The sequence below is a fragment of the Cupressus sempervirens genome, chromosome 3 (assembly GCF_028749045.1).
Source record: "Cupressus sempervirens isolate cs-2001-9-10 chromosome 3, ASM2874904v1, whole genome shotgun sequence".
Lineage (NCBI taxonomy): Eukaryota > Viridiplantae > Streptophyta > Pinopsida > Cupressales > Cupressaceae > Cupressus > Cupressus sempervirens.
Window position 1 is genome coordinate 236521430 of NC_143120.1, and position 72089 is coordinate 236593518.

The 72089-nt window shown below is 34.6% G+C and overlaps 1 protein-coding gene across 2 annotated transcripts; it reads left to right on the plus strand.

The window, feature by feature from the left end:
* Positions 1 to 2758: 2758 nt before the first annotated feature.
* Positions 2759 to 32735, plus strand: LOC149565732 (superoxide dismutase [Mn], mitochondrial-like). Of its 2 annotated transcripts, XR_016362067.1 has the most exons (7): positions 2759 to 3102; positions 10453 to 10499; positions 10613 to 10738; positions 10862 to 10918; positions 15816 to 15887; positions 31232 to 31461; positions 32587 to 32735. XR_016362067.1 is itself a non-coding variant. In XM_089819229.1 (6 exons), exons 1-6 carry the CDS (start codon positions 2817 to 2819, stop codon positions 31325 to 31327), a joined length of 684 nt encoding a protein of 227 aa, XP_089675355.1. In that variant the 5' UTR covers positions 2759 to 2816; the 3' UTR covers positions 31328 to 31519. The 2 variants fall into 2 exon arrangements, 1 of the variants encoding a protein (XP_089675355.1); XM_089819229.1 differs by lacking the exon at positions 32587 to 32735 and having other exon boundaries at positions 31232 to 31519.
* The last annotated feature ends 39354 nt before the right edge of the window (positions 32736 to 72089 follow it).

Consider the following 72089-nt stretch of genomic DNA (forward strand, 5'->3'; position numbering starts at 1 on the left):
CATCAGTTGATAAGTAGGAGATAATTTCCATAGCAAGTCAAATTATGATATTGCTATTAGGATTTAACTATGTAATTTTTTGAGTCAAACTCATTGACCCATATTTCATGAGTAGTGATCCAACACGAATCCATCTCTCATGATAATAAATAGAACACTTAGCACTCATTGGATCTAGGTGATGCTCACAAAGGTGAAGCACTAGGACTTCTTGGGAGGTCAGTCATCCTAGTACTACTCTAGCTTGAGCACGCTTAACTACATAGTTTCCTCCATGGTTAAACCCACTTTTCTTGTAACCCCATTTGCAAAACCTTCACCAAGTGTTGTGCCTTATGAACCATTTATTACAAAGCCCCTTAAGCTCATCAATTGATAAGTAGGAGATAATTTCCACAAGAAGTCAAATTATGATATTGCTATTAGGATTTAACTATGTAGTTTTTTGAGTCAAACTCATTAACCCATATTTCATGAGTAGTGATTCAACATGAATCCATCTCTCATGATAATAAATGGAACAATTAGCACTCATTGGATCCAGGTGATGCTCATAGAGGTGAAGCACTGAGACTTCCCAAGAGGTCACCCATCCTAGTACTACTCCAACCTAAGCGCGCTTGACTATAGAGTGTCCTCCATGGATAAACCCACTTTGCTTGCAACCCCATTTGCAAAACCTTCACCAAGTGTTCTGCCTTATGAACCATTTATTACAAAGCCTCTTAAGCTCATCAATTGATAAGTAGGAGGTGATTTCCGCAACAAGTCAAATTATGCTATTGCTATTAGGATTTAACTATGTAGTTTTTTGAGTCAAACTCATTGACCCATGTTTTATGAGAGATGGATTCGACACTACTCCAGCCTGAGCACACTTGACTACATAGTTTCCTCTATGGTTAAACCCACTCTACTTTCAACCCCATTTACAAAACCTTCACCAAGTGGTCCGCCTTATAAACCATTTATTACAAAGCCCCTTAAACTCATCAATTGATAAGTAGGAGATAATTTCCACATCAAGTCAAATTATGATATTGCTATGAGGATTTAATTGTGTAGTTTTTTGAGTCAAACTCATTGACCCATATTTCATGAGAGATGGATTCCATGAAATATGGGTCAATGAGTTTGACTCAAAAAACTACGCAGTTAAATCATGATATTCCATGAAATATAGGTCAATGAGTTTGACTCAAAAAACTACACAGTTAAATCATGATAGCAGTATCATAATTTGACTTGTTGTGGAAATTATCTCCTACTTATCAATTGATGAGCTCAAGGGGCTTTGTAATAAATGGTTCATAAGGTAGACCACTTGGTGAAGGTTTTACAAATGGGGTTGCAAGCAGAGTGGGTTTAACCATGGAGGAAACTTTGTAGTCAAGCGCACTTAGGCTGGAGCGTACTGGGATGGGTGACCTTCTGGGAAGTCCCAATGCTTCACCTTAGTGAGCATCACCTAGATCCAATGAGTGGTAAGTGTTCTATTTATTATCATGAGAGATAGATTTGTGTTTCACTACTCATGAAATATGGGTCAATGAGTTTGACTCAAAAAACTACACAGTTAAATACTGATAGCAATATCATAAAAAATAATTGCTAACATTAACACTGCCATTATAGAATGTATATTTTACAATGATAACTATTAAGTATCAAAATAACTTTTCTTCCTAGCTAATAAAAATGTGAAATGATGCTGATGCTACCTACATGTTGCACATTACAAAATTCCAGGACATGCTGATAAACATCTTTCTTGTTTCCCTACACAATGTGCTTTTCGGTCTCATGGAAGACACAAGTGTTTTGAAGTTTAGCAAATTATAAAATCGGAGAGCGTGGAAGGTTACATAAAGCCAATTCAAGCACATAAGAGGAATAGAAAGAAATGGCGGCAAGTAGAAAGAATTCAAAAACACTTTATCACATGCAATCTTAAAGTCAAGACCACAGTTCCGTATGAAATCCTTTTGGCGGAGGTGGGTTCCTTTCCATTAGAAGCCGTTGCATTGATCCGAATGCTAAGCTATTTAAAGAAAACCCAAGGTCTAGAAACACATCGTTGGCTCAAGTTGGTAATAGAGGAAAAACTTGTGAGGCGGAAAAACACATGGATGAAACAAAATGACAAATGGATGCAAAAATGGGATATCAACATCCCAGCTTGCCCGGATAACATCAAAGAAATAAAAAAGTTTGTCAATGAAAAATTTCGCAATATTCTGTGGACAAGACACATAGGGAGGAAAAAATCTTATTACATTAAAGAATTTAATCCCACTTCTAGTCATGATGAAAAGGCATATATAGGGGCACCTATTAACTGGAAAGCAAAAATGTTGATGGCACAAATTAGAACTAGTTCACATCAGCTGCGATGTGAAACTGGTAGATGGCAAGTTCCAAAGGAAGAGTGGGCAGACAGAACATGTTTATTCTGCAATATGGAAACAGTGGAGACAGAGCAACACTTTGTCATGGAATGCTTGGCTTACAACGACATCAGATCTGATTATACAAAAATTCTGCAGAACAAGGACTTCAACTATTTATTTGAGGAAGATCAAGTGAAGAGAACTGCGGATTTGATTATCAAAATTCAGAGAAGAAGAGACAAGTTAACCAAAACTTTGCAACTGACTAGTTTGGCTCCTGACTCGGGAGGGCGATTGCATGGGTCCCATAGACTACTTTAGTCTCGTGGACGTCATTAAAATCTATCATATCATATCATATCAGAAGCAAAGATCCGCAGCGTGCAGCGGCATAGAGAGGACTACGAGAAAGGAAGAGAAAGAATAATGGCGTTGTTGGCGTCTTTGAGGAGAACAGGTGGCATTGGCCTCGGGAGAGGTGGAATGTTTGCCAGAGAGATCCAGAGCTTCAGTTTACCAGAGCTTCCATACGAATACAGTGCACTGGAACCGGTTATCAGCGGTGAGATAATGAGTCTGCACCATCAGAAACATCACCAAGCATATGTTACTAACTATAATAAGGCTCTGGAACAGCTTGAAGAGGCCTCTGCTAACAAAAATACCGAAGCCATTGTCTCTCTCCAAAGTGCCATCAAATTCAATGGAGGAGGTAAGATTAAATCCAAAGTTCATTAAATATCTGAATTTGGCTTCGTAGATCAAGACCTGGTGTCTTATAAAGGATTAAAGCTTCGGCTGTTACTTAACTTTTAGGATAAATATCTAGGGTTGTTTTAAAACCCTGGGGTTTAAGGTACACTTTTTGCAATAGTTGCTATCAGGAAATAGTTTTGTTTGAATATTACTACGCTTCTCTGTGCACACTGTTTCCCACGCTTCACTTCCGGCATTGTCTCTGCATCTGGATCAAAAGGTTAGACGTCATTGCTTGACCAAAATGTCCGGAACTGGTTTTTTTATTTGACTCTTCCAAGGGCACCTGTTCTGACAAACGAGGAAGACAGATTGCTCTCAAATTCTCCCGCTACCAAGGTTTGCATGGACTGTGGGCAGTGTTAAAGCAGATAGCGATTTGAATTTGGGTTTCCTCTACAGGCCGCCATTTTCTATTGCATCACACAGCCCTTTGAACTATTATCATATTTGTAATTACATTACCGATACAAGGTAATTGCTCTTAACTCCGAGATAAGTTTCCACATAATATTTAAAGATGCTAAGCAATCAAGATATTTCAATTTTCTAATAATTGTTAAAAATCTTTCGATCAATTAGAATATTGTCAAATCAATTAAACAAGTCTTATTGGTAGTAATAATAGAACGAATCGGAGACACAAAACAAAAGTAAAGCTCGACAAAAAATAAGTTGTTGTAAGCAAGGAAACTTAAAATGCATTGTGTCACATCAAAACGTAAAGAAATTTCTTTCTCGCTCTCATTTCAAAACTTGAAAGATCGAATAAAACAAGAAATATCGTTTCTCTAATTTAATACATGGAACTTTGACTATTCTATCAGATACAAGAAATCTCAAAGAGAGCTTCTGTGATGAGCACACTTATAGTTCACATCGTTTCAAAGTTCTTCTACAGATAAAATGTTCTGCTAATCTACTAGTAATTGTTTAATCGATATATTTCCTTAGGCATTTCATTTTTAGATATTTTAATTTCTCTAATCATTTCTGGAAATGGCTTGATATTTTGCTTCATAAAATAGTTAAGTGAAAATGAAATGCTAAATGTTTTTCTTTCTATGAAAAGTTATATTCTTAAACGTGAGAACAATATAATGTTCATTTTTTAACAAAACAGGAAAAAATGAACTATTTATAAATTAAAAGACAAAAACAATTTACATGGACCTGTATCCAGTTTCCAGCTACCAGTAGCATAACAGTGCCTAACAACAATGGAATATGAGGTAACCTGAGTAGGGACACTACTTATCCCACGCATGTGCATGATAATAGACAGTCCACATTGAGTTTTATCAATCTCATTAGCGTGGCATGTATTGTTGCGGGTATCTCCCAAACCCCCAAAAATAGACATTGTTGGACTCTGGTTGCATGTTGGGATTTTGATCCCGGAGATGCAAGACAGGTTGATGATGTGGAAGCACATGAGGTATTGCTCAGGGTTCTATTCAATTAAAATGAGACAGTCTCCCACAGTGGCAGTGACTCAGACTCCAATTTTGATGCGGTGTTAGAGATGTTGATTAGGGGCAGCTGCATACTTCTATATTTTTGTAAATTTGCAGCTGAAAGTTGCAGCAGTTGGGCAGTTTTTGGAAGTCATATGGTATTCATATATATTCACATTGTCAATGAATGCATTTAAATTTTGTTAGTATATCAGTTTTATGTTGCTGTCTGTTAAATGAATACCTCTATTACTCTAATATCATATTTTAAGGTTCTATAATGTGTATGACAATTCCCCTGTCAATGTTACAATATGAATATACGATATTTTTCTTGGTTGCTGATTCGTTTCAGGATCGGATTCGGGTTTGAGAATCCAATTCGTGGATTCGTGATTTTTTATTTTTTCCATTATGATTCATGAGTGTGTGTGTGCACACACACACACACACACATACACACACACACACACACACACACACGCATATATATACACATGTATATATATATATATATATATTCCAAGTTTGGCCTATGGGTCCTTCGTCTTGGATTCGTGCAGGGTCATATCCAGCACGAACTGGATCCGGACCACTAGGATTTTTTTATATATTATTAAAAAATTTCCCATTTTTTAGTAGCTGCACCCTGCTTCATTTTAATGGCCTTCTTAGATGTGTTCCCCTGTCACCTACCTTTCCATGTCCCAGAAACTGGAGGTGACATATCATTTTGTTTATTGCCATTTTCATAGTAGAAGTTATCATGAACTAAATTTGAATTTCAATCTTGTGGAAAGTAGGTGACATATTTTATCACAGAACCAAAATTATTGTTTGCTTGGTATTTTATTCGAGAAATTCTTCAAGTTGATATTAGTAAATATACTAAATAATGGCTGGATCACATGAATTAGATTCAAGCAATTAATTTCCATTTTAAGAAGCATATATATATACTGAATACTATTATGATTTTTCTACACTGTTCTCCGAAATATGTCATAGTTAGGGTCTGTTGCGTCCCAAGGAAGGATAAGTGATCTAGAAGGCAGTTTAACATGGGATTGCTTCCTTTGTGCACTACTTCCAAGTGCCAATTCTTATTCTACACTCGCACTTGACTGTGGATCTTGAAGGGTGTGCTGCATTGCCTTGTTGTACACTGGGAAATGCTTGGTCATTAGTTTTGTCACTATTTGCCACAATGCAACAGTTCAATGCCAATTTTGAATGAGAGACCTTTTTGATGGCTTTTCAGATTCTTGATGCAAATTGTTATGGTTCAAGGTGATGGAGACTACTGTTGGTATGGGAGATAGCGTGGGAACAGCTATGCAGCTTTTAAAAAATGGGAGAACACTTGGAGACAACAATCATAAAACCTATATAAATAGCTGGATATATTAAAAAGTTCCACAATAGCTGTTAAAAAGTGTAAAATGCAGAAAAACTAAAAACTAATATGATAACTGAAATTGATATTAATGAAGAGAAAGCTCAACTGTATTGATATTTGATACTTACAGCCTTAGTTACCAATTTGTGTTTGGGTTTGGGTTTGGTTTCAGGTTCAGGTACGAGAATTTGGGACATGGGTACATGCAACTTTTGTTTTGGGGGTTTGGGTCTGATTGCGTATGTTATCCGTGTACAGAATAACTAAAGAAATATACAGATTTGTAAAACTAAATCATTTGATAGTATGCTCCAGATGTGCTGGTTGGGTGCATCCACAGTCCAGGATGCACATTCTGGATGCCTCTGGACAATGCATCCAGACCCAATGTGCAGGGGCAGCGTGTGCATCCTGCAACTGAGTTTTGAGTCATGAGAGAAACAGATAAGTTTTAAGCAACATTGAGCCGGAGTTAATTGATAAATTGATAATAACTGAAATAAGAATGCTATTACTGAAAACATGATATGGAGCTACCTGCAGATGGTTCTATTTTTAATCAATTGATAAAATTGAAGTGCACACAAACATCTTAATCCTTTTTATTGCTTCTATTATGACAAGAGCTTTTTTAGCTTTGATAAGAATTTTTTTTTGCAATAAAAAAACTCATTGATTTTAGTGCAGAAAATAGAAAACAAGTCTTATTGTATTTCGGTATATCTTTAGCTTTTGTCATTCAAATGTTAACACTTGAGGAAAACAAACAATATAGTTTATGGGATACATATAGGAATTTTCTACGGGAAATTTCTCAATTTTTTCGTGTACACTTCGAATAGATGTATGGAAACATGAAGAAAGTTTCTTCATTTTTGGAGTCTCTTGACATTTGATGAAGTCCGCTTTCCCCATACATCTCTCTGAGATGGTTTTACTTTTTGATATGGGAGACAATTACTAGGGGTTAGTGTATGAATCTCCAAGTAACTACACAAATTACTTGCCCTTTTCTAATTAATCAGGTTTTGTTCTCTTACAAGATACTTAACCTGCAATTTAAACACCTATCGGATTCTATACATACATTCCTTTAATGAGAAGAGCAAAGCAGATGTAATGTCCCCTTTATTTCCATAGTCTCTCCAAGAGCTTCATAATTTCCCATCCTGATAGGCTAATTACTTAATTCAAATGGAATGGTTTCCAGCTGCATCTTTATTTGGGGTGAAACGGAGGAGAATTTGATATTTTTTTGATGGTTTATAAAGTTAGAGTCACTTTATAATATAAAGTGATATTATATAATTAAAATGACTTTATAAAGTGATTTGATAAATTAAAAAGCAATTTTTATCCCTCATTACTAAATGTAAGGGCGTTCACCAACTTGAGAAGCTATATAAGAAGAGCTCTTCATTCATTTGGGGATATGTTATGATATCTTTTCATTTAAGCTACTTCTCATGTTGTTGAAATATAGTGATTGGATTGTTCTAAGGATGGAAACCCTTGGAACCATGAAAGTTTGGTTCAAAACCCATTCCTTCAAAGATTGGTGGATTCATACGGAGTTCACATATGGACTTAATGGTGACAGGTTAGGTTTGAATAAAAAGCTATGATGCAGATTGAAGGGGACATGAATAGTGCCACAAATATTGCTGTGAACAATAACATGAAAAACATGAATAGTGCCGTGAGCAATAACACAATAGTGTCGCGAACAGTGCATGAACAATGCCGTGAATAGTAACATGAACAGTGTTGGTACAGTACATGAACAGATTTACACGTTACCCCTTGATATTCACAGCCCAAGTGCACACGAGTCGGAGTTATGTATCAATATCCATCTTGATTCTGTTTTCTATTTGAACTGTATTTGGACCTTTTTGTTTGAAGGTTTCATTGCTGTTGATAAACAGATATTTTATGATCAATCGTTTCTGAGCATTGACATAACTGAAATTTCTTATTTGTTTGCAAGTTGCTGGTTGAAATCTGCTAGGAGTTAGCTAGTCAACTGTTTGACAATATGTCTATGTGATGCCTCTGAGTAACAAGAACAAATGTTGCAAAGTGTTTGGTATAATGTCTAGGCCTCACGTAGAAGTGTTTTCAGACTTTATATATTTTGCCAGCATGTTTTATGACAGCATGATGAAGTAATGTTCTTGCAATTACCTTTAAGGAAAAATCAGTATTTTGTGACTAAGTGTGACAAGTATCTGACAGAATTACAATACATAGTGTTTGGGTTTATAATGTGATTTGGTGCAAGAAAAAATGGACAATTACAGGATAACTCGTGCATGACAATTGTTTGACAAAATTCCTCTGGGCTTATTGAGTATTTAAGGATGAATATTGGTAGAGAATCTTACAGCAGAGCAGTTGTATCTTACAATTAACTTTTCCTGCGTAACATGGTCAAGGTATTCCACAATTGTTCATTCTTTCCAAACTAAGTTGCCGGTTTGGATTCTGGTAGGGGTGCAGGTTCAGGATTCGGGCTCGAAATTCATCCAAATTTGTTCTAGGATGGGTTAGGGTTCGTTTTGGATTTTGTACAAGATTTTAAAATATATATATGTGTGTATTATATATAATATATGTATATGTATACAGTTACACACACACACGTATGGATGTAAAAATATGCAGCAGCAAATAAGTCCATACACCAATATGCTGCATCTGCTCCGAACAATTTTAAAATGAAAAGAAAATAGAAAACTACTTAATGATGAATCCAATCCAATATTATAAATTCCTTATCTAAAATTTAAGATTTCATTTTATTTTAATTTAATTTCTTAATAAAAAACTAACATATAAAATCTAATGATCATAAATTTAATATTATTATTTATTTTTATTCGTGTTGAATTATTAACATTTCATGGTTGAAGCTTAATATTTTGATATATTTGATTTATATAATAAATTAATAAATATAAATTTAAAAAATTAATTTTTTAACTTTTAAATTTGAATTTATGAATATTCTAAAGATTTTTTTAAAGAGATTTCAGGTTTATAAATAATGAATGCAATCCCAGTTCTATAAAATGTTTTGAAGATATTTTTAGAGGTTTTAAATATATATTTTAAAGCTGTTAAAGAATGCCTGAAGACTCTTGTTTGTCCGTGAATGGTGTGTTGTCAAGACTTGCATTGTTTGCAATCACTGTGTTCAATATCAGAAACTGCCCTGCGATACCAAACAATGGCAATAACAAAATAACGATGTGCAAGTGATGCTGTGTGATAACTGATAACAATGCTGGCCATCTCTCCATTTGTCTGTTTCAGTTGGTGGATGCAGTTGGCACGACATTACATTCCCACAGATTTTCAGTAATCTCCCAACCGCCGCGTTGGAAAACAATGGGAACTTTAATTAAAATGCCATCATTATCAATCTTTCGCTGGCAATTTCTCAGCTTCTGGGTTCATTTTATATTTTTCCACATTCACCCCAATTCAACCCAAAGTTGATCAGGGCCCTCCACAGTGAATACTGACCGAATCACACAGTCTGATGCCGACTTAGCATTGAATTCAAACCAAATTCGAATGATTGAGAAATCGACTAGCGAATTCAGGGTCTGGGGAATGAATATGACAACTTAGTTTCCAAATAAAAAAATATTAAAATGTTGCCTGAAATCAAAGCTTTTACTCATGCATACCTGTTTTGCATACAGAGATTCATCGTACATCCCTTGTTATATGGAGAGTTTTCCTTTACTTTTTCAGCTCTTATGCTAGGCAACATATGACTCACAACACAATCCACCAAGCTGTAACATTTTGTACTCTATTCATGTGCAGTTACCTTTTATTTCAATTGATGTTATTTACCAACTATTCTTGTGTACTCATTTGCAATATCCTGCTATAAATTCATTCAAATTCAGATTTGCAATTGTAATTCATTGCTATGTTTCTGCATCATTACACATTTCTATTTCCCAGGATTCTCTTCAAACAAAGGTAGAAGGAAAATATTTAAAGCAGAAGAGAAGTAACATTTTCCTATTGAATCTTAATTTATAAACTTTCAGTTATATAATTTATATTCTATTCTGTTTAGTACCAATAAGTGCAGAAAGTGTAAGTTTGATCTAGTGATTCTTTATGTTTAATTTTTTCTAATGATTGAGTTTTCTAATTTCATTTTTGGGATTCTTGTTCTTAAAATTCTTGGTTAGCTAAACTCTGCATAATTTCATATGCAATTATTCTTTTGCATGTGTTTTCATGTCCACCATGTCATATATTTCATTGAGTACTCTGCTGATTGCACCTTAAGTGGCAATGTGGATTGCCTATTCAAGTTCAAGGGGCATTATTGTTTCCAGCTGTCATCATGAATTTTTTGGGTTGCATCTTTTCACTTGTCTGATGGTTGAGTCTTATTCTTTATTTAATGTTTCTGCAGGTCACATCAACCACTCTGTGTTTTGGAAGAATCTTGCTCCTGTGAAAGTAATGCTCATAGTCATTTAGATATTCTATGAGTAAATTTTGATCTTTTTTGACGTTTTTGACAATTATATTGCTCACATGTAGTTTTAATGCTTAGAATACATTTTTCTCAGGAAGGAGGTGGGGAAGCACCAAGTGGTGGCCTGGCAAAGGCAATAGATACTCAGTTTGGGTCCTTAAATGCTTTGATAGAAAAGATGAATGCTGTGGGTGCTGCTTTGCAGGGATCTGGTTGGGTGGTAAGATACTTTGCATCTTGTTTGTGGTTATGCTTTTTTTCCTTTTAATTTGCAAGTGAAGATATCATCTACAGTAGAAGAAATACAATTTTAAAATTTGGTTGATTTTTATTCCCTTGACAGTGGCTGGGCTTAAATAAAGATCTGAAGAGCCTTATCGTCGAGACAACACCAAATCAGGCAAGTGTAAAAGCTTGTGCTCTATTTCTTTTAAACTTTTATTCTTGCATGTATTTAACAATTTGTCAATTTCTTTTCTGTAGCCATAGGTTAAGGTGATGTGATCATGTTAATGCAATGAGGGTTCATGCTTTGGTAGAGGGAAAATAATTGTGAGTGAGTGAAATATCTGTAGGCATCAATTGCATGTATATGTTTTGAGGCCTCTTACCATTTAGTGTCTCTTCTAGGGTTTACTCTATTGTCTTGGTGCTTATTATTTTAGGCCTCTTGGACAATGCACAAAAGAGCTTTAAGTTTTAGACTTAATCAATGATAATGGATATGGATTAATTCTAGAAGGTAATAGTTTCTCTTTTTGGTGCCCTCCACTGTTACTGATTTAGCCATATCAGTTGAAATTTAATGGTCCACGTTGAACCAGAGCCTTGATAGGAGAAATGTCAAAAGAAAGCTGCACCTTTGAGAAACCAAATAGAAGAGGTGGCTGCAAGACACCAATGAGTTGTTGCAACCTATTTGCAAATCTATGAAGAATTTGCCATGCATCTTCTATGATGCAAACTTGTTGCTTTATCAATCCAAGAAGGAGCATCTTCATTAGCTTTTCTTTTGACAGTGCATACATGTTGGGTATATCAAAGCTAGTGATGTAGAGTCTAGATAAATCATAGTCTCAGCTTATTGGGATACGAGTAATTTACTTTCCAAGCTAGTGAACTTATGCATCTATAGTGGGTATTTGGTTACCCAACGAATATTACAAACTGCATAAGTTAAAGATGTCCGCCGATAGCAGGTCAACATCATTTCAGCACAAACATGCAAAGGTGAAGGCAACCAAAGACTTAGATTTCAGAAAAAGAAAAGAGTTAGACTTTTATACAAAAGCTTATTACCTAAGTTGCCATTTCGGGTTCGGGGTTCGGGTTTGTGGGCTCATGCAAATTTTATTTTTTCCCATTTAGGTTTGTGGGTGGGTTCGTGAGTATATATATATATATATATACAAAAAAATAAAAGAAACCCATGGGTCCTCCTAGATTCACCACAGGTCTTCCCAGGTTTGCCGTGGGACTTCTGGGTTTGCTGCGGGGCTGGGCAGGGTCCCTGTTGGGGCTTGCAGGTCCTCCGAAAGCGCAGACCCGAGAGGACCTGCAGGCCCCAACAGGGACCTTTCCCGCAGCCAGGCTCAGATCTGGACCTGGACAAATCCGGACCCGGACCCAAGCTCCAGGGTCCGAACCCAGCTTTCTAGCTTATTACCATTAACACAAAGTAGGAGCTTGACATAAAGCTAAACAGGGAGTCCTATTCAAAGTGACTTGGATCATTGATTCATTTATCAATATGAAGGGCAAGAGAGGAATACCAAGGGCCATATTAGCAGAATCTCATATTGATGCCAATAGGCTAGACATATTAGAGATGTGCTAAAATGACCCTGAGAAAACAATATTTGTAGGTATTTGACAGGCCTGTTGCTGAGGCAAGGTTCTACATGGAACTCTACAAATGAGGCACTTACCATGTAAAACTATAAACATGCTTCTTTCATGGTGTGGAAGACTGTGCATCTATCACCAGTTTTCTGGTTTTCCAGATTTTTGTTATTCTCATCTCCTTTCATGTTCCTCTTTCAAATTATCTTTTGTGCCTGCCATCATCCATTTAGCTTCCTATTTCCCATTCCTTCATGTGTAGTCCTCCAATGGTAATTGCCCCACAATTTACTTTGATGCATTTTGACATCATTTTTGCTGACTTACTCCTTTATGGCTAGATACCTCTCCAAACTGTAAGCTGTCATTATTGTAGCATGATACAGTCATCGACATATCAATCTAAGTTTAGGAAATTTGTACTGTATTCTTTAGACCTAAGTTGCCTGGTCTGTGGCTCCTGACCCTTGGTACTGGTCTGGTTCAAACTAGGTTCTAGTAATTGTCAAATTTGCTTCCAGGCCTGATCTCAGCCCAGGTTGGTTCGGCACGACAGTCCAGCACAGTAGAAAATTAAAATCATGAAAATTGTTGACCCACAACTTGCAGATGGTTTTTAGCATCTAAATGTGCTATAATCTGGAAAAATTAGGATTAAAAACAGCCAAAAAATGCTAGGGCAATGCAGCTAGGATTTCATGAAATTTCTCAGGCTTGAGAAAGGATGTCAATGATACACTCCATGACCGCAGTGAACTCATGTTTTTTAGGCAGTTAATCAGAAACTCCACAACTCATTTTGTTTCTTGGGCAATTAATTTGGTGACAGCCTTAGTGATCTAGTAGCAAAAGCAAGTATGCAATTCATTCATGAAACGATTTTAGATTCCTATTGTGCATAGGGCACACATGAAAGGGCAGGAGATATGCAACTAGGTGAATTGTTTTTATAATTATATTATACTTATTATGATAATAGATAGTTTCTATCATCTCTGTTTAGTATCTAATGGTTATCTATTGTAATCTCCTGTAAATATTAGAATGTTTCTAGTATTTTGTTTTCTGTTTCTAGAATAGAGCGTTTCTATTCTTTATAATTGGTTCCTAAGGAAACATTGTTCAGTCTCTTGTATGAATTGACCTCTTGATCACTGTTAATATCAAGAAAATATATTCCAATTACTTCGTAATATGGTATCAGAGCTAATACTTTAATTTTTTTCGAAAATAATTATAATCTGACTAATATTTTGCTTGAGGAAAATTAGAAGTTCAACGGTTGCAATTATGGCAGGTGCAAACAACGGATGCTAACCATCTTCAAATATCGCGATAGCAATAAGGTGGTATTGGGTCACAACAGTCGTCTTAGCAAAGGTCCAATGCACCAACTTCAGAAGGCTCCAGGATAAAGAACATTCAATGCAACTGTTGCCACAAGTATGGGCACATGAAGTTTGAATGTGGGAAGTGCTTAGCTGCCCTATCTAAGCAATCTGGTTTGCTTAATTTCTGTGAGCTTTGCCATCTAGAGGCAAACATTAGTAAGGCTAAGCTCATGATCTTCAACACACCCTATGATGTATTGTTTAAGTTTTAGTTTGTCTACAAAAACGAAGATTAGAATGCATAATTAAATGATTCATTATGAAGAGTTCCTTAATGCATCATCTAAGCATAGTTTAACGTCCAATCCTTTTTCCCAAAATGCATCTATAGGCTCACTTTCTATACCCAAAAACTAGGTTCCTTGAGGGATTCAGCTTCAAAATGTGAGAGACACCCCTACTTGGCACTCTGTTGTTGAGAGGGCTTACCTCTTTCGAAATGTCTTGGTGTTTATAGATTACTGTAGTTCAATTTATTGACATCTCTATTATCCAACTTCTTCCATCCAAGAGTTCCTTAAGTCTCCCTGGTTGCCTTCACTCAAAGGAGGTCACTGTGAGAATTATAAGAGAATACTCGTCAACAATATATTCAAGTCATTATTGCTTCCTTGTAGAGTTTGAGATGGAGGAACATTTAGTATCTTGTTATCCTGTATGTTATGAGAATCAAGTGAGGTACCATTTGGTGTACATGGATATGGGTAATTCTTTAGTCATCCTTTTCAATACCTGATATTACATTCAAGTCATCATTGCTTCTCTGTGTAGTTTTAGATGTAGAGAGGTGTCAGTAGTTCTCTGCCCATCATTTTCCAATACTCCAATTAGAGGTGCTTGCCCTATATTCTTGTACAAGGCCCATAGAACTATTGGGCTAATTCCTTCCTTCATTAAGCTTTCCTTTCTAATTGTATGGATCACAAGTCCACAAAGAACAATTGATATATGCCTTGAGAGAGACATATCAATGAGACGGTGTTCCTCTTTCGCATTAGTACCATAGCATCTTAGGCTTTGTAGCCTCATTGCAGGTCGAACTGTCTTATTTGATTTAGTGTCAAGAGCATTCCCGTTGTTTGTGTTACTAGTTGTGTAGACAAACATGTATAACTAGTTTTTTCTCTGCCAGTAGTGGCTTATCATTCTTGGATGTTTAGAAAAGCTCTAAGAGCAACATTTTTTTTCCTAAGTTTGTCGAGTTAGATTCCTTGTCCAAATGTTACTTTACAAAATTTCTTGTATCTTGTTTGGGTTCTGTTGCTGTGATAATGATGTTGTTGTTGGTGGTTCTGGCCAAGCCTTGTTGTAGACATGTAAGAATTTTGACTTTTCATGGTCGTTTTCTTTACCTGCATTAACATGTTTCCTAGAGGGGTCCTTCCATTGTAAGGTTATTTCATTGTCTTCTATTTGACAGTCATCAGCTCCTGTATTTGTTCACCTTCCTTTTGCACTGTGTTAGTCACTATTTATAACCTAGATTTCTACTCAAGTACTTTTCTTTTATAATTGATTGAACTTTCTGAGTCATAGCAATCTGTCTTCGTTAATCGTGGACCTTAATATGGTTTTTTCCCTCATATTTTAGATGTGAATATCATTGTCGGGCACACCATAATGGCAATATACTGTTAAACTTTATTTTGATTGGCCAGTGTTAGTTTACTGATATAATTCTCTGAGAAAAAACATTGATTAGTGATGATAAATTAAATATATATCCTCTTTAAGATACCGCATTTTATGAGGATTTCCTCTCCCATATGAGATAAATGAAAATCTTGCTTTTTTATTTTTCTTATATAATTATTGTGCATGCCTTTTACACACTGGTTTTTAGAACTCTATGATGTTGTATATTTAGTCCCACATATTTTTAGAGTCTCTTTATGATTATAGTATGCACTTTGCTCTTTAATCTCCATAATTGTCTTGTGCTGAAGAGGATTCAAGAATAGCTCTCTAGCTTTCTCGAGATGCATGGTGTCAATATGTTATATATATTTGCTTGGTTTTGAATTATATTTAATAACTTTATTTCTGATTTGCTGATCTGTTCAGGACCCTCTGGTGACAAAGGGTTTGCTTCCACTACTGGGAATAGATGTATGGGAGCATGCATATTATTTGCAGGTAAAGATGTTAATATTTTTTAGAGCTAACTTGTTTATTTGATCATTGTTTAGAGTAATATGCCTCTTTGTTTAGATGTTCTAAAAATGAGCTGCTTCACAAGATTTTTTACTTGCTGTTTGTAAGCTTTTTGTCTTTGGCATAGTAACATGCTTTATATCAGAGATTTATCAGCCCATTTTGGTCGGTGCTTGGATATGGTGGTATTTTTTATGTTCATAACACTAAATGCATGAGATACAAGAAACAAGATTGTGAAGGGGTGCCTCTTCAAGTTTTTTCACAAGGGTTTTCTTAATCAGAACTTTCTCTGATGTTAATTCCCCAAGGGTTCTGTGACCTGTAGATATATTTGCACAATACAATACCTTGTATGGTGACATGGAGCCGGTTTTGTTCCAAATTTATTTTCCACTTTGTAAGCTCCTACAGATCTGAGAGGAATTTTAACTGATATAGGATTTTATGTAGATCTTTCTAAGTCATGCTTGATAATATTAGGAAATAACATGTAGAAAATAAAATAAATTTTTAACAAAGTATGCACTTTCTATATAACCACATATTGAATGCATAGATTATTATCATTGGTGTTTTAGAAGGTTAATTTACTGGTACACACCATGTAAGTTTAAGGAGATATAGAGGTATGATTAGTAATGACATGATTAAAGATCATAGGTGTGGCCTTTGATAAATCTAGATATAATAAGCAACTACTTTAGATGTTTTGACAATGAGATAAGGGTTGCTAATGTGCCTCAAAGAATTAACTACTTTAGATGTTTTGACAATGAGATAAGGGTTGTTAATGTGTCTCAAAGAATTAATGCTTGTAACTAATGACTTATTGTTTTTGAGTTTCTTTGTATTGAATGGGCTGTGAGGAGTTGAAGATGATAGAGGCTGCAAGTTATGATGTAGGTGGCGTGTTGCTTGAACAACTTGAATACAGAAGCAACAAGCCAAGTTTTCTCTTTTGCAAAGGTTGTGATGCGAGGAAATGTGTGGGTTTAGAAGTATAACTACCTTGTGAAGATCGACATTTTAAAGTTAGCTTCTCTTTCCCTAGTTTGAATCTAGTTGTAATCAGGTTTTGAAGAGAACCTCACTTTAGATGTTGAGTGTAAAACTAAAAGTTTTGTCTACTCACGAGGACATTTTTCAGTTGTTCCTAAGATGGCTATTATCACAAGCTAGGGAGGTTATTTTAGCATAGGACGGTAAATGATCTGAAATGGACTAGTAAAGTGTCCACTTATTTAAGGTTCCCAAGAAGGCATATTCTTGTACAAAACAATCTTAACCTATGTTATGCCACGTTTCTTGGGCTGGGGATGATAGGTACGCCAGTTTTTAGGAGATGACAAGGGTGACAATTAAAAAAATAGGGAATTATGTAGCATCAATAATGCAATCATCACATACATTACAGAATTTTAAGACATAATACCACAATTCAATTGAGGTTTTGTATTGCATTCATTAACAATGTGTATATGTATTAAATAAAAATTACAACAGAATGCCTAAAGGCTGCAAATTTCAACTACAAAATGTCAAAGTATAGGTATATGCAATCGCCTATAAGCATCATCTCTTAACACTACATCAAAATTGGAGTCAAAGTTATTGCCACTATGAGAGGTTGTCTGACATTGATCCAAAGGAACCCAAAGCAATACATCATGTGCCTCCACATCTTCCAGATTAACATCCCAATAGTAGCTAGAATTTGATGATGCTCAAGAGTTTATTGATCTTGAAGCCACAAAGCGATAGGCTCAATCAACAGCTTCTATGGTTGTCTAGTTTACTCATGACTGACTCTGTGAAGCTATATGCAGAACAATTCCTCTCTGCAACAGGGGAACTAGCAACCTGCGAATGGAGAGAAGTGGCAAGCATCCTCAAAGCTAATGCATGTTTGAGCTGATGTAGCTCTATCCATCCTTGCCTTTAGTCTATTGAATGTTGGGACACACAGATTCACAAAGGTTTAAGTTTGGTAAACTCCTCACTATAAATTTCTTCAAGGGCCTTCACAAAGCCATTCTTCACTTTTTCAACATTATATTGAGGCACTTTTTGTAATATTCCCTTTTTGGTTATTTGGGATTATGACAGACTCCTTAGAATTATATCTTTGAGATTGCTATACTATGTGCAGCTTGGAAATTTAATATAAAACTATGGTGGCCACAATGTATAAATGTCTAAATATGTACAAGAAGTGATTCATAGAATGCTTTGAATGTACAAATTGCTGATATTTGGCGTGTCTGATGCAGCAGATGGAATATACAATAAATTGAAATATCACAATCCTTTCTGCATCTGGTATAACAATATTAATATGCAATTATGATGGTTGCGTTTGCAATGGATCCTCTGTGGTATCTGATACAATAATCTGAATATGCAAGATGATCCCTGGAACCACTTACAGTGATTAATATTTGCAGTAAGCATGAAGATCGCGTCAGCTATCTAATAATAACTGTTTCTGATTTAATCTTTGGACAGGTGCAATCTGTGATTTGACGCCTATGATAGATACTTTTAATGCTTGAAAATAGTGCCCCTGATCAGACAGTTTATGCTTGCAACTTGAGAGTGGCCAAGATGGCTGACGCTTGATATGAGCAGATCCAATAAGGACAAAATAAAATAAGATGTCTTTGATGCCTTGAGAGGATAAGCCAATTCTCATCATATACTTGTGATTCATGAATGGAGAAACACTTTGATAAGATGCATCTCAAACTGATTCATAATCGGGTTTTTTAACACCTTAAACCACTTGGTATCTGTGTTCCACAGGGATGGGTCCCCTATGGTTTTGGGGTCATACCCGTATTGGGGACGAAGGGACGGATTTTGGCCGTCCCTTGGCTTGTCCCCTTTTTGGCAAATTTGGTAACATCCCCGAAATGGCCAATTTTTTTGACAGGAAACTTGGGGACGATCAGCAGTACTAGGGACGTTTTTTCCGTCCTCTATATTACGGAAGTAATTGGTAAATACTTGCTTGATATTAACAGAGACCGAAAGGTCAATTTATACAAAAGAATGAGACGATGTTTCCTTAGGAAACGATCGTAAAGAATAGAAACATTCTATTCTAGAGAAAGCAAAAAACGAAAGCAAACTAAAGCTTATTAGATATTTACAATAGATAACCATTAACTAATAATAGACAAATTATCTATTATTGTACTATTCTATCTGTCCTCGAAACTGTTGGCCGTCCTTTTTTTCTAGCCAATTTGGTAAAGGCAAAATGCTCCCCCAAAAATCATTTTTCTCTAATTTTTGCTGTTTGAGCGACCCCTAGTTGTCTTAAAGACATAATAAAAATATGCAACCCATGTTTGGTCCATTCAAACACTAACTCTTCTAATCATTTTTAGATTTGACATACTTGCTAAGAGGAAGGAAAAAAACTTAAGTGCAGTAGCCATAGAGAGGAAAGATTGTGTTTAGTGAGGAAAGATTGCATTTAGTATTTACTAACTATTTTAGTTCGACTTCTCTTTATTTCAGCATGATACTTGGAACCTTTAGGCATTTTGATTTTTGCTATATATGTATGTGATATTGTTATAATAGAAGTACTTAGTATTTGCCATTTGATAATATTCCATGTATTGATCTTATAAAATTGTCTACGGTGAATAGTTTATCAATGTTATGATATGCATATTTGAATTGTCTCTATATATATAAAAAATCCCTTATGTTTTTAATCGCTGTCCCCAGAGGTCCTGTCCCCTAAATTTTGGCTTCGACCCATACTCGTACCAGAAACACGCCCCTGTCCCCTAAAACATCCCCTTCCCGAAACTTTGTGGGGCATAGCTTGGTATACCTTAAACCACTTGGTATACTTGAATCACTCTTTGTAATTGAGAGATCTCTTCTTTAGCTTAGCCAATGAAGATAATAATCGGTGCTCATAAACAAGATGTAAGGGCCTATTTGTTTGTTGGAATTCAACCGGAATTGGAAGCAGCTAATTCCTAAAAAAATTAATCTGCATTTTGGATGTGCAAAGTGGAATTGTGAATTGGATTTCATATCCCATTTTGTGCCCAAAATGAGAATTTGATATTCCACCTAAGCTGGAATTGGATTTGGCAATTCCAATTCCCATTTCCCTTTTGCATATTTGATAATATTTTGGATCCGCTGAAAGGATTTCGCCTACAAACCCGTGTGATTAATGTACTCGGAAGCTAATCCTAAAATTTAAATGAAAATAGTATAACTAAGAAATATACTTATGAAATGGACAGGTGATAGAGTGGAAGGTGTAGAGGCGATCTTGAGTAGGAAATATGTGGAGAAAGAGAGAGACGAAGGGCAAGCCGACATTTTAGACAAATGGAGATCCTTTAGTGATGTGAGGGTTTTGAGCGGAGGCAGACTCCCCACTCCAAACACATTATTGTACACATAAAACCCTCTTGCTCTCTCTACCTTCTGCTCCAATTCTGCCTCCACATTTTGGATTTTGCCCACAATCCGCAGAGGCCTAGTCAAGAGAGAGCTTTTCAGCAATGATGGTTGAGAAGGCTGTGCAAGATGGTGTTCTGTGGCGTTTAAGCATCCATCCACGCTTGAATCTTGGCCCTTGACAAAAGTCAGATCCCATGTGGGTCTTAGAATTGTTTGGGATTCACGGACATCCACTGAGAACAACTAGCCCGACATCCTCGGATAGTAGCTCCAAGAAACACACTGAACTTTTATTCAACCTGATTCGAATCATAAGATATTGGTACAACCAAATGTAGGTAAAGCATATTCCTCATCAAATTCAAGGTGAACCAAACGGGTCTAGAGATTCATTGTTCTTTACAAGTAAAACATTGTTTTTGTCTCCTTAGTTCTTGCCTTGTTTCAAAGTAGAGCCTAATTTTTTGGGGATTTTTTGATTAGTTGGTACATTAGATTCTTTGGGAGTTGATGCCTCTTCAAGTCAACCTTCTTTTGGTAAATCCCAAGTCTATGTCTATTGCTTTCTTGATGGCTTCTTGTAGGGAGCTAGGGTCTAATGTCGTGACCAAACCTTCTAGCGGGTCTTGTAAGCCATCCATAAAGAGTATGATCAAGTGTCATTTTGGTATGCTTGTGAGTAGAATTGAGACTCTTTGAAACTCTGTCATGTGCTTATCAATTAAATTTCTCTGTCTAATTTGAGCCAATTTTTTGAAATGTAGCGTGGGATTTTACTGGCCTAGTGGTGGAGAACTTGAACTATTAGGTTACACGTTCAAATCTCACTGGGGGTAGGGTATGTATGCTTTGTTTGAGGTACAATTATGTGCCTCTTGCAAGGAGTATGGGGTTGTCTCATATCGCTCACACTCTGTGTAGGCCTAAAAGCATATGTTTGTTATCTTGGACTATAAAAGGACCTTTCCTTCTCTTTTTTTTAACAAACCTCCATTTTAGTTTCTTTGTAAATTCTATGTAAGAGGTGATTTTGGAATGCCCCATTGTTATCATCCCTTGATACCACCATTCACGGGCTACTCCATGTTGATGTTTTGTAGCTTCACTCGGACAAATTGTACCAAAGATATTTATATATATTTAGTACTATACATGAGATGTATATATACATATATAATGATAATTATTGTCATTATGTTAATGAATAGAAATGTCCCATATTCTTGACTCTTTCTCATATAAATATAAGAGGTTGTTGCATTTGAAATTCACATACCAAATAAGCAGTGCTATTATATTTGCAAGTGATCCTCGTGAAATAACATGGTATTAGAGCCAAATTGCAAATGTAAGAAGCATTGAGAGTCTAGGCTCATTACTATTTGCATTGAAGATTAATGATTGAAGTAAAGTGCCCTTGTGGAAAAGTGCGAACATAAGGCCATCCCCACAAGTGATGGGCTATAAGAAAGTCCATTTAGGAAATGACACATCAAACAGGAGAAGGAATAAGTAAGCAGGATATAGAAAATATGACAGCATTGTGGGTAATACACCGTGGAAGAACTATTCATTGAGAAGGAAATGAATAATAAAAGAATATGCCACCGTGTCTTGGTTCTTCTTAGATGTGTTGAGAGTTTTCTTTGAATTTTGTCAAAATATTTGCAACAAGCATGTACCATTTTCACCTTTTCTCTTGGCGACGCATATATTATTTCATTGGATTGTGTTTTGTTATCTTACTTGGAATACTAGTAAAGTCTATGTGTTTAATTTTCTTTGAGTGACACCTACGTGGATGACATCACATAGATGGAGGAACCTTGGAAAAGAAGTCCAATTCCCTGTTTGGTGTGAATACAGAGGAAGACAACATCCATTGAATATTTAACATTGAGCTGATCTTCAACAACATAACATTGGGACAAACAACTCTTATCAACCCCTTTAATGTGGTACATGCACGCCAAATATTTAAAAAAAAAGGCTAGTCGTAATATACAGAATAAGAGGACTGTGGGACCGCCGTCAAGGCATCATCAAATCTGCACAAGAACTAAGGCATCGGGGCTATGACTGAACACACAGGATATAAGTAGGATGTTTAGTAAGTGCAAAACCATAAATCAATTCCCAGTGTAATAACTTATAAGTTGAATGCAAAGAGGACAAGTGCCAAATTGATTCTTGGTGAAGGTATGATATATTTTATGTTTTATTTCAATGTTATAAATCAATCAATTCATATATATATATACACACGCGCGCGCGCACACACACACACACACATACATGTTATGGATTAATTATGAATAAAGTTAAGTATTATGTTATCTTAATTTTATTGTTGAAAATATAAAATAGAGAGTTATGTTATAATCATTTATGTTGTAAGTAATAGACATGAGATAAACCACTAACATCCTAATCAATATTAAAATTCTTATTTGTATTTCTATATGTACTATAAGAACTATGTGCCTTGATCTTTTCCTTTGAGAATGTTCTTGCGGGAAAAGGAGATCGACTTTAGATTCAGAGGGACTTTGACACTTCTTCAAAGCAACTTTGGATGAGGAGCCCAAATGATTGATATTCAGAGGGATTTCAATAGCTTGTGTGTGTGACTATATGGTTTTAATGGGCCTACCCCCTGTGTACATCATGAGGAAGTGACGACTTGAGTCACTTCCTCATGGTTATCACTTGTATTTGCAGAAGCTATTGAAAAGTGACGATCTTACAATAACTTGATTTTCTATTATGATGGATATCTTACGATATCTATGCAAATCATGATAGATTATACTTTGCATGGTGGATTAAGTTCCTTAAACGGACCATAAATGTTTATATGGTACACATTATGAGAACGAGTGTGCAGATACCTTATAAACATTCTGAGTATATGGTGAATGTTATGCAAATTGATGTTCAGGAGGCCATTACACAAAGTACTTGGTGAATATCATGCAACTTGATGTTCAGGAGGCCATCACTCAGTATTTGGTGAATATCTTGCAACTCAACATCCAGAAGGCCATTATCAAAGAGTACTTGGTGAATGGCATGTGACTTGACATTTAGGAGGCCATTGCACTTAATATCATTTCTCAAAGTACTTGGTGAATGTCACATGACTTGACATTCAGAAGGCCATTACGCTTGATATCATGAGATGATATCTAAATGGTCGATATCTTCTAATCAAAGATATCCTTAATATTGCCAACTTGATATTGCATTGAGGTAATACCTAAGAATGTGTTTATCCTTTGCAGCTTAGAGGGAGTGTTGATGTTTTGAATCTTCAGTCGGATAAATTGTAGCAAAGATATATATATATATATATATATATAGCTACAATGACTGTCATTATGTTAATGAGTAGGCATATCCCTTCGACATGTTCCATGAAGGAACATGCCTGTTATTGACTCTTTCTCATATAAATATAAGAGGTTGCTGCATTTGAAAAACACATACCAAATAGGCAGTGCTATTATATTTCCAAGCGATCGTTGTAGAATAACACACCATCTAGGAGGACCAATGCATATGTTTGATAGCTTCTCCCCTTGTCATTTTAGTCAATTGGAAGTAGTTGAATTTTTACACCCGTGTCCTAGAAGTTGTTTTTGTCGACCCATCAAAGTATGTAACGTTTAATTTTCCTACCTGTTTTTTAAACTCTGAGAGTTCCATTATCTCATTCTTAGATCCAAATATTCTTTGAATGCTATTTCCGTTTGAAGATCACCTTCCTTTCAATCTTGCGCGAACTGTTATTGTAGCGAGCTAATGAAGGTTCTGCTCTTTCAATCTGTTCTATTTGTGGTGTAAAATTGGGAATTCCATGTTGGAGATCATTTTTTAGGCTTTTGTTTTGTAATTACTCCTTGACTGTTTCTTCCTCCATTGTTATTGCTTTCGGGGATTTGATTTAGGGTTTTATGTGTCAGCACATCAATTGAGTGAGCTTTTTTGAATTTCCCTTTGTTCAGTTAAGAATTGGTCCATTTTGTTGGTGACGTTTCCTTGCTCATTTGTTTGTTCTTTTGTCCTGCTTTCCTTCTGCTGTATGTTTTGAGTACTTTGTCGCTCATTCACTTTTTATGCAGGAAATCTGGCTTTGATACCAATTGTAATGTCCTCTTTTTGGTTTTTTGGGATTTAGGGACACTATGATAGGATCCTTAGGATTGTATCTTTGAGATTACTGATATTATGTACAGTTTGGAAATCTAATATAAAAATTGCTGTGGCAAAAATATGTAAATGTCTAAATCTGTACAAGAAATGATTTATAGAATGTTTTGAATATACAAATTACCGATATTTGTTGCATCTGATGTAGCAGATGGAATATGCAATAAACTGAAATAACTCAATTATCGCTGTATCTGGCGCGACAATATTAATACGCAATTATGATGTTTGTGTTTGCAATCACATCCTCAGTGTTATCTGATATGACAATCTGAATATTCAAGATGATCACCGGAGACACTTACAGTGATTGAATGTTTGCAGCTAGTATGAAGATCACATCAGTGATCTAATTTCTATTTCTGATTTAATCTTGCCAGACGTGCAACCTGTGATATTTCTTCTTAATGCTTGCAAATGATGCCATCTCTGATTAGACAATTTATGCTTGCAACCTGAGAATAGCCAAGATGGCCAGTGCTTGATATGAGCAGATCCAATAAGGATAAAATAAAATAAGATATCTTTGATGCCTCGATGCAGGTATGGAATTATTATGAAATGCCATGGATAAGTATTGAATACAATGATCCGTAATTATGAATTATGTGCAAGTAATGGATGTATAATGTAGTGCATTGTATTGTATGGTAATGTAGTGGATGGATGCAATTTATTGCAATGCAAATATTAAAGATGGTTACATGATGATGGGTGGACTTAGCTGACCATCATGTCATCGGTCCTTCGTACAGCCGGTATGAAACGGTGTCATTCATGAGTTATCATGTATGTCACTCATAATTGCATCTTAATTGTGCTAGCTATGCAGGTTGTTGATTGTCTAAGTACATCAATCACTTTAATTAGTTTGAAACCATATATTGGTTTGTTTTATTCTGAACCTAGAAATTCATATTATGTACAAGAAAGAGGTCTGCCACCTCTTGCCAAAACTTCCTTATTTGATTAATGCAGATGATTAAAGTTCACTCTCCTTGTTCTTGTTCTATACCATTTGGGATTTAGAGTGTAGGCTGCCATATGAAATGGGGTCTTGATGGTGTTCCATCACTGCTCCAGAATGGCCCTAATGTGCTCCCCTCAAAATCCCAAATTAGGGTCCTGACTATGAATTGCTTGCATCATCTGTTAATGTGTGCTGTCAAATGTCTCATAAATATCTACAAAAATTGAAAATAATCTAGCAAATTTACAATTTAGAAACATAAAAACAAGAAAAAATATAAAATCAGAAATTCATTAATAAAATCAGCAATTTATTAATTTGAAAGTTAGAAATATGTTCTTGATTATGATGGAGGTCAAGGTGCCTTTGTAGGATCATTTAATGAAATCAAAGATCTTCATGATCAATTGGAGGTCATTGGTCACAAGATGGAAGAATAGGATATGGTGATTATTGTGCTAAAAAGCTTACCATGATCCTATGAGCATTTCACTGAAACTCCGAGCACCACCTCTACCAATGTTTATTTGAAGTTTGACGATCTGTGCAGGAAGCTCTTGTAATAGGATAGGTGTAAGAAGCAATTTGACAACAATAATGAGATAACCAATATGGAATATGCTTTTACAATTGTAGACAAAAGAAAAGACAAGACATTTGGGAAAAAAAGACAAGGCAAACCTAATGACTCATCAAAGAATCTAAAATATATCAAATGCCACTATTGTGGTAAACTTGGCCATATGAAGGTGGTCTATAGATAGCAATAAAATATCTGATGAGGGAGGCTCTCAATAGAGGCTTGCTTCAATTTAGTAATCTTCGGGGTCCGTGAAGACTATACACGTGTCAACAAGGACAATGTCTAGATAATGTCTGGAGGAAAATTCTTGTGTTACTCAAATATATGCTTTGTTTTGGGCATAAAACTAAATATGCTCTTAGTGAGTCAGATTATGCACAATTGTCCCCAGTTGGACGACATGTTTAGTGCACATAAGTGTTTTATTGTGATAAGGAGTCCAAGAAAACCATTACAGTTGGCATTAAAGATCATGGGTTATATTGACTGTTCGATATTGGAGAGTCTGAGGGGTATGTGTTGGTTACAAAGAGTTTATCTATTAGTACTCTTTGACATCAATGTTACGGACATCTTACCCTAACTTTTGCTTAGTTGACTTGAGAATATGGTAAAGGCTTACCTGGTCTTAAACATAAGATGAAGTGTGTGCGAGCTTGCTAAGAAGGGAAGCAATACAGCACTCCATTTTCGGAAAGACAAATTGTGAGAACTTCTAAGGTCATTTAGATGGTTAATGTAGATTTTTGTGGACCAATAAAATATTGCATTGGTCACTTTTGCTAGATATTTTCTTGTTTTTGCACATGATATCAATAGGGAAATGTGGGTGATTTCCTTTAGAGCAAAGTGAGACATGTTAAATGAATTTCAGAAGCTTAAAGCCTTAGTTGAAAAAGAGTTAGGATGTGTATTCATCATTATCAGGTTAGATAATGGGGGTGAATTCTGTTCCAACAAGTTTATTGTCTTCTATTCTAATTGCGGTCCTTACTAGTATGAAGATGACATGATATATGTTGGAGAGCCAAGAGTGTTCCAAAGAAGTTCTGGGTTCAGGTGGTATACACTTTAGTATACCTTTTTAGGTCTCCCACAGGCTGTCAAGAAGTCCACCCTGGTTGAAGCTTGGTTTGGGACTAAACCGACAATCAACTATCTGAAGGGTTTTGGTTCTACTGCATATGTTTGGATTCCAAATGACAAGAGAACCAAACTGGATAACAAAAGTCAGAAGCTGATACAAGGGAAATTGAAAATCATAAGACCTATAGGTTGATTGATGTGCATATTGATTGTCTGACATTCAATAGGGATGTAATAATTGATGAAGGCAGGCCTTTTCAGCTCTATTCTCTGATCAATGGTCTTGAAAATCAGCCTTTTAAGGCTTCAGACTGGGTGTTTGGCTTCCATTAGCTCTATCTAAAGGGGGTATTCTGAGGATTTTCTTGTGAAATCTCCTAGATAGGTATCCATACCAACAAATTTTCCTCATAGACCACCACCTAGATGATTTCATTCCAGACAACCCAAGTCATGGTGATCATATTGATTTGGAACAATATGCATCTTCCTTGCAGCCTAAGTGGTGGGCAAATCTCATTGATGTTTGGGATAATGAACTAGTAGAGGATAGATCTTCTAGATACTTGAGTTTATGCTATTATTGCCAACATTTAGAATGTTCGTGAGCCCCTAGATTTTTTGGGGGCTAAAATATAAACCGAAATGTGGAAAAGCTGTGGAATTTGCACATCATAGTCTTTTGAAGAACCAAATTTGGGTTCTTCTAGATCTTTCATGAGGGAGGAACCCATTAGCTGCAGAAGGGTGTACATGGTCAAGTAGATAGCTGATGGAGCACTTGACAAATACAAAGGATAGTTGGTGGTGGGTAAGCATTCTTGTAGAGAGAGAATAGACCATGAGAACACCTTTGCTTCTGCAACAATGATGAGCGCCATCTGTGTAGAGCACAGTTTGGCTAGAAAATCGATTAAGTGGATGTGAAGAGTGCCTTCCTCAATGGAGATCTGGAGAAAGAAGTATGCATGATGCAACCTAAAGTTTTAAGGTTGCAGGCAAGGGGCATAAGGCACGCAGAAGGCTCTATAGGGTATAAAGTAGGCACATGGCATGGTAACAAAGATTGATAGGCATTTGGATGCACATGCCTTTGGGTGAAGCCTTTCAGATCCCAATCTATGCATCAAAAGGATTGGCAGTGATAACATTTTTCTTATCATCTGTGTCAGCGATATTATGATTTATCATTACTAGTAGTAGGGAACATAATTTGTGTCATGCTTTTGATATGAAAAATTTAGGCCTTCCGCATTATTGTCCAGTGTTGGAAGTCTAGTAGACGTGTGGTAGTATTTTCATTTCTTAGTCTATATTTGCTAGGAGGTTGCTAGACAAGTTTAGTCTAATAGATTGCAAAGTCCTGTCTACATCAATGGAGAAAGGGCTGAACCTTCCAGCTGAATTAGACTCATCAGTGGTCAATGGGTCAGCTTTCAGGAACTAGTAGGCAAGTTCATCTATTTTATGACCACTAGACCTAATTTGAGCTATGTTGTAAGTTCCATTTATTCTTTCATGACAACCCCAAAGGCAGAACATTGTGTCGTAGCAAAGAAAGTACTTAGATATGTGGAAGGAAGACCTTAATTTGACATTTTCTACAATTGAAGCAAAGATCTCAGCTGATTGATTTTACTGATACAGATTGGATAGATTTTGTTGATGATAGAAAGTCTAATTTTGGGTATGTTTTTAGTCTCCTTGTCAAAAATTGAGTATGAGGGAACCGTCAAATCAGCATGCGAGTTAGGTTGGCTTCAAAAAATGCTTTCTAACATGAAAATGTCATAATTCGTGCCTTTCCCCTTGTTTTGTGACAATTGAGGGGTGCCAAAGCTTGCCAAAACTCTGTCTTCCAGGAGTGTATGAACATGTGGAGATTCATTGTCATTTGGTACACCAACTTGTAGAAGATGGATATATGAGGTTGCAATATGTGCCAATTAAGGATAAAACCCAAGTTGTTGATTTAGATGCAGATGTGCGGCCACATTTTTTTTTTCTTTTGGGGGTTGGGGGCAGGGGGTGGTGGTTAGGACACACACACACACACATACACATGCAAAGAAATGAAAGAAATATACAAAATTAAGTCATTTGACAGTATGATACTTCATCATTGATTAAGATAAATATTAAATTCCAATTGATAGTCTACAAAAATTCAAATTGAAAAACTAATAAACCCTATCATATAAGTCTTTCATGGTTCTAATGCAAATCAGAAATTCATTACAATTACAAAATCAAACTTTAGTTCATGATTCAATGTTTACAACAAAATTAGATGAAAAAAACAACCAATGATTTCTCTGTTAAGGCTGTCTCAGGGTTAAGGGGCAAAAATAAAAATAAAAAAGGTCATTTCCACATGTTTTTTGAGTTTTTAAGTTGAAAAAATGTTAGTTTTGACGTTTTCTAGCAAACTGGGACCCAGATGCTTGGGGAACACATCCACAGCACTGTGATGCGCTTCCTGGGCGCATCCACAGCGCATCCGCCTCCAGGCCTGCCAGAAGAGAATCGGTAACTAAGGATAAAATTGCAAACATTCTTACCAAGTCCGTGAGTCCAAACAAATTTGTAAAATTTTGGGGCAGTCTTGTTATAGTTAGTAGACTAACCATTGAGGGAGGATATTACAGTAATATTGTTATATTTAGCTTATAGTGGTCATGTAATTCGTTAAGTTAGTTTTTAGTAATTTCATTTTGTGTCTTTAGTTCTCAATTGTGTCCGAGTCCTTTATGGAAAGTTCTTTTGTAATCTCTTATTTAAGAAGTATTCATCTTCTTTGTTTAATATCGATTATCAGACATACACACATAATTGCTTTCACTAGCTGCAAAAATACAGCCTCTCTGCAATTGCAGATACTCTTTAGGCAATGATTTAAGGGGACTTGCCACCAGACATCATCTAACAGAACACCAAGCATCTGCAGCTATAAGACATTTGCTCCTATATTTGCACTACAGAGCCAGCCAAAAAGAAAATTACCTTAACTTCACCTTAGATTCATGGCCTCCTTTAAGGGTATCTACTGGATGGTTATTTATATTAAGCTTTGGACGTAGGTGGATTGCCAAGCTTGGCTTTACTATTAAGTTTGGTTATGGAGAGAAAATTTAGGAGTTAAAAATGAAATTTACAAGGTAATATAAAAAATACCCTCTTATTTTGTTTCTTGAGGGGGATCTGTTGTCGCTTGGGGTGATGTTCTTGTAAATAATGAATAGTTCTTAAACACTTTGATCTATTGTTTTTTTAACTTGTAGGGGTTCTTTCACCATATAATTTGTATTTAAAGGAGGCATATTGTTCATTGACTATAATATAATGTATTTCTTCAATTCTTCTAGTTTTTTATGATCTACAATTTTTGTATTATACTCATTTGAGTTTGCCCTTCTATTAGGTGTTTCTTTTTTTGTCTTTCTTGTTCATAGACCTTGAAGTCACTTGTTGCTATTATTACAAGTTGTTTGGGGATCTCATATGACTAAATTCATGTCACCTAGGGATGTGTTTGTATTTGTAAATAATGGTAGTGTTTAGACCTTTTGCTTTTGCTGTTATTATTTGTCTGATGTTGTATCTGTCATTTTTTGAACTCGTGGGTGTACTTTTTTAGCCACAGTACATGTTTATGTTGAAATGAGGTATAGTTGTTTTTTGACTTCAATATAATATAAACTTTCAATTCTTGTTTTTTTTATGATTTACAATTTTGGGTTTATTCTGATTTAAGTTTAGTGTTCTATTAGGTTTTTAGTTTTTGTCTTGTATTAGGTTTTTAGTTTTTGTCTTTCTTTTGTTCGTAGACTTGCTTTAGGAAATCACTTGTTGCTATTGTGATTAGTTGTACTTTAATTCCAATTGACATACAGTGGTCACATGTGGATTTTAATATAATATTATTTCATGTTAATTGGCAGGTATTTGTTTTCTTTTTATATCTCCTTGAAATTTGTTTTTTTTTTCCTCAACTTATGAAACAGTGAATCTAATAAAATTTTTGTGATGCAGTATAAAAATGTACGGCCTGATTATTTGAAGAACATTTGGAAGGTGATAAATTGGAAATATGCAGGTGGTGTATATGAGAAGGAAGCCAAACCATGATAGACACCGTTTTAAAAAACTGGCACAGAAGTTGAATAGTTGTCTTTTTGGATGGATCTTTGATGTTAATTTATAAGTCGTACAATCTTGTTTAAATTGTTCACTTATAACTTTGATACCATAAAGGCAAACAGGCTTGTAAGTTTGAAATTGTCAGCCCTTTAATAAAATAAAGATCTTATGTGCTGCAAATTAGTTTATGCCGGTTGATTTTATTCTTTACTGATTATAAAACAATAGACGAAAATTTTGTGCATGCCAGTTTGTTTGTGTAATTCATTGGAAATGTTTGTTTTAGAATTTTTTTTGAGATAAAATATGAGGATCTTTGAACGGGGCCTAGTCCCTGAGACTACTAGCAACATACATTAGAGAGAGAAACTGTGTGAACAACCCCTTATATAAGACATAGCAGAACTATTACTCAATACAGATGACATTCTATTATTACAATACCTAATCTACTGATGTTAAATAGCAGCATAAAAGCCATATACCCAATATCAAAACAAAACATTGTGAGCTGAACTAAGATATTTGTGAAGCACCTCTATTGAGCCATCCTAGCGTTGGGAGGAGCTATAAGCCATCTAGCATATGCACGTCATTTCTAGAGACTCCAACCAACTCAACCTAGGGAAGAATCGGCTCAACTATAATTTCCAGCTTATTTCATTTGAATGCCTTTATTATCTTAATCCTCTCAACAGCCCTAAATCAGTTTATCTGTTCCCAGAAGTGGTATTTTTTTAACCAATGGGAAGCTCCAGTATCCCTTTATGTTGAGGGATTGTAATCTGTTTCATAATCTTATGAGGGTCTTGGCAAATTTTTCCTAGTGCCTGCATATATATGATTAATTTCTCAACTCTCTCCATTGCTATCCATCTCCAAACCACCCATAGTCTCCGTGCCCTTTGACTTCACTCTCTGAAATGCTTTCTTGGATGCTCAAAACCTCACCATAAGATCCAACCAACTCTCTTATTGTTGTATCATTCACCGCCACCTTCAACTTTAAGAAATCATCCAAAATTCTGCCTCTTGAACAAATATCTACCATGGACCTTTGATTCTTTGGGATCAATGTTATTTTTCAACTTCACACCATTATTGATGTTGAAAATTTTCTTGAGTTTGTGACCTGTGACCACATGTCAAAATGGGTCACTGGAGCCTCACTACCTCCCATTAGCACTGAACCATAGCAGAAACATAAAAAACTGTTAGAGAATACCAGTGTCATGACCAACAAACAGATGACAGCTCGAGCTAAAGCCAGCATTCATTTTGCTTACATGCTCCACACTAACTTGCTATTTATTTATTGCTTGTTTGCTTGTTGAAATTTAAAGCTTGTACATGCGAAGGAATACAAATGCACGAACACTGCCCTCCAATAGTTCAACACTTGACTCTTTGGAAATGCCTGCCATAACAATATAACAGACCATGGGGTTTTGCTAATCTACCATCTCATGGTTTTCCATGAACATCTTTTGTTTCAACCCTTCATTTGCTAGTGAATCAACTACATGATTTGCTGTTGGAAACAATGTCTTAGTTCAGCATATGCAGTCTTTATTTAGCAATAAGTAATTTCCTAAAATCACCTCACTTTGTGAATTAGGATATAGATCTATTTTTCATTGCATTTATCACTATTTGAGAATCTTGTAACTTCTACACTTGTGGGTGAGACTCCAACTCTTCCCAATTGACATTGTGTTTGAAATGGCTGATTTTGTTTGTCCCCATTTGTAAGGGTCGTTTGTACCTCTGGTGCTCTCCTCTTAGTAGATATAACAGATGTACTTGTTGCTATATTTGGTGTGGATGGGACCGTTCTTGTTGTGAAGGCCCTAACTTGGTGTGGATGTTATCATTTATTAACCAAGGGAAAATGTGGCTAAAACTTTGACCCTAAGGCTTGCCCAAGCCTTTGTTCGGATCTAATGTTAAGGTAGCTATGCCCCTTGGCCTCTTTCTTGTTCCAAATCCTCTTTGATCATTGTCTATAGTAAGGAAGTTGTAGGAAATGAGTATTTCTCACTGAAGTGGGGTTTGGTGTGCCAATTTCCCTTCGTATGGCCTACTGTTCTTGACTTGTGTTGCTTGGTCTAGTTCTCTTCGAAAATGTCTAGTTGGATTAAACTCTTTCCTTATGGTAAATGCTTTTCCATGGCTGAATTTGTTTTGTGTGAGGACCCTAATACCCTTAAGGGGCTTTCTAATGAATGGTTCATAAGGCATGACACTTGGTGAAGGTTTTGCAAATGGGGTTGCAAGCAGAGTGGGTTTAAGCATGGAGGAAACTCTATAGTTAAGTTCATTCAAGCTGGAGTAGTACTCAGATGGGTGACCTCTAGGGAAGCCCTTGTGCTTCACCTCTGTGACAATCTCCTAAATCCAATGAGTGCCAAGTGTTCCATTTATTCTCATGAGACATGGATTCATGTGAATCACTACTCATGAAACATGGGTCAATGAGTTTGACTCAAAAACTACACAATTAAATCCTAATAGCAATATCACAATTTGACTTGCTGTGGAAATATCTCCTATTTATCAATTGATGAGCTTAAGGGGCTTTCTAATGAATGGTTCATATGACACAACACTTGGTGAAGGTTTTGCAAATGCTGGAGTAGTACTGGGATGGGTGACCTTTAGGGAAGCCCTTGTGCTTCACCTCAGTGACAATCTCCTAAATCCAATGAGTGCCAAGTGTTCCATTTATTCTCATGAGACATGGATTCATGTGAATCACTACTCATGAAACATGGGTCAATGAGTTTGACTCAAAAACTACACAATTAAATCCTAATAGCAATATCACAATTTGACTTGCTGTGGAAATATCTCCTATTTATCAATTGATGAGCTTAAGGGGCTTTCTAATGAATGTTTCATATGACACAACACTTGGTGAAGGTTTTGCAAATGAGGTTGCAAGCGGAGTGTGTTTAACCATGGAGGAAACTCCATAGTTAAGCATGCTCAAGCTAGCGTAGTGCTGGGATGGGTGATCTTTTGGGAAGTCTCGATGCTTCACCTCTATGAGCATCATCTAGATCCAGTGAGTGTTAAGTGTTCCGTTTATTCTCATGAGATATGGATTTGTGTAAATCACTACTCATGAAACATGGGTCAATGAGTTTGACCCAAAAACTACACAGTTAAATCTTGATAGAAATATCACAATTTGACTTGCTATGGAAATATCTCCTACTTATTAAGCAATAGCTTTAACGAAGTGTACATGCATTCACAAAGAACATTTCCGCTATGGGATACCCTTGATACAGAACACGCCAAGAGAAATAAACACATATCAAAAGAGAGAATGAGAAGTAATATACTAACTTTGGGGTCAATATGATCATATGATAATATGTAATATTATTTCAGGTATGAAATATCATCATTTCCTAAAGGAAATATAACTACAACACAATGGAGGAAAATACACGTAAGAGATACAAAGAGGAGTATTTTATTTTTTTCCCAAAGGAAGTATAACTATAACACAATGGAGGAATAGACACGTAAGAGATACAAAGAAGAATCTTTTTGGGCCCCCACAATTCCTTTTTCGTAAAATCACCCTCCCTTTTACATTGCTTTCATTGAATACAACAATAAGCCCTTTTAGGATTAACACCTTTACATTAATAAGATACATCAAATGTTTTTTCTTTTACAATAAGTAACACATCAAAAGAAACATCTTTAGACATCTTCAAATGCATCATGAAGTCTTCAAATTGTGAACCACGAACAAGCCTCAAATGTTTTGCCACCCAACCTTGTGGAACATAAAGGAACCACTCTCTCAAGCTATGAGATAAAACCATGATCCACATAGCTCCTAAGATAAAATTTAAGGCTTATTCCTAAAATCACAAGTAAAAGAAAACATAAAGTCAAATGAACAACTAGAGGCAAAAACATGAGCAAGGGATTTGACCACATTTAGACGAGTTTCATTGTACATTCTTATAGTGTTGGGATCAACTACTTGAGCTAAGGACCATCCTACTACACAAAAATTCCTTACTCTGAGCACTACAACATGACTTATATGACTTTAAACATTCATTTATCTTATTAACATGTGTAAACCTAAACCATTAACATGTGTAAACCTAAACTACTAAAACCTATTCATTTTATTAGTGTTATCACTTATCAACCAAACTCACATGTAGAGCCAACCTACACAGGGCCCTGGTCTCTAACTCATAGGATCCTCTAGAGGCCACTTATGAACCCTAACACTTATGGTGAGCCACTCACCTAGGGTCTATACCCTACTCACAAATCTAAAAAACTAAATCCATAGAAGAGTTTAGGGAACAACATACCTAGGGTCCCATACCCCTAGTTTAAACAAAAACATTCACTCACGCATTATGTACATTTCTACAACCAAGAAAAATGGAGAAAACATGATAAGATACATCCTGAGCGTTTATAAAAATAATAAAACCAAGTAACACTACTACATTTGAGGTCCATTTTCCATGGAAAATTGTTGCAATAGTGATAACAAACCATCACACTATCAATAGAGTAAGCATCGAATCCACTCTAATGCATTGGTGGCAAAAACTCAATGTCGCAATCTTGTCGCAATTGTGATAGACAATGTCATCATAAATCTTGTGTGTGGTAGCCATATGGCATGACGTAAAGAATGTTGCAATGTAACATTGTGACGATAGTGTGTTGTAATTTTGTGACACGAAAGTGTAGCAACGACCATTGGTTGACAGTAAGTGGCGACATTTATACGACAAGTATGTTGCATGTGTGATAACTATTTGTCACAAATTAGTGACACCTGGTTGTCGCAAGTGGCACTGAATGATGTTTATTTGCGACAAAGTTTTGACAGAGATGCCATATATGCTACATTTACGTGTTGCAAATTTTTGACAGGTTGTTGTCAGAGAGATAGATGTTTCGATGATTTTCTATCCCTATTGTGATGTTTGTTTGTCACAATTATGACAACAAATGCATGATCTTTGATAGGGTCACCACCTTCTCAAAGATCACCTTCAAGATGCCAAACTCGCATGTGACACAAATAACTTTTTGCTGTTAGTCTTTGATCGTCATCGCAATGGGCAGAATTCGACAGTCACAAGTCATCCTTTCTTCTGTAAGTACAAAATGAAAACAACAAATATGAACATGTGTTCATTTTAACTTACATAATAGAGAGTGAATGACTCTTGTGATTGTCGTATTTTGCCTATTGTGGGAGGATCGAAGAGTAACAATAGAGATTTATCTGTGTCATAAATGAGCTTGGTGTCTCAAACGTGACCTTCAAGAAGGTGACGACCCTATCAAAGACTAGAATGCATTGCCTAAATTCCATCATAGAAATGTACATGCACTCAATGAAATGAGAGAGAGAGAGAGAGAGAGCTAGCATTGATATAGAAATCTTGCAAATGATAAAAGACATTAATTTGATCTATATGATGTATTAAGTTACACTTGATGATCCATGAGACTGTGTGTGATGCTCATGAAAGTGGTCTGGGTTCCTAAACATGTAATTCAATCATGTTATGTTAGTTAAAAAATTAGGCTAGTGAATCTCATGATCACTAATCTACTTCAAGATATCACATATCATTTGGTTCAAGTCCTAGGCTATGAGTGTCACCACTAAGACCAAGCACTAGAGGATTTTAAATGCCATTACTAAGGCCATTTCGTCTCAACATCTCGTCACCAAATTTTAGCATTCAATTTCAAACAACCATCCATGACAACACAAGTTAAGTAAATACAATATAAATGAGTCAAGACACTCTTTGACTAAGAAACTGCTATACATGAAGGTCTGGAGTACAACCCTATGACTGTCACAATTTTGAACCTTTCTTTTATACATTGTTTCTATTTCAAGCATTGAACCTGATCAATTCTCTATAATAATCAAGTTTGACCAAGGATGGACAAAAAGATTGACAACTTCATGGAATGTATAAGCTCTGTGGAGAGACCTTCACATCTTCAAGGTTCTATTGAAGGTCCTAATGGTTTAGCTTCTAGTGACTTCTTAAGGTATCAATTATCTATTTTATTTTATATGGTACAGATGGCTAGAATATGAAGTTGAGAAAATGTAAGCTGCAACATATATTGTATATGGTACATATATTTGGGCATTTATCAATCTTAATCAAGACACATTGCATTAACATAACATTAACAAGGGAATCCATGTTCCTAGGGAATTCCTACTCATATGCTTAGTCAAAAAGTTGAAGACTTGTGTATCTTAAATCCAATATCTCCCTCAAATGTATGTCCAAATCAATCTAGGCTAGTGAAAGTAGAATTACGGGCATATGTAACTAAGACAGAAACCCCATATACTAAAATAGGAAACACACTAAGCCAATCAAAAGAACAAATGGTAGTCACTTACCAACCATTTGAATCATATATAGAATCAAATGATTTGGATTTCTACAAATAAATTTAGCGCTGCATGTTAGTGAATATATTCAATTATCATATATCACTATGTTTGCATCTTCTCAAGTGTACTCTTAAGTTTAAATAAATAAATTTTAGTATTTAAGGTTTGAGGCATTGATGTTGATTTTGATCCAAGCTATTTTAATCATCTAATGTTAAATTCATTAATCTTGACATCTCTATAAAGCTCTTTTTAAATAGTATGATAAGATAAGATGAGATAAGATAAAAATATTAATGTCCAACAAAAGACCAGAAAGAGGTCTATGGGACTGAAAGATTACAGCAAAGTAGGACAGAAACCAGCAGGAGCACGCAAAGGTGTCCGAAGAGAAGCAACAAAACGCAACAAAAAGCACTATGATGCTTTCATGGGTAAAAAGAAATCAGTCACAGCATGAAACATTTGCCGATGCATAGAAATATTAAGTCAATAGAGAAAATGTTTTGATTAAGTAAAAACAGGGTTTGAAAGGACCCGAAACCTTTTAACAAAGGGCAAGAAAGATATAACAATGAGGATCAAAATACAACTGTGGGAAACCACTCGGCAAAATAGAGGGACACAACAAAGTTCCCAACAAGAGGGCAAATAGCCCAAGAAGTAATTCCATTAAGATTTACATTTTGGTCCAGTCTTTTGAGAACATAAAGACATATCAAAAGAAGGAATGAAGGATTTGCCTTTTTTTCCTTTGACTGATGTCCAACCATCCTCTACCTTCCCAGCAGCCTTCTGCTAGTCCCAACTGACCCCCAAAAACCCCTCATCGACAGAGTCAACAACATAAAAAGGGATAGCAACAACGTTATGATCGAAAGCCATCAAAGGGACAATAGTCAAATCAACAGAGACAACAGTAGGCGACGAGTCAGAAACAACATTCTGATTCAAAACTATTGTAGAGACAACAATAGGTGACGAGTCAACAACAACATTCTGATTCAAAACTGTTGTAGAGACAACCTTCGAATCACCAGAAATAACAACAGAATCCTTGGCCAAAGAGAGATCAATATGAAAAGAGCTATCTGAATCATCCACCTCTGTAGAAACCTTATGAATCGTATAGTGATCATTCGAAACCCCCAACCACCAAGAAGGCGATTTCTTCAATCTAGCCTTGTCAGAGGAGCAACTCGCAACAAAATGGCCGTTCTTATGGCATTTCCTGCATCTGAAAGGAATACCCTCATAATCAAGCAACTAAATCCAAGAACCAGTTGGAGAAGCCAACTTCAACATTTCTGGAAGCCCTTTGGAGGTATCCATCTCCACTAGGATGCGAGCATATGTTGTCCTATAGAGAAAATGTTGACTTAATATTTCTGTGTTTATTTCAAAATATTGTTATCTTTTTAATTGAAAGAGATTGGAGCTCTAGTTTCTTATGATTTCACTTAGGCTTTCACTCGAAAACCATCCAGTTTTGATTGTAAGTCATGATGAGGCTATCTTTGTGTCCTATTTATGCCCACTCATTGTTCTCCAACCTTCATTGATGAGCCTTGTCATGTTAATACAAAGATAATCATTACATAGTGCAAAAAGATATTAAAGATTATTGGAATCACAATTTTTTTGTGCTCAGAATGAATAATACAAATCTAAAGATGTCATTTTCAATCTTTGTGTGCCTACAATAATCAGTGGCAAGTGTTTAGATATATTTGAGCTTCACTTTGTTTCAAGAACACTTTAGTATTATCTACTAAATATGACCAACCACATAAAGGCCGAAGGTCATTTCTCCCCCCGCCCTACTAAAATCAATCTAAATTCCCCTATAACATCTAACATAATTCATTCATTCATTCATCCATTAGTAAAACGTAACATTCATTAACATGCAACAATCATCAACATTCATTAACATATTATATAGTTCATGAACATTCATTAGCACATAAATAAGTCCATATAGACATAAAAATCAGTCATTATCAATTAACTTGCATATTATATAACAATATTTTTTTGCTCTTCTTTGAGTTTTTTTTAGAATAATGCTTGTAATCTCAAAGAGGAGCATCCATGTCATCAAATTCATGCCCCCCCTCAATAGTTCTTTCATGCTCTACTCATGATCTATGTTGTACATGCCTAGTCCTTTGCTCATGATACAAAAGGGGGGTCCTCTACAATAACAAATAAAAGGGTTAAATTAATAACATTTTATTATGATTGTTACAAGTATTTGACTACTTTAAAGAACATAATCATGACACTTTTTACCTGATCTAGCCACATCATCTTGCTCGACACCTTGAATCTTAATGTGCTCATCATGAATAGTAGCATCTACATCTTCTACAACTGCAATACAAAAATGTTACATTAATCTAAACATTACCCAAAACAATTAAGTTTGTATTAGTACACTGATTTCAACTTAAGATGTTTGCTTCTATTAATATATAAAAATCAAATACCAAATGTATAACTTGACCATTGTGATGTACATCCGAACCAACTACTTCCCCATGTTCGAGTACTATACCAAGATTGCCACCATGCTACATTCCAATGTCATGGGTATTGTTATCATGTTTGGTTACTTAAAACAATTATACTCAATTTATGCTGAAATTTAAAATCAAATACAATAATTGTTAAAGTATTCATTTTCGAATGCTATGACAGATCTATTAAGTAGAATCTTGCGCACTCATTTCAGCTCGTAACCTTTGAGCCTCTACTCCATAGTCGTGTTTGTAGGCTAATTTCTTGTCCTCTTCTAAGAGTTTTCTTTTGAAGTTCGTGCCCTACATTTTTTTTCAGTATCATATAATTTTGTTACATTGTTTCGTCCATACTGATTTGATTGAAATTTATAAATATTTGTAGATTGTTTTTTATTTACTAATACTTCTCATGTAACAAGTTTTGAATAACCACAAGAGCCAAGCTTGTGTTGCACGTACTTTTACTTTCTTGCATCTGTTGTCTTTGATGTGTCGGGCAATCTATGAAAAGTTTGAAGTATGTTAGATCATATAAATACAAAGAGTAATAAGTGTGTGTGTGTGTGTGTGTGTGTATATATATATATATATAATTATGTTAGATTATATAAATACAAAGAGTAATAAGTGTATATATATATATATATATATATATATATATATATATATATATATATGTATATATATATATATATATATATGTATATGTATATATATGTATGTATATATATATACATATATATACATATATATACATATATATACATACATATACATATATATATATACATATACATATATATACATACATATATATACATATATATATATATATATATATATATATATATATATATATATATATATACATATATATATATGTACATATATACATACATACATACATATATATATATATATATATATATATATATATATATATACTTATTACTCTTTGTATTTATATAATCTAACATATATATCTATATATATACCTTCTTTTGTTGGCTAGTAGGTCATGTCTATGGTGGTGCCTATCATATCTCTTCGCCCCATCCAACTTAAGATTCTCCCACTCTAAAATAGGAATGTAGGGTGGGTGCTCAGAATTAGGGTTATTTTCTAATATAGACCTATAGTGGTCTCTAATATACCTCAAAATGTACCCTACTTTATTAAGTAGGCTAAAAAATTTAAACGCACGAGGGTCAAACTAGTTTATCATACTCTCAATGAGAGCCTCCTTCAACTATGGAATTTGGGCTTGCCACCTTTGAAGAAAAAAAACTATTAGATTCATATATAAATGGATCAAAACAAAACTATTATAGTAATGATATGAAATAAAAAAATGAATTGGAAATTTTTAGATCAGATAGAATGTTTCACCCTTTACATATGGTGGGCCCGAATATACACAACAAAGATTCATTAAAATTTTCATACAAAACATTATACCCTACAAAATAATCATTGGATCAATAGTTATTGCCCTGCTTTCTCGGCGATCATGGACTAAAATAAGGATTGTAAGAAAGGACCAATCTTTAGAGTACCTGGAACTTGGGATGCTCTCAAGGAAAGTCCATAATCATCACTCATGAGAAAGACAATTCTCTACCATTCCCATACATTAATACGGGTAGCTCCAGGAAATTGATCCTCAATTTTTGTGGCATCTACTACTGTATAAAATGAATCCATTATTACAAAATGCCCCCAAGAAAGAATAGTTCAAGTGAAATATACACATGAAAAATGAGAGAAAAAGAGGGATCTACGTACTCATAGGTGGTGCAATAGCATTTGTAGCCATGTTGCGTATTGCCGACGTTATTGTTGTTAATACATTTGGCATTCTATTCCTCATTGCAGACAACATCAACATAGGATCATTAACAGGTGTTGAAAAATAAGGTCGTTGTAGCATCAAAAAGCATGGAAAAGATTGTTAAATAGTAAAAAACATATATTTTGAGAAAAACACAAGTAGAGGATAGAATGTGTCATTTACTTGAACCACCTAAAGCACCCTCATTAGGGCCATGAGGTACATCACACTTAGAAAAACCTATTAAAAAACACGTCAGCATTTTAGTTAATGAAATAAATAAAGGAGTATAATATATAAATCATTATTGATCTCTTGTTATAATTAAAAATTACATTAATACTTACTTGATAACTTTTAGCTAGCCGCATTAATTCAATCCCTCTCCTCACTGACTGAGGAGTTTGAGGCTGCTGAGATCCTAGTCACTACAATTCTATTGAAATATTATGGAGGTCCTTTCAAACTGCAACAATAGAATTAGGGGCTGACACGAAACCAATAGCGAATGGGTCTTGCTATGTGGAATCCTCTTGAGGAACAATATGCCCTTTTCCCTTACTTTGATTAGTACTTGTTTGTAAGAACAAGATTAGTAGCACTATATTTAAAATTACTCAAAACAAGTAGTGAAGAAAAAAACATAATAAAAAATAACAATGAGTTTTACTTGTCAGAAAGAAGAAGTTCCATGAAGATCATCATCATCACATCTATGTGATTGCTGATCCATATTGTAGTCAGTCTCTATCTCAACAAAGATTCATTAGGACATGTTAAAACAAATCTAATTTATAGAAACATATATTAGTATAAATGTTATCCAAAAAACTTATTAATTTTATATGTACCACCCCAACCATGATAGTGGCTTGCTTTGTATTTGTGTGATTAAGTAGCTCTTCCCTTGCATGTATTGATTTTATCGCACACACAAATATACGATTTCACTCGTGTGCCTCAAATATGCAATTGGATTGCTTAATAGTTGACACAACTCACGTACTATTTATAAAACCTGCAATATTTCTTGAAGCTTTTGGCCTTTCGTCAATGCATATAACTACTCTTTTACTTTGTGCATTCTCTTTCTATTATATATAATTTGCTGAGAGTGCATGCCTACACATACTTTTTATGTCTAACAATACACATCCATCTACTATAATTGTAACAAGGTTCGATATACTCCATCAATTTGACAACTTTTTTGTAAGAGGCCTTGATGCCATCCATGGAAAATAGGCCCAAACCATGTAATGGCGATGGTGCTATGCGATATATCATGTATCCAACACAAAAATTAGTATGGAGGAAGTTCCTTCAGGACCTATTGTCTCTATAAATGTTGGTACCTAAAGGGCACCTCAAAGTCGCCTTTGCTCTCATCGTCATAAGAACATGAGCCCCCTTGAGTAAGGAAATATTTTAGGCATTTATTGAATTTATTTATGATCTTTTGGTCACTAGTTGATCTCTTTAACATAGACATACTATATGTATCACTTTCTTGTTCCATTCTAATACCCTTGCTCGAGGATGACACATTTTACAAGTACCTATTTTCTAGTACCTACACTCAATGAAATGACTTAGATGAGAGAGATAGCTAGCAGTGAGATAGATATTTCACATATGGTAAAAGACATCAATCTGATATATACAATGTATTGAGTTATACTCGATGATCCATGAGACTGTGTGGGATGCTCATGAAGGTGGTTTGGGTTCCTACACGTAATTCAATTATGTTATTTTAGTTAAAAAATCATGATGCATATACTCAATATTACATAGTAGACAACATACTATACAATATGTGGACATCATAATCATTATGTATTTTTTGTATTCCTTACCTTTGCCTTATGTTGTCTAAGAAGGACTCTCAAGAGAAGCTAGGTTGACAATGTTGGTAGTTCATTACCTGTTAATTCGATTAAGGGTGGTAGCATCATACAAAACATAAACATGAATCTTAGTTGTTTTGAAAAGGAGTCTTCTAGTGTTTAAGCCCTTACACCTTTTGTAGGGACAATAACATTTTCCATCGCCTTCTCTTTGAAAATTAGACACCAATGTAGCAATAGTCTCTCTATTTTGATCTAATTTACTTCTGTTATCTAACATGATCCTTGTTCAAAGGAATATATTATGCTTGTACCCTTATTCAATTGGGTGTACTTACTAGATCTATCATTGATAACCATTTCACCATACACATTAACATTAGAGAGAAAACCTTGAAAATGAACAATAAATTTTATACTGATAAATTATGAGCTCTATCTAGTAAATTTGACCATTGAAACCATCTATATATGAGTGCAGATATGAAAATGGTATAAAATGGTATGAGTTGTACTTGCTGAATTTGACTATTAGGTCCCTTTTTTGGTGGCTTTCATTATGTGTTTTGGACAATGAAGATGCAAACCTTTTTGTTGTCTCTAGGCGTTGATGTGGGTTTATGTTGATTATGTGACTTTTAGAGTTGTAATGTACAAGATATATAGATATTAAGAGTTTTCTAACAAAATTAATGCTCTTTCCTCTCAACAGTTGTAGTGAACCAATGAGCTAACATACCTTAAGAAGATTACAACTCCTAATATAAGTCCTTTATGAATGCCTACAGGGTTAACCTCCATAAAAAAATAAATTAAAGTTGTTATACAAATAATAAACATATCAACACTCAATATTAAATAAATTCAAAGAAAAATGACAACTATTAAACATTATAGGGTCACAAATTGGGACATATAATATGTCACAAATCTCAAAATATCTCAGTGAAGGCAACAATTGTGCTAGGTAGTGAGACCCTTCCTTCTCCACTAAGAAAGATAATTGTAGAGACATAGATCACAAGGGCACATCAAGAGACAAAAAATACATTCACTCTTGAATCCCAAATGAATGAATGAATTGATGTATTGATAGCTTAGATTGACATGAAGATAATCTTGTAGGAAATGAATTAGATTTACCCGATTCACATGAAGATAACCTTGTAGGAAATTTCTTAATGAAAGCAATAGGTGTGCTATACCAAGGGATGATTAACCAAGATAAAATACCTATATTACACAAACATCATAGAAATCCCACAACATAAGAAATTAGAAGTTGCATATATGCCCACTACTTGATATGTTACATATGTTTAATTTAATTTTGATATATAGAAAAAAGGTGCACGAGAAAGACAAAATGGTATCTTTATGAATTTAACATTACTTACAATCATCAACAAAAAGTTTATATAAAATTAGATATCTCTTAAAAAGATTTATAATTTACAAGATTTGAATATGCTAGCTTCTTATATACATTCCATAGATTAAAAAAAATTAGATTACTATTTTTGCTAGAACTACCATTACAAAGAATGATTGGTAGTTTGCATGAACAAAACTTGAACCCTTATACAAATATTTCATCAATGAATTGCTGAGGATTAACCACATTCCCTTAAATGTTTCCCAATCCTTTACAACTATTTTTTCTGTTCACTTAAATTCTCTTTTGTCCACACATGTATTGAAACCTTCCATCTATAAAAGATGTCATTCCTTTAACACATCGTCATTAACCTTCATTCTTTTCAAGAGTCAATGTCCTTAGTTACAATTGTTGGTGTAAATAAGTATTCACTTATTACACTTACTTAAGTTTACTTGGGATAATGCATTATTTTATTATTTTTATTTGTGAGACACTTAAGAGTTTGCACACCTTTTTGAGTTGTTATATTGACAATACAGTAGTACGCAACTCTATTTTAGCACATGGTGTCTACAACATTGATTTGTGTGTCACACCCTTGTAGGCTTATCCTCACATCATCGCACATACTTTCGTGTTTAATGGAGGATAACCCATATCTGGTGGACATGTGCCTAGTTGTATGACACATCATGGTGTTGATGACGAGGCATTCTAGATGTATCTTAGAGGCCTTTCTATACAGGCACTCCTAGTGTACTCTCATCATGGCATATTGAATATATCGTCATTTTGATCATACTCTCTCTCTTGGTCTACAGTTGTGCTTATATTTGAGTTCTTAGTTCTTGGGTGAATTTTTCCCTTAGGAAAACTCTTACATGGTATCAGAGCTCTTGGAGATTTTCTCATCGCATAGCCATTTCGAGACCACACTTGCTTCAACACCTTAGCTTGAATTCAGAGTACTACAGAAATTGGGAGCATCTAGAGCCAAATCTGATCTCGCCATTGCGTCTAGAACCTTGAATCGGTGAAGATTAACTATAAACTTGGCTACCTTGGCCCAAAGTCGACTGTGAGGCAATTTTTTTTTGCAAATCAGACCCCGGAGGCCTTGATTTGCAGTTCGGGTATGGTCATTTTTTGCGGATTTAATTAATTATTCAGATCCGCAATATTTTTATTTCTCTGCGATTTTTCCCTATTTTCGTCAGAATTATTCGAGAATTTTATTCGCCATTTCAAGCACTTGGCAGAGAATTTTTTTTTGCAGAACCAGGCTGTCAGATCTCGACTTTGCAGTTTTGGTGGCATATTTTATTTGTCGCAGGAGGGTTTATTATTTTATTGTAGTACGTGGCCATATTGCACATAGTATACACATATGACACTGTCTAATTTCTGGCCATACCATCAAATAATTTGTGAATACCCTACACCCACAGGCGTGGCAAGCTTTGTTTCCACTACCATTGCTCGCTTTCTTCAAATCTGCAGACAACCTTTTTAAAAAACAATTACTACATACCCCGCAGGGTTAATGTGCAACAATTCCCACTTTCACCGGTAACCATTTTCAACTATTTCGGCTGCGAAGTTGGCTTTTCTGGCTCCCTGAATATTATTCAGTCCTCACAAATCAGTTGCTGATCCATCTTTCATTGCGACCTTCGCAGAAAAGAAATTTCAAAAACTTGCGGCATATTCCGACGTCGTAGTCCTTATTCCTGGCAAATGGATTACTCCTCCAATGTTCGGCAAATGACTTAGTTCTCCTGCCCGTTTATGACATGTAGAAATTGAGTACATGTGGATGCCTCTCGTGCCACGTGGGCTGCCCACGAAAACTTTCCATTGCCGCCACGTGGCATTGCCGTTTGGACACATGACATATTTTATTGCTTTTGCCCATGGCCACGTTAGCTACTTGTTTTGCCAAGTAAGTTGCCTATTGTGCCAGTCCACACAATCAGCCGTACACTTGTCATCAGACATGTGTCATCATCGTACGATGCCACGAAATCATCTGTACAATACAAACATCCCTGTTAGCTTGACATGTTAGCAGGGGCCTATATTTTTTACTGATGTCACATGTTCATTGGTTTAAAACTGACAGTCGTTTGATTGTCAAGACTAGGAATTTTATAACTGTAGTGACGGTCATTTGACCATCAAATTTAGACTCGCAGTTTTTCCTCCAGAGCCCTCTCCAAATTGCTTTTCAATTTGGCAGCCTAACTTTGCGAGCCCATAACTCGAACATCCAAACTTTGATTCAGGTGCAATTTTTTAAAAAATTGGGTAGAATTTCCTGAATTTCTAGTGGTGGTGTTGTTTTCTGGTTTTGGTGCACAAATTTTGCAGAAATTGCATTTTTTGGCAACTGTACTTGCATAATCTTGCATTTTGCAACTTCAAATGCTCCGTAAGGGTACATCTAATCACTTTTTCAGGTTCTATTTTTTTTTATAATGCATATTGTTTTGTCTACTTTCTAGATCTGAAGTCAGATTCTAGGGTTGTGTGGACCAATTTCTCACTTTCAGAATTAGGCCTTTTTCGGCATTATAAAGCTTTGATTCTTTTTCAAAATTGTTGTAAATCTGAGCTACAGTGCTTAAATGATAAATTTGAGCCTCATAAAGTAGTTGTAAAAGAAAAATTAGAAAGTCCACTTTGTTCATTTTGACAAGTGGCCCATTGTACATGCACTATTTATAAAGTACCAACAACATCTTTTTTGGGGGGTCTTTTGATTGAGTGAAAAGGGGAGATGTGTACTATGTTTTTGTGTCTCTCTATTGTGCTCTTTTCATTTCTTCATCATAGATTTTAAATGTCCTCCTCTAACTTCACGCAACTATTCTACATGGAAAGATATTGCATGGAGTAGATTAATGGAAAAAGGATATAGTCTTTTTGTTGATGTTACAATTACCAAACCTACTGATGCTAAAGAACTCATTGATTGGAAAAATCAAGAATGACAGGTTTTAGGAGTTATCAGGAGTTGTGTACGTGGGGATCTTCTCTTTCACATTAAATTTTTTTCAGAATCCAAAGAAGCTTGGGATAAACTTGAACAATTCTAAGGTAAGGTGGATGAAGAAAAGGGATTTTAGATTGAAGATGATCTACTTCTCTTGGATCCAAAGAATTTTGACACAATTCAAGAGTATATTATCAAAGTCAATGAGTATAGGGCACTTCTTAAACATTGTGGAAATCCCATGAAGGATGACAGGTTGATTCATCACATCTTGAAGAGGCTACCTTCTAAGTATGCTAACTTTGTTTCGAGTTTTAATACTCACAGGTTGACCATGGGATCTTCTTACTAGAAGCCTTCATTTGATGCATTTGCAGAGATGTTGATTTTTGAACAATCTCACTTGATGGATTTAGGACTTCTCAAGTCATCAAAGACCAAAGCCTTGGTGGCTAGTGATGAGCACAAATCAAGTCAAAGAGGGAAAAGTAAAAAGAAGAAGAAGCAGTGGAAGTAGAAAACACAATCTAAGACACAACAATCCTCCTCACAACAAGGCGGTTCTTCTTCCAACAAGAAGGGAAGTAATGACAAGAAGGAAAAACTCTTTTGTGCATATTGCAAAAAGCCAAATCATGATGAGCATCATTGGAAGACAAAAAGAATCGATGAGTTAGAAAACCTACTCAGGAAGAAAAAGATTCAAGTGCCAGGTACTTCCAAGGATTCAACTCCAACCTCTTCAAAGGGTAAAGGGAAAGCACTTATCACAAACACAAGTTCTTCTTCGGAATGGATACTTGACTCAGGTGTCTCTTACCACATGGGTTCTTCAAAGGAAGACTTTTCTTCATTAAAGCAATCAAAGGTACCACACATCTTCATGGTAGATGATACTAAAATGGAAGTTGAAGGGAAAGGACATGTGGAAATGGACAATGGGGAATTCAAAGATGTTCTCTACATTCCAAACCTTAGTTCGAATCTCCTATCAGTTTACCAAATCATTCACCTAGGAGATGGTCATAAAGTTAAGTTCCTTCTAAATTTAGTGATGGTACGAAGTCTATGAGATAATTCATTGGTTGCAGTGGGGAAAGTCAATGATGACAAGAGGATTTATTCCTTCTCCCACTTTGTGCCTAAGTCTCCTTCTCAGGCCTTGTTGAATCACTCTACTTCACATATCAACTTATGACATCAGTGATTTGGTCACCTTGACTTCTGCTCTCTTCAACAACTTTGCTCTAAACATATGGTCAAAGATCTACCTAATATCAACTTTTCTAAGGGATAGTGTTCATCTTTTTCAGTGGATATGAATCTCAAGGAGAAGTATGATAAAGGGAAGTCTTCTCAAGCTCTAGTTGTTCTTCAGCTAGTTCACATGGTATTAGCAGGACCCTTTGCAGTGACTTCAGTCAGCTAAGGCCGTTACATCCTCACATTTGTTGATGACTTTTTGAGATTCACTTGGGTCTACTTCCTTCATCATAAGAATGAATTAGTTCATAAGCTTCAATACTTTAAGACTCATGTTGAACACAAGTCAAGGAAAGTCATCAAGGTACTAAGGGTGGACAATGAGAACAGATATGTGGATAGAAGACTTAAGAACTTTTGCAGAATTGAGGATATTGATCTTCAGAACTCACCAACATTCAGTTTGCACAAGACAAATGTTGTAGCTATGAGGATTAGGACTGTCAAGACCATGGCAAGTTGCATGATAAAGACCAAGTCTCTTGATCCTACACTTGAAGTTGAAGCCATTAGCTGTGCTACTCACATACTTAATAGGTCTCCTCATAATGCCTTAGACAGGAAGACTCCTTTTGATGCATGGTGTGGCAGAAAACTAATTGTGAGTCACCTTAGACTCTTCAATTGTCCAGCATGGGCAAACCTATCTTCTAGGGGTTGCAAGGCACTGGCACCTAGGCCTTGTACTTTCATTGGTTATGAAGACAATGCGAAAGCTTACAAACTTATAGATCCCGAGACACATGAGATTTTTGTGGAGATGGATGTTCACTTTGAGGAAAGTTCACCCAGCTTATCCTCTACTCCTCTCTACACATCATACATAGTGGAAACTGATAGTGACACCAGCGATAGTGCTTCAACAGGTTTAGACACGTGAGGTTCTATTGATAGTTACAGTGAGAGGTCACATCAATCCAGTCCACATGCTTACATTGCCATAGTGAAAGGTCCACCACAACATGGTACATCTCATCTTCCAGCTCCAGCTTTAGTTGACTTGGGAGGCAAACTTGAGGACATACATCTTCTCATTGATGAAGGTGATCCTTCTACAGTTGTTGAAAGGGCCCACTCTGTCCCTCATGTCCATTCTCTACATAATCAATTTGTATAGGTTGGCGTGATTGTGGATCCTTATGAACAACAATTATTGGAGGTCTCTTTGTCAGTAGAGAAGACAAATGGTTCAGTGGAACAGGTTCAATAGACATCCTTGACCGATCTGCATTCGTTCTTTTCAGAACAGTTGGATGGGGCGAGCACCAGCATCAATGTTGGGATACTTGATTAGGTTTTAGGGCCACCATACATCTTCAAGAGTGTACCTTTTCCATTGTTTCTTCCTAAGGGAGGAACACCATTCTGCATTCTTGGACTAGCTTCTTCATCGGAGCGGCTTTCACTTGTTAGCATTCTTCTTTTGGGGGGGGGGGGGGGGGGAGAGCCTATTCTTTCTCTCTTCCTTCTCTCATTCTCTTATGTATATACTAGATGTATGTTGTAATGGGGGGGGGGGGGTCTTGATTACTCCATCCATCGATGCATCCTTATTTATCTCTCTCTTTGGGGAAGGGTTTTTCCCATGAGGTTTTCCCTCTTTCTCCAATTTATGAGAGAATGCATTTTCATTATGTACATGGATACCTAACATGGCCTAGTAGTCGAGACCCATTTTGCATCTTCATCCTAATTTTTGTGAGCTTAAGGGCATTCCCCTAAGTTTCACTTAAGGGGGGGTTTTGGTGTAAATAAGTATTCACTTATTACACTTACTTAAGTTTACTTAGGTTAATGCATTATTTTATTATTTTTATTTGTGAGACACTTAGGAGTTTGCGCACCTTTTTGAGTTGTCATGTTGAAAACACATGAGTATGCAACTCTATTTTAGCACATGGTGTCTACAACACTGATTTGTGTGTCACACCCTTGTAGGCTTATCCTCACATCATCACACATACTTTTGTGCTTAATGGAGGATAACCCATATCTAGTGGACATGTGCCTTGTTGTATGTCACATCATAGTGTTGATTATGAGGCATTCTAGATGTATCTTAGAGGCCTTTATAAATAGGCACTCTTAGTGTACTCTCATCATGGCATATTGAATATATTATCATTTTGATCATACTCTCTCTCTTGGTCTACAGTTGTGCTTGTGTTTGAGTTCTTAGTTCTTGGGTGAATTTTGCCCTTAGCCAAATTCTTACAACAATCAACAACTCATCAAATCAAGGATTATGAATAATATACTGTGTGGAAAAAATGCTCTTTAGACCACTATTGTCCATGTCTATTACATAAAAAATGAGTCTTTTCCTCTCCACAAATTCCATCCCATCCCAGTTTCTCACCTCTCCTAACACCCATATAAGAATTCAATGCATCTCCTCACAACCCATGTATCCGATTTTGCAAAAAGCTAAGTGGGCAACTGACAAATTGGGCAAGGTTGCCTTAATCTATATAGTGGAGGATAATAACCTATAAGATTCAGTCCCTGCTAGATGATGACAATACCCAAAAGTTGGGTAAGAGTGTGATGTTAGTGAAGGAAAAGTAATACCTAGAAACCCTAAGAGAGGAAGGTATATGGTTTTCCTTGGTTGTGAAACCTAAGGAGGAAAGAAGAAGGGTATTCAAGATATAGGGCCTAAAGAAGTTAGGGATCTATTGAAGAAGTATAAGGACACCATTAATTAGTATTATCATTTTTTATCACTTGACCCAAATAGGAACATCCATACATCCATTCTTTATCCACTGGGGCATCATATTTATTATACCTCGAGAACTCGTCCAATTCCAAACCTACACCATTTGAAAGAGTCTTCAATGCACTAAAACATATCATAGAACTAGATTTTTCAAATGGTTGTAAAATAAGACTTGATTGAACCCTTCTAAATAAGGCTATATATGAGAGTTTCATAATATATTTTATATAATATATTTGATCTCTTGTTATAGGTCACAAACAATCACCACTCTTGCTATAGAAAAAATTTAATTCATCATTCTTTACTACCAATGAGTTTGAATGATTATTCAATCTAGTCTCGTATAAACAATGCATGAAAGCTATAACTACAGTTGGTTGGTAATTTGTTACACTAGTATTGGAATACTATTTGTTCCATTACGTAATAGATATCCTTTTACTCTAGCTGGCATGGGTAAGTTCTTGACTTTAATAATAAACTAACAAAATTGTTAGTTAAATAAAAATTGGCAACTACAATTAGGGAAGGAAGGTGGAAGTTAACCACCTTTATAAAAAAAAAAAAATGAGTCTTTTTTTTTTTTTTTTGGGGGGGGGGGGGGGGAGAGGGACAACATGCATTGGCTACAAATAGGCAAATTTGCAGGGATCTTTTAGAAAAAAAAAGTTGGGAGAAACTTAGGAGGTCGGGAATCAACATTTTACAAGAGCTCATAGGGTAGCTAAATTCAAATCATAGAAAGTATTTTGTGATTGTTCAGGTTCTTCCATATACTCTCACTACCAATCTTTTGTCAATTATTTACTTAATGAATGCTATCTGGAGAGAACACCTTGAGTGCTTTTGTGTTTGTTTATATTTTTGTAGGAAAATTTTGTTTCTCTTTTGAATGAATAAATGGCAATAAAATTTGTTCTATGTTGTAGCCAAATAATGTAGTGGAAAAGATAAGATGAGTCAAAAACTCATTTTTATTATGACATCCACCATATTCAGTCAAATACATTGTAATCTTGTGATTTATGAGAGCTTATTGTTTGAAAAATGAGAAGTTATGATGCTTGAATGAGTGCTTGCACCTTGTGTATTGTTTTGATCCATGGGTGATTATTGGGTCAAGCTCAAGCTCAGAAGATTTGATCTCCTTAATTTTTGTTCCCTTCAATTTTATTCAAACGTTATACTACCTTTTTCTTAAATAGTAAACAAATTTGGTCTCATATGATCATTGTGGTCCTATTTATGGAGGCATTTTTCTAGTTAGAAATTAAGTGGGGACTTTAACATTTTGTCTTTCTCTATAGTTTTGTTTTAACCAATATAAATGTATTTTCCTTAGAGGATAATTTCAGCCTGAGCGCAAATTGGATTTTTGGTCAATAGGAGTGTGAGATATGCACAACTTATAGGCAAAAAATTCCTTATTTTGGAAACCAATAGATAAGTTAAGAGTTCAATTTATTTTTTGTTCGGATAACAACTATGTGTATCTCTAATGTATTATTAAATACCATTTAAGAGGAGAAAAGAAAATAAATAGTCCTAACTGATGTGTTTATTATGAAATTGAATGTAAATTAAATCATTCTTGTATGAGAAAGTATAATACTTAGATAAATTGACAAATATTTAGGTAGGTTGAGAGTTTAAGATACAGTAAAAAATGTATATGTAGGAAAAGTTGAGTTAGATATCTCTTGAGGACTATTCACAAGTAGAAATCAAGATAAACTAGTTTAGCTCTGCTTTTTAGTTATTAGACTAGAAATATTTGGGAAGAGTTGAGGGTTAATATAAATAGAGCAATACACCTTATTCACATACCACAATGATTTCATAGGGAATATTCTTCCTTATTGCATATGGATAAATCATTACCTTACATATTCAAATCCCTATTTCACTCCATTCCTAACTTTCTTCATACTCTATAGAGAAGAAAGTTAGAGGTTATTTGATGATCTTGTCAAAAAAATTCCTCTAACCTGACATCATTGCCTTCACTTGACCAAATCAATATTTTTTCTTTAATTAGAATATATTATGAGTTTGAACAATTGTTGAAGCTTATCACTAGTTTGGTAAGGAAGTGACTTACATACAACCACATTAGGGGGCAACTGGAGTAGCACGTGACATCATCATCTCAAATGATGATATGTGCATACTAAATGTTGAGTGTCTTTATTGAGTACTCCAAAATAATCCATTTCATACCTTCATCTATACACATATGTCTTTCTAGTTTCTTTTTACTTACATGCCAATTTCATTTCATACAATCTTCTAAAAATTTTGTCATTTTATTTTCTAGTCCAATATTATTATCTAGCAACTTGAATCTTTAGCTCTAAGTCCTTCAAACTTTCACATAAGAACCAATGTTTTGATACCATTTGTTAGAATATTTAGAATAAATGAGGGTTGGGACCGGGGGTGGAGAATCAATTATGCTCATGTCCAGATGTATAAAATCAACTTTTGACAACTCCAAAAAACTTAATCAAACTCATGAATAATATATCAAACAAAATTGTTCAGCACCATTCAAATTACTCATTCCATTTTAGCTCTTAGTTTAGTATGTGCCAACTAGTAGAATAATATCACAGTTAACAATAAACTTCAAGACTTAAAAATAGTAAGTAACATAAGCACATAACAAACATCCACACAAACATTTGACACTAGGATTTAACATGGAAACCCAATTTGGGAAAAACCACTAAGTAACATGCTACCTCTTTTTCACTCTTTTGAAGTGAGCTTTGTTAGGAGCCAATGCTCTTAAAGGTTACAAAACACACTGTTAGGTGTGACCCTGTTAAAGAATTTAATCACCCTATTAAGAGTGGCTTCATTAGAGGACTTTAGAACATTCCCTTAGAATGTCATCTTGTTGAAGGATTACTAATGACTGTTAGATCAACCTTAATAAAAAGGATTTTACCACTGGCAAAATGATTGGAAATTAATAGCTAGGTTTGACTTGATAACATACAACTCATTTTGCAAATTCAGATCTCTATTCAACTCAATCCCAATTCATTGACTGGACTCCATTCTCAACAACTTAGATCTACTTAGCGTCTCTTTAAGAAATCTCCCACATCACAAACTTCACACTTCTCCTTTGAAAGTATGTTCTACACTTGTCTCCAAAAATGTTAGTCCAACAACAACACAAAATATGTCATATGCCTCCTTAAATAGATAGCTTTAAATTTTTTTAGGGTTACGATTCTAGATTCAATAGATTTAATGAATCTAGCCATATTTTTCTCTTCTTCCTTCTTGATACTTCTAGAAACATTCCCTCAAATTTTAGCATTTGATCACTCAACTAATCATTTCCATGCATTAAATAATCTAGCTCATCAATCCTTATTGTCAACATGTTTTGATTATTTTGAGAACTCAACTATGTTGACCATAACTCTTGATTCTTTCTCAAATTGTTAATTTGTTGACAACCAGTCATAACTATCTTTTGTTGCTCGATCATCATTGGATCACTCAGTCATCACTAAACTATGTTGCTCGACTTACATTGTGTGATTCAGTTGTTACTATCATTTGACATTCTCTATCACTCAACCAATGTTATTCTACTTGACTATCCTTAAGTTCCTTAATTTTTTGCTTCAAACACTCTGTTAAGTTAATTAGCTCGATTGCTTCCATTAGATCTTTTTCTACTCAATTGGTCTTTCTTCCTTTCTTATTATAATGAATAAACAACACATTATCTTGTTAAGTACTAACTTATCAAGTGCATATATGCCTACCCCTAGTTTACTTTTCATGTTTTATTGTTGAATTCTTTTAGGCCAATTTTATGGTTATGTCTTATGATTAGCGATACTTGGTTACCTAATTTGATTGGATGTTATTTTGTACTCAATTTATATATGTGATGAGCTACTTAGTTGTTTCATGTGTTCATAATTATTTTGATGATGATATATGTATGTTCATATAGTGATTTCAGTCTTTCCACGATGATAGATAGATGAATGATTTATATGCAATTTCTATGGTTACTTAGCCCATATTTGCATGTGTATGGTTTACTTGTATGTTACACTTTATGTTTGACATTTTTGATGTGGTTGAGGGAGGGAGTCGTAATCACCTGGTAGTCGGAATCTGCATGATGCACCACTCCCTGCCATTGCTTGTTTAGTTTAGATATATATGTATATGTACATGCTTGGCTTTAATGTAGATTGCAGGTACCGGGCATCGACTTCCTTGAATTGCTAGGATGAGTGTGCCCTATCACAATATCTCAATGGTAAAAGAGGGGAGATAGTTCTTGAGTCCAAATCCTAACCCTAAGCTAATTGTCCTAGAAAGTAGGATACGTATCTTAATTATTCACCCTTATGAATTTGTCAAGTGACATGAATTCGTGATTTTGACCTTGGAGTTCGAATCTATGCTTTGTCTTTCAATTGGGTTTTCTTATTTAGATTGTGGGTCTATTGTGATTTTTAGTTATAATTAAATCAAATAAAAATAATTATTAAATGATTTAATTTAACAAAAACTTTATAAAGAAAAATGAACTTTTAATTATATTTAATTTATTGAGAAATTAATAAAATAAAATAATAAAATTTAAAGATTTAATTAAAATTCTAATTTTGGTGTAATTATATTAATTTAATTTAATAATAATTTATTTAGGAGTTTTATTTTTATAATAAACTCTAAATATTATTATTAGTTAAATTAATAAATATTTTATTAAAGATATCTTGTGATTTAATAAGAGAGAGAGAGAGAGAGAGAGAGAGAGAGAGAGAGAGAGAGAGAGAGAGAGAGAGAGAGAGAATAAGTTTAATAAAGTTTATTTTAGATAAAATGCAAAAAGTTTGCACATGAAATTGAAATAAAACAAAATAATAAACAAAAAGGTTTCACGTGATTGCAAAACCTAAACCCTAAAGGGAGAAAAGCTCTTTATTAAGAAATCAGAGCTCATTTCTCCATACACAGGTTTGGAGTAGCAAATTTTGAGAAAAGGGTTTTTCAAGGAAACGAGAAAATTCTTGCAATCTCTGAGTGTTCGTCTGGTTAGCATCAGATTGAGGTAGGATTGTTTCTTGAATCTATCACAATGATTTCTTTTTGTAATTTGCTCTGTCTTCTTCATGCTTGTGTGAGAACATTGTTTTACAAATGGATTTGTTTGTTTGAAATCCTCATTTGAATAATTATTGTCCTTCATTGTTAAATTGTCAGTGAATTAAATCAATTGAAACCCTTGGTTGTGGATACTCATTTTGGAAAAATAGAATGGATTTAGAAAATTATAATTCAAGTAGGGTTTGGAAAAGCAAAATCAAAATTTTATATACAGAATTCGATCGGTTGTTTGTATTTGTCCTATACAATTTAGTATGAAAATCAATTGAAAAATATAAATAATAATATAATTACCACAGTAATTGATAATTACTATGATAATTATATTATATATATGGTAATTATATTCTAGTTTATTTTATTTTATTTCTTTTTGAGAAAAAAATATTATAAAATGGTGGGCGGGTGTCATGCCCAAAAATTATGGCCAAAAACACACCAATTTTTTTTTTTTTTTTTTGGAGTTCTTTATTTATTTATTTAAACTTAAGTGCACTAAGTTGACACGGTTAGATCACATGAAACAATGAAGCCAAGAAGGCGGTTATACGAACTCTTAACAAATTCGAATGATACAGTTAACAACTAATCTTATTTAATTAGAAGACCCAATTAATTAATAGATTTAACAAATCCCTTTAAAAGATTTACACTCTAAGAACATTAGTAAATTCCTTAAATACAATTTATTTCAATTTTGCATATGAATTTGTCGTCAACTTCGACAAGGAGTAAAACTAAAATTATCATTCATTTTATGAGTTAATCTGGATTGCATGACCCTACAATTGACATAGATCAATTTTAAACTATATAATTCTAATGTTTAAGACTTAAAAATTTAAACTACATTTTACTAATCCCGAAAATAAACTTCTCATTAAGAACTGCTAATCGAATAATTAAACTTAATTAAGTTATCCTTAATTACATTAAATAATAACTATATTGCATTCACAAAATTTAATAATTAACGTTACAAATTAACAATTAATAAATAAACAGATAAAACTATTTTAGAAAGATTCTTTAATTAATAATATTCATTAATTATTAAATTCGTTAAGTAAGTATTATTAAATTTATAAGTTGTTAATGAACTTCATTAATACACATTATAAATTAAACTAATAATTAAATATATAAAAAAAACTACTAACAACTAATTTTAACTAAACTATATAAACGAAAATTTAATTTTAACTATAAAAAAAAATTTTAAAAAAAAAATTTAAAACGCGCCGCCCCACGCATATATATGCGTGGGGAATCCCACGCAATATATGCGTGGGCCTCACGCATACACATGCGTGGGGATCCCGCGCATTTAAATGCGTGGTCCTCACGCATGTGTATGCGTGGGGTCAACCACGCATACGGTACAGGGGCCGCCGGGTACGAGCCGCAGGCTTTGCCCGAAAATTCAAAAGAAATTTTTTTTTTAATATTTTTTTTGTTGTTGGGTTGCATTAAATAAGGTAGGTCGCCCACCCTTTGAAAACTTATAATAAGAGGGTGATTTTCTATAATTTATTGACTGTAATAGAGGGGTCTCCCTTTTTTTTTTTTGCCCATACATTTTCCAGCAAGTTTGAGCACCTACAGGCCTCTAAAATTTTTTTTTTTTTGTTGGAGTTTAAGTCTTTATCAAATTTCTCCATTGATCTTGAGACATGGGTGTCAATAGATTGATGAGTCTATACATTGCATAATACATCTTGAACACAACCATAATTTAATCAAATGATTTGCTTATAACATTTTTATAAACTTACTTTAGTTTCTCTTCCTTTGTTGTTGGATCAATACAATCTATTTTCTTTCACATACAAATGCAACAACTGCATATGAATCCAATTTTATACATAATGCAACTAATTACTCTATGGGAATGGAAAATAGAAAGATCACAATGGATGTTTAAATTCTCTATAAATTCATATGCATATATTTTCTCCATACCATTCTAATGTCTATTTGAACTCAGCCTTTCCTAACATAATTCCTTCATATTCAAGATTAACATTCAACATTCTCAATCCATCATACAAGATATAAGATAACTCAATACATCTTTCCTTTCTTTCTTCAATACATCCCAAGGCTTGAGAGTAAATAATATAGTCTCACACAACCAACAATTCTCTCTTACATATCCTTTTTCTTTTTTTTTTTTATACTTCCATCACAATAATATGCATGAAAACAAAGGTGGTTGAATTGGCTATAACAAGTTTCACACAATGAGAAGACCATTTAACATACATTACGCAAATTTCCAAGAAACATGAGAGCAATGCAAGGAAATTCTCATAATCCTTTTTTTTTGTTTTTATTATTCACCCTGGTTCAAAGGCTCCACTCGGGAAAGAACCAGTAAGAAAACCCGAGGTCATTGCCCAATACTTCCAAGTTTCCAATCCATTTTACATCATTTTACAACTCAAATAAATCTCTACAAACTTCCAACATGTGCTATCTTCCAAATAACTTCAAAATTACAATAAAGGATAATGGGGGAGACAAAACTGAATCAAGGTGGGTACTCACAACAAGAACAATTCAAACATACAACCCAAACCCGGTTTGCACAATAGATCCATACATGGAATCAAATAGGGGGGGAGGTGGATTTTCCCAATGGGAGAAGTCAATCACCCTTCCATTACATAGCCCTTTCGGGGCTTCAATTTTAAGAATTTCCATTCTATTATAAGGCCCTTTCGAGGCTCCAATCACAAGGGTATTCATTTTCTCTTCATACACATGGTTTCACAACATCAATAAGGAAGGTGATGACAAGTAGGGGCCCATACACCCTACCCTTTTTCCCTCCTCTCACCATGAAAGGAGACTCTCACCAATGAGGTCCAACTAAAGCCCTACCCCCATACATGGCCACTTCTTCCCTATCCAAGGGTGAGTAATGCCATCACAATCCCCATGAAAACTCAAAGAACAAGGTCTCAACAAAGCAAGAAATGAAATCCAAAACAAGATAAAATTCCCTCCAATATCCTCCCAATACACACAAACATATAAAGACAAGAACCTTCACAATACTATAATCAAGATTCACACATGATCTATAAAATGAAAGCTAAGCCCATGAGAGAGGAATTCCTACCTCCACAAGTGTTATGGCAACAATGGAAGTTTTTGAGAAGAGCTTCTTTCCTTTCTCCTTCCTTCAATCTTCAAGCTTGCTCTCTCAAACTAGAGATTGGGTAACCCCCTCCACTACTTCCAAAGTGCCTCTAAATAAGAATCTACTTAACTAGGCTTAAGGTAAACTCCTTGGTGGAGTCAAGGTCACCAACCTATGAAGTGACAACCAATTTCGAATTCAAGCAAAGATGGAGTGTTTGAGTGACCATAAAGGTCAACCAAGGAGACTTGGGGAGTGGAAAACACTCCCAACCCAAACCCTTACCCCTAGGGTACTAAATTTTGAAGTTTTTAAGACTTAAGGATTTAATATGGACAATAAAACTAGGGGAAACAAACTACCAAAAAAAAAATACACCTTAAAGATGGACTAGGTAAAAAAAAGAATATAGCACAAAATAAACATGGGGTTCAGCTTTTGTCTTCCCATTGGATTTCCCGGCTAAATTTCCTGCACACTCATTGCACACGTCAGTAATTCGAGAAGCACATGTATATATATATATATAAATACGCATCAACAATTTCATGAAATTTAAAACATCCATTCTTCCATAATCTATTCATTCATCTCATTCTACTCATTAAAATTAGAGATTCAAAGTGTTAGTTTGCATTCATTCATTTTATCAGCATATACGTTATAAAACATTAAACTACAGAAATCAAATATCGGAAATAAAGCATCATACATCATAATCAGCAAAATAATGTTCAGTGCCACAATAATGCTCTGACATATCGAGCCATAAAAAAAAAAATAGAGTATCATCGAGGCTAGGATGGGTCGAGGCGAGGCCTCACAGCGGGGGCCACCACCCCCTACCCCCTTCCTTATTCCTCCCTACTGCGGCTGTGGTTGGAGCATGTGACTACTCAAGTAGGCTGTGACTGCCAAGGCAGCCCACGACTGCTTGACACAAGCCACATGGGATAAAAATATAATTTTTTTAATTAGTTATTATTATTTATTAATAATTTTTATTATTAAATATTATTAAAATTTGTAATAGTTAGTGATTAATAAATTAGTTAAAATTATTTGTTAATAACTTTATTATTATTATAAGTAATTAATATTTATTAATAAAATTTAATAAAGTTTTCAAATTAAAGTTTTTGGTTAAATTGTTCATTATAATTAAAAATTATATATATTAAACTTGTAGTTATATATATATATTTTTAGTAATTAAGAGAATTTTTAAGGAGTTTGATTTCATTTAATGATAGGTCATTTATATATAAAAAATATGTGGTTTCATATTTAAATGACTTCTAAATGAACTATTAAGTCTTTTGGAGATTTTGTAAACTTGAAAACCCTTAACAAATATTTCACTTTGAAAGGATGAGAATTGAAACTCTGTTTGTAAATTGGATATGTATGTTTTTCGAAACAAATGATTTATAAAATTACTTTTGAATGTGATTCAACATCATGAAACCCTTAAGAGATGTAATATGTTTATGGATTGTTTATATGTTTGTTAGCCGCTATATTATCTCTTGTTGTTATTATCTTTAAAAAAAAATATTTGGCAAAACTTAGTGAAACTTTAGGTTAATTTCTTTTGAGTTCCCTGGTGGAGTATTAAATCTAGTATAAGAGCCCAAGTTTTTACATTGGGAGCTCTGGGTATATTGGAATGCCACTAGATGACATCTAGTTCAAGTGAAATGAAACTTAAATAATTTAATGTATCTATTACAATTTGAACACTTTGAACTTCAAACTCAATTAATTGAAAATAGAAAAAGACAAAATTTGAATAACTCTTGAGTTGGATTTCATACATATTTTCTTATGATTGTGTTTTATGGTGGTATGCCTTTGTTGACTTTGTGAGCATTTTTTTGTTCTTGCTTGGGTGTTGTAGGAGGATGGTGTCTTAGACTAGATCAACTATTAGAGGTCATAGTGCAGGTAGAGGTAGAGGTCATGGAAGAGGTGGACATGATAGTCCTCCTTCAACTCATGGAGAGAGTACTATTTAGGAGGAAAATAGGGAAGAAAGCCATAGAGAAGAGCATGCTTACTCAAAGGGGACTGATTTGAGACAGATGATGAGGACTATTATGGAGCACCTACCTCCTCCTCAAGGTGATGATCACGAGGAATCACATCATGTAGGCAATGAGGAGAGGCAAAGGTCTAGAAGTCCTCAAGGAGACCTTCATGGTGACAAATAGAGGTCAATTAAGGCTGCTTAGATGAAGGACCTATAGGTGTTTAAGATCAAACCTTTCATTAGGGTTGGTATAGGGTACATGCCAAAGTAGTGATTGATTGCTTTAGATAGATGTTTTGCGATGCAAGACTTTGACTCTAATGTCAAAATAAGGTTTTCCATCACCCACCTAGAACTCTTTAGGGCTACATGGCAGAGCATTGAAGATAAGAAACTGGGTGTGAACATGAACATCGTTACATGACAGTTATTCCTTGAGAACTTATGTGATCATTTCCTACCAGAGGAATGGTACTAGTAGAGGGTTGATGAGTTCCACAATCTAAGCTACTATACCATGGTCGTGTAGAGTATGAATAGAAATTCTATGAGCTCATGTCCTATGCAGGGATTAGTGACAGTTCACTGCTAATGGTTCAACACTTCATTTGGGGTCTGAACAATTGTCTTATTAGGGTGTAAGAGATTTCCAACCTAAAACCCTCAATGATGTGGTACATTAGGCTATCCTTGTAGAGTAGAACCTCACCTTGGGACATGGTGGTTTTGTGGGAGCACCTATAGCATCAAAAGGTTATCAAGGAACAAGTAGTAGTAGGAAGCCTCCTTCTTCTGGAGGCAATAAGAAACAACAACATGGAGGATCCTATCCTTCAACACAGAGTAGTGGTAGTGGTTCATACTCTAGGGATTCTCAGTTCTCTTAGCACAATAGGCATAACCAATATGACTAGCCGACATAAAGCACTCATTCGTTTCCTAGTGGGGGTAGTTTTCAACAATCTAGCACACCTATAGTGCAAAGGAGCTTTGATGGAGAATGTTTTTCATGCGGACAACATGGACAAAAGTTGTCTTATTGCCCCCAATGGAAATCATAGTTCTCAGATTAGAGACCTACATTGTCAGAACCCACAATTGGAGAGATGGGTAGATCGCAGAGGTTGTTTTCAGTGGAGTCTTATCCTCTTACAAGGTGAAAGGGTCCAATGGGACCTGCATAGTGAGTGCTTGAGTTTTATTTTCCTTATAGGTTTCTAGCAGTAAGCCTAAGTCTAGGGTGGTGGATGTAATGCCTACCCATAGTTTACTTTTTATGTTTCATTGCCGAATTATTTTAGGCCAATTTTATGGTTATGTTTTATGATTAGTAGTACTTGGTTACCTGATTTGATTGGATGTTATTTCATACTCAGTTTATATATGTGATGAGCTACTTAGTTGTTTCATGTTTTCATGATTATTTTGATGATGATATATGTATGTTCATATAGTGATTTCAGTTATTTCATGATGATAGATAGATGGATGATTTATATGCAATTTCTATGATTACTTACCCCATACTTGAATGTGCATGGTGTACTTGTATGTTTTACTTTATGTTTGACATTTCTAATGTGGTAGAGGGAGGGAGTCATAGTCACCTACTAGTCAGGATCTACACAATGCACCACTCCCCACCATTGCCTATTTAGTTTAGATTTATATGTATATGTACATTCTCAACTTTTATGCAGATTGCAAGTACCAGACATCGACTTTCCTGAATTGCCATGATGAGTGTACCTTATTGCAATATCTCAATGATAAAAGAGGGGAGATAATTCTTGAGTCCAAATCTTAACCCTAAGCTAATTATCTTAGAAAGTAGGACAAGTATCTGAATTATTCACCCTTCCAAATTTGTCAAGTGATGAGAATTCGTGATTTTGACCTTGGAGTTTGAATCAGTGCTTTATCTTTCAGTTGAGTTTTCTTATTTGGATTGTGGGTTTGTTGTGATTTTCAGTTATAATTTAATCAAATAAAAATAATTATTAAAGGATTTAACTTAATGAAAATTTTATAAAAAAAATCAACTTTTAATTATATTTAATTAATTGAAAAATTAATCAAATTGTAAGAATTTTCCTTAGGGCAGAATTTACCCAAGACCACGGAACTCAAACACAAGCACAACAGTAGACCAAAAAGAGAGAGTATGATTAGAATGATGATATATTCATTCAATATGCCATATGAAAGTACACTAGGAGTGCCTATATATAAAGGCTTTTGGAGAGCTTCTAGAACGCATAGAAGTCAACAACATGATAAGTCATACAACTAGGCACATGTCCACCAGATATGGGTTATCCTCCATTAAGCACAGAAGTAAGTGCGATGATGAGAGGATAAGCCTACAATGGTGTAGTATGCAAATTTATGTTGTAGACAATATGTACTAAAAAGGGAGTGTGAATAACTGTGTTGTCTACATGACAACTCAATGAATGATACAAACTCTAGTGTTGTAGACACCATGTGCTGAATTAGAGTTGCGTACTTCTGTATTGTCAACATGACAACTCATGAGTGTACACAAACTCCTAAGTGTCTCACCTAAATAAATAATAAAATAATACATTAACCTAAGTAAATTTAAGTAAAGTGTAAATAGTAAATACTTATTTACACCAACACAAATAAAAGAATTAAATTTAAAGATTTAATTAAAGTTCTAATTTTGGTGTAATTATATTTATTTAATCTAATAATAATTTATTTAGGAGTTTTATTTTTATAATAAATTCTAAATATTTTTATTAGTTAAATTAATATATATTTTATTAAATATATCTTACGATTTAATGAAAGAGAGAGAGAGAGAGAATAAATTTAATAAATTTTATTTTAGTTAAAATGCAAAAAGTTTTCACATGAAATTAAAATAAAATAAAATAATAAAGAAAAAGGTTTCGTGCGATTGCAAAATCGAAGCCCTAAAGAGAGAAAAACTCTTTATTAAGAAATCAAAACTCATTTCTCCACACACAGATTTGGAGGAGAAACTTTCGAGAAAAGGGTTTTTCGAGGAAACAAAAAATTCTTACAATCTCTGAGCGTTCGTTTGGTTAGCATCACATTGAGGAAGGATTTTTGCTTGAATCTATCATAGTAATTTCTCTTCATAATTCTCTATCTTCTTTGTGCTTGTGTGAGAACATTGTCTTAGAAATGGATTTGTTTGTTTGAAACCCTCATTTGAATAATTATTGTCCTTCATTGTTAAATTGTCTGTGAATTAAATCAATTGAAACCCTTGGTTGTGGACACTCGTTTTGGAAAAATAGAATAGATTTGGAAAATTATAATTCATTTAGGGTTTGGAAAAGAAAAATCAAGATTCATATACAAAATTCGATCGGTTGTTTGTATTTGTCTTATCATATCTAGTATGGAAATCAATTGAAAATTACTGTGATAATTATATTATATATATAAATAAAATATGATAGTTATATTCTAGTTTTTTTGTGTTATTTCTTTTTGAGGAAAAAAATTATAAAATGGTGGGCGAGGGCCACCAACCCCCACCCCCCATTCTTATTCCTCCCTCTCGTGGTTGCAATTCGACTGCTCAAGCAAACCACGACTATTTAACATAGGCCATGCAAGAGGAAAATGTATGGTTTTTTTAAAATTAGTTATTATTATTATTTATTATTAATAATAATTATTATATATTATTAATAATAATTATTATATATTATCAAAATTTGTAATAGTTAGTGATTAATAAATTAGTTAAAATTATTTTTTAATAACTTTATTATTAGTCATAGTAATTAATATTTATTAATAGATTTTAATAAAGTTTTCAAATTAAAGGTTTTGGTTAAATATTTCATTATAATTAAAAATTATATATATTAAACTTGTAATTATAAATCTTTTTTTTATTAATTAAGAGAATTTTAAGGAGTTTGACTTTATTTAATGATAGTTCATTTTTATATAGTAAATATGAGGTTTCATATTTAAATGACTTCTAAATGAATTGTTAAGTCTTTTGGAGATTTTGTAAACTCGAAAACCCTTAACAAATATAAGACTTTGAAAGGATGAGAATTGAAACCCTATTTGTATTTTTTTCAGAACAAATGATTTATGAAATTACTTTTGAATGTGATTCAACATCACAAAACCCTTAAGAGATGTAATCTGTTTATGGATTGTTTATATGTTTGTTAGCTATTGCTTCCATTATATTATCTCTCGTTGTTATTATCTTTAAAAAAACAATGTTTGGCAAAACTTAGTGAAACTTTAGGTTAATTTCTTTTGGGTTTCCTAGTGGGGTTTTATGGTGCCCATTGTAATTCTATCACACTTTCACATCTCAATTCAACCTTTCACTAGATCATCTCATGATCTCTTCTTTTTAAATCCTCTTCACCAATCAAATGATATGGTACTCTACACTACTAGCAAATGTCTTACCAGTAAGGTTTGACATCAATGACAACATAACAATTGTTCTACAGTTGTAGTTCCAACAAGAAGAAACAATTTTTTTGCTAAAAAATCAAACTTGGGACTTATGTAAGTTGTTTGCAAGTAAAAGAGACTTATAAAATAAATGGGCTTATAGATTGAAGGAAGAGGAGAAAGGTAAGAATTTTTTTAATTAAAGTAAGATTAGTTGTAAAACTCTTTGCACTAAAAAGGATATTGATTTTGATGAGATCTTTTCTCTAGTTGTTAAAATGACTTCTATTTACACTATTATAAGTATTATGGACATTGAAGGTTTGTATTTAGAACAATTTAATATTAAAACAACTTTTCTTCATGGTAATTTAAATGAATAAATTTATATGGAATAACCACATGGATTTAAGGTTAAAGGTAAGGAGATTTTAGTGTGCAAATTAAAGAAACATTTATATGCCTTGAAGTAAACACCTCATAAATGGTATATTAAATTTGACAATTTAATGAATGAGCATGGATACACTCAGTGTCATCTAAACAATTTTGTTTATTTTAAGAGGCTAGATAATGACTACATTATTTTATGTTTATATGTTAATGACATGCTTGTAGTTGGGTCTAACATGGATCACATCAAATGAGTGAAAAAATAGTTAGCACATGCATTTGCTATGAAGAATATGGGGAAAGCAAAAAAAATACTTAGAATGAAAATTTGCACAAATAAGAAGAATAGAAAATTGACATTATCTCAAGTTGATTATATTGATAAGGTGTTGCAACATTTTCATATGGAGAACACCAACACTATTAACACACCTTTTCCTAGTCATTTGAAATTGACTAAGGAGACATGTCTAAAGACATAGGAAGAGGAGACGTGTCTAAAGACCAAATATTCTGATGCTCAATTCCAAGATGACTCATATACCTACTAATGACTCCCACAACATGTGCAAAATATGGTCTAATGAAAGATACCTTATTCTTTAGTTGTAGAAAGTTTAATGCATGCCATAATATGCACTAGACCACATATTGCACATGTTGTGGGAGTCATTAGTAGGTATACGAGTCATCCCAAAATTGAGCATTGGAATGTGTTGGTGTAAATACATATTTACTATTTACACTTAAGTTTACTTAGGTTAATGCATTATTTTCATATTTATTTAATTTTTCACCTAGGAGTATGCACACTCTTATGAGTTGTCATGTTTACAACATAGGAGTTCACACCTTTTTTATGCACATGGTGTCTACAACACAAGATTTATCACACTAATTAAGCACATGGTGTCTACAACATCTCCACTTGAGATACACCTCATCATTCTTATCCTATCATCTAAAATGATGGATAAGACGTATGCTTAGTTGTCATGCTTATCTTATCTCCTGGTTCTTTCTAAAGACATCCTAGGTGTTTCCTAAGAGGCCTTTATATATAGGCACTCCTAGTGTGTACATTCATCACATACAATACAGAGAAATGTATGAGGACATACTCTGATATATTGATCATACTCCTTTTTGGTCTACAATTGTGCTTGTGTTTGAGTTCTATGATCTTGGGTGAATCTTAACCTAAGGCAAATTCTTACATGGTATCATAGCTATACCAAATTCTTACATGGTATCAGAGCCCTCGGCGAGATTCTCTTTACATAGCCGTTTGAGATCATTGTTGCTTCAACACCTCAACCAGAATCTGGAGTATCACAGTCATTGGGAGCGTCTAGAGCCAAATATAACCTTGTCATTGCATTTAGAAGGTCAATTCGATGAAATTTGACTATAATTTTACCTACCTTAGGCATAGTCAAAATTAAGGCAATTTTTTTTTGCAAACTGGCACCCGAAGGACCGATTTACAGAATTGATATGATCATTTTAGATCTATACATTTAATTTTCACATCTGCTTTTTTTTCATCTGCATCTTTGCTATTTTTAAGATCTGCATTATTTTCCAAATTTTTTTTAGCCACCAGACTAGTAGGAGAGATTTTTTGCAGGTGAAGATTGGTGCTTGTTGGTGCAAATTAGATATTTGCATCACATTTAGAAGGTCAAAAAACCCCCAAATTAGATTTTTTTTCATCCAGATTAGACATCTGAGAGAATATCTATAGCCATTTGATTTTTGGAGGCGTGACAGCGACGATTCAGAAAAAATAACAGCAACAATGATTTTCAAACAACGATATCTCCCTCATACAAACTCCTTTTTGTGAGCAATTTTTTTTGTTTTGGGGTAGATTTCATGATCTCCACAATGGTGCAGGTGGTTTGGGATCTTTGTTCCTAAATTTGTCTACAACTCACAAATCTTGATTTTTGCCACTTCAAATGCTTAATAAGGGCTCATTTGGACATATAATTAGGTTCCATTTTTTTTTAAAGTGCATTTTTTTTGGTCTATTTCCTATATCTACAATCAAATTATAGGTTCTGTGGAAAAAAATACTACTTTTAGAAGTAGGCTCTAAATTGGCAAGTGGCTACCAAGTGCCTAAATCATACATTGGGGGGGGGGGGGGGGGGGGGGGAGGAGTTCTTTGATTCTTTGAGTGTTCATTGATTAATCTCATGGAGTCTTGTCAGATATGTCATTCTGGTATTAGACCACTATCACAAATGGTGTGCTTTGATACTTGATCATCTAAGAGACCATAAAAAATTGCTTCCTTATCTCTATTCATTGCCACCACATTTTAATTAGACACATCTTGTGCATCTTTATTGCTTTTTGTATAACAATATGAGTAAGGAATCTTTTGCTCCTCTTAGAATGGCAAGTTTTCTATATGATATTTGGATGTCTATTTGGGAAGCATATGGAGATCCATGTGTTCATCTCTAGAGGACATTCTACATCTAGTCACTCTAGCTATGGTTTCTTCAACTCTAGATAAAATCACACCTCTAGATACTCTTGCTGCTCCTACTGATCTTGTTCCAACCACAGATGCTTTAGATTCAATGCAATAGGAACCTTCATGTCTTCTTACTTTACCTTCATGTGATGACTTCCTTCCAAACATTACAATGTTTGTCCTCCTGGAGTCTCACACTGAAGATGTGGGAGACATCCTTGATGATATTCATAATCTCTTTGAGGCAAATTCTTCATTTATTTCCACAGTGACTGATTCATGTACTTCAGCACAATGGGGTACACTTTGTCTTCCAGTTCCAGCCTCAGGTGATGACTTCTTGACTGACATTTTAGGTTTATTCATGGAGTCACACATAGCAGACTTGGGAGACTTCTTTGATGATATTCCACTTCTCTTTGCTAAGGATGATCCTTCTACAATTTTTGTGAGGGCCCACTTTGACCCTCATGTCCATTCTCTACATTATCAATCTTTACAGGTTGACGTGATTGTGGATAGTTATGTACAACAATTATCAGAGGTCTCTTTCGAGATAGATTGTTCTTTGAAATAGGTTCTACAATAATCCTTGCTAGATTTGCACTTCTTCTCAGCAGTTCTAGAAGGAGCCATCATCAATATCGATAGAGGGACAGTTGAGCAGGTTTCAAAGACACTATTCATCATTGAGATTCTTTCCACACCTAGGGAAGCATCTCATCAGTACCTCTGCCATTGTTTCTTCCAAAGGGGAGGAACATCATTCAACAGTCATAGATCAACTTCTACATTGGAGCATTTCTCACTAGTCAACACCTTACTTTTAGGGGGGGGACTACCTCATCTCCTTCTTCTCATTTTTGGGGGGGACTTCTTCCTCTTAGGGGGTTTTTTCTTTCTGCCATTTCACTTTTTTATATACTTGATGTATTTCGTAATTGAATATTCCATCCATCCATGCATCTAGTTTTTTCATCTCTCTTTTTGGAGGAGGGTTTTCCCATGAGGTTCTCCCTCTTTCTTCTCTTTATGAGAGATTGCATTTTCATTATGTACATGGGTACCTAACATGGCCTAGTAATCAGGACCCATCTTACATTTCATTCTTAGTTTTCGTAAGCTTAAGGGCATTCCCCTAAGTTGCACTTAGGGGCGGGGGGGATGTTGGTGTAAATACGTATTTACTATTTACACTTACTTAAGTTTACTTAGGTTAATACATTATTTTAATATTTATTTAATTAGTCACCTAGGAGTATGCACACTCTTATGAGTTGTCATGTTGACAACATAGGAGTTCACACTTCTTTTATGCACATGGTGTCTACAACATCTCCACTTGAGATACACCTCATCATTCTTATCCTATCATCTAGAATGATGGATAAGACGTGTGCTTAGTTGTCATGCTTATCTTATCTCCTGATTCTTTCTAGAGACATTATAGGTGCTTCCTGAGAGGTCTTTATATACAAACACTCCTAGTGTGCACATTAATCACATACAATACAAAGAAATGTATGAGGACATACTCTAATATATTGATCATACTCCTTTTTGGTCTACAGTTGTACTTGTGTTCAAGTTCTATGATCTTGGGTGAATCTTACCCTAAGAAAAATTCTTACATGTTATCATAGCTACACCAAATTCTTACAAAATGCAATCAACTGGATTCTTAGATACTTGAGAGCTACATATAGATAATGTTTATATTCTGGGGGCTCTACTACTGATTTACAAGACTACACTAATTCATATTTGACAGGGTATCTAGATAATGAGAGGAGTACTTTAGGATATGTATTTACTATCAGTGGGACAACAATCAGTTGGATTTCTTAGTTAAAAAAGGTGAATACTTTATCCACTACAGAGGCATCCAAGGAGATGATATGACTTCAATTTTTCATGGAAAAGTTGGGACACACACAAACTCAAAATTATTTGTATACATATTTATAGTGTCATTGATCTTGCCAAGAATTCTTTTTTGCATTCAAAGACAAAACACATACAGTTGTGGTACCATTTTATTAGGTCAATTTTGGATGATGGACATAACCTTGGATTGATAGGGACT

Bases quoted from the DNA above. Each gene is read 5' to 3' on its own strand.
- LOC149565732 (XM_089819229.1), top strand. From the start codon at position 2,817: ATGGCGTTGTTGGCGTCTTTGAGGAGAACAGGTGGCATTGGCCTCGGG. The intron at 10,500-10,612 runs GTAATGCTCATA...CATTTTTCTCAG, and splicing joins AGAATCTTGCTCCTGTGAAA to GAAGGAGGTGGGGAAGCACC. The intron at 10,739-10,861 runs GTAAGATACTTT...TTCCCTTGACAG, and splicing joins TGCAGGGATCTGGTTGGGTG to TGGCTGGGCTTAAATAAAGA.